Source organism: Chiroxiphia lanceolata, chromosome 1 (assembly GCF_009829145.1).
Source record: "Chiroxiphia lanceolata isolate bChiLan1 chromosome 1, bChiLan1.pri, whole genome shotgun sequence".
Taxonomy (NCBI): Eukaryota; Metazoa; Chordata; class Aves; order Passeriformes; family Pipridae; genus Chiroxiphia; species Chiroxiphia lanceolata.
This window is the reverse complement of record NC_045637.1, coordinates 81,281,957-81,354,045: the sequence shown is the minus strand read 5'-3', so window position 1 is coordinate 81,354,045 and position 72,089 is coordinate 81,281,957. Positions and strand designations below refer to the sequence as shown.

The window sequence follows — 72,089 nt, the reverse complement described above, 5'->3', positions numbered from 1 at the left end:
AACTTTTTCTTGAAGGAGTGAATAGCTTTGGATTAGCAACTGGTTGCTCCAGGAAATAGTAGAGGCAGATGAAGTTTAAAAAATTCAAGACAAATTCATGCAAAATGGATCCATTAAAAGGTACTAAATGGAACAGGTAGGAACCCTAACTCAACAGTTGTGGATCCTGAGGTGCTGCGGGAAGAATGCTGCTCTGTTCGTGTGGTTTAAACCAAATGAGAATCAAAGTAATCTGTTGATTTACTAATGGTATGTAATTAACCAGCAATCACTGAACAGTCAAGATCAATCACAACAATACAATAGATAAACCACAATACTGTGTATGTACAAAATGCATTTACATTCCTTACATCAAACACTGGGACTAGGTAGAAGTTTATACTTCTCCTTAGCAGAAGAGGCAACTGATTAAAGAAAATTCAAAGCTAAATGTTCTAACTAGATTTTTTAAAGTTTTGTTATGGAGGAGTCTGCATTGTCATAAGTAGTTCTTTATTCTAGTGTACCAAAAGTGCATATTGAAGCTAAGAAATAGATCTGAAAAATCAGTAATGTTCTATTTTAGGTTGGGCATTCGGCTTTTTTTACCATGACATATCTTTAAAAATATAAATAATCAATAGATAAAATACATTTAATTAAAACTATCTCAATAAATAACTTTAAATAGACAGATTTAACTTAGAAAATCTAAGCCATTAAAGACATTAAAAAGGTAAAGTACTTTTAAATGGTAACTGAAATTGTTTATCTTCAGGTTGCAACAAAAATATATGCAAAAGTCAATGCATATGGCACGAAATAAAACATTTCAAAGCTTCAAAGATATTGATCCTATCTTATTTTTGATTTTTTTTTATTTTGTCACTGTGATTTAATTTGGAATTTGTAACACTAGATACTTTGCTGTATTCACAAAATGAAAACAGAGCAGGACATAAAATCGTGTTAGCTTTTGTATCCCAAAACCAAATAAATAAGTTGTCAGATTTTTATAAAACAAAAATACAGCAAAATGAGTCTTAGACTGTGGAACAAGACTTGGAACTGCAAAAGGAAATACTCATTAGAAAATTTTAATAAACTGATAAAGCAATTGCACTATGGTGTGATGAAAGCTAGAACTCACAGCAAACAGTGAATCTTTGATTTCAAATCTATTAAAATCAGTGACAATGCTCCCAATGAAATCAATCAGTATCTAGCAGATTTATGTAATGAAACAACCTTCTAGGTGTAAAAGAGTACCTAAATTCCAAACTCCTGTATAAGACTTCTAATCAGACTTCATTTTTATGACTGAAAACTGCAAGGAAGAAAATCACTGTGTCATAATAGTACCAATACAGAAATAACATAAATTCCAGTCTTCACTTTCATTTTTAATTAAAAAATGTGTTTCATAACTGTGATGTAAAATAATGTTTACACTAAAAGAGCCCATTAGCATGGAGAAAAGATGCATAAATTGAGGACTTGCTCTACAAGCAACTCTTCCCAAGCCTTCCCAGCTCTGCTACAGATCGTATCCTATTATAAAGACCTGTTAGTCTTGCAAGTCTTTGTGTTTCAGCCACTTGCAAATAATAAAACTCTGTAAAATTGCTTTTGTCCTTTATATTTTATTATTCTTTTAGCCAACTCAACTTCCTTCCTCTTACCTCCCCTCCTTTTTCCCTTCCCCTTTCCCATCTCCTCTATAGTATTTTTTGCACTAGATACAGCCAAAAAAGTTAATTTAAAGGAAAATGGGAATGTCCACAAAACAGTGGTTACAAAGGAGCACAGATGCTTGTTTTAAAGCATCATTTACCCTCCAAACCTTAAGTAGCTCCCAAGCCTAGGGAGAAATGTATTTTAAAAAATCCCTACTTCTGTGAATGTTTAGAGTATCATTCCCTCCAAAATCCAAATTCATCCTGTCTTGGCCTCAGGCAGGGGTAACCCAAACAGCTTTCCCTAGCATTCCCCTCAAATGGATCGCTGGAACTTTATCTCCATCAACAATGTGGAGGGATTCTGCTTGTGCAGGGCCAGCTCGATTAACAGAACCCCTGGTGTTAACTAGCCAGGTGGCCTTGGCTAAGTTCTTATCCCAGTTCTTGTAAGTAAGAAATACAATTCGTTTCTACATATATCTTTGTTTTATGGTTTATGGAAATTCAAATGTTAAAGATTTTACTATCTTATGGCTTTGCTAGACTGTAAAAGGGAATCTAACATCTCAAACAGAAAACATTTGGCTTCTCAATGGCATAGGCAGCAACTGATTCAAGGCCTCACAAAACTTTGAAATCCTGTCATTAAAAAGAAAAAATAGGTCTGATCTCTTCTTCTTATCTCATATAGCACAGTGTAGATCTTTAAAATACATGCATGTCTGCTAGGAATTTTATTTTCGTAATGTCTGAAGTAGACTGAATGATGCAGAAGTTTGATTGTGAGAAGCTGAAATTGCTTTAAAATACTGGATTTTTAAATGTAGGTGGTATTAAAAAACACTACTAGGATAACAAAAGCTAAGAATAAAATGGAATTAGTTAGGTTTGTTATAGCCAGTTGGAAAGAGTCAATGCTGCATTTTAATACAAGTTAAGCCTTATGTTTACTTCAGAAGATCCCTATTTCACAGAAAACAAAAGGAGAGGATGGTCACAAATTAATTACAATGACATTAAATAAAAAAAATAAAAAATAAAGCAAAACCCCATGAAAGTTGTAAAAAGATAAGTTTTAGATAAATGCAAGAACTGTACTGATACTGTATATGTGTAGATATTTCTTCACCCAGGAGGAACTTATTCTTCCCAAAGTGGGAGATGGTGGCCAGCAAACCGGTAATGCTTTGGAGGCTGATGGCTGGCAAGCTATGAATAACTGCATTTCCCTCTGCAACTACCTGTCCCATAGACAGCTATTTATCACAAAGGGATAGTATTTCGGGTATTTTGGTATCCTGACCAAAATCAAGTGTCTGTCTGTAATCACATGAGGGAATTCCAGAGTTCAGGCACTTTGCCTTCACTGCTCCAGCCCCTGGTAAGAGACTTACCAGAGAAAGCAGAGAAAACAGTAGTGCCAAGAGCAGTCTCTGCAGCCTGAACTCACAGAGTAGGTCTTGGATGCCTCACCTCCCCAGTCTGAGCTCCAGATTTACCATTAAATAGGCATCTCCAGAGAAAAGCAAATACCAGTGTTAAACAAGAAAGCAAATGCCCTCTTACACAACACTAGATGTGTTTCCTCTAGGTAACAGTGACATATAACACTCCAGTGACATGTATTTTGAGGAATATATTTTCTCTGCTATTTCTCTTAGCCTACATGGTGGGCCTACTGCTAAACATTGTTGCCAGAGTAACTTGCCCAATGCTCATTTTGGCTGAAATTTGAGTCTCTTCAAGACTGAGATTCACAACATGAATATAATCTGTCGTGGGGAAAGAGTAAAATGACATGTGTCATGTTACAATTGGCTCATTGCACATGTCCAGGTGCTTGCATAGCTAAGAACCTGTCTTGACTGCTGTGGCCCTTGCAACAAAACAGTTGAAATGCATACTTGTTAAATTGGTTTCCAAGACAATAGAGATACTTAAATAGCAATTTCTTATATTCATTTTATGATCTCATGATTTATAATCTTATTTCAGGACTTTAGATATTTCAGAGGGCTCAGTTTTCTCACTCTAGGGTAACACTGTGGTAATCGGACTGGCTGGGTCTTCTTGTCCAGGAATTTCAAAGGAAGGAAAGGTGCAAATCCAGCTTCAGGGACAGGAAGGATTACAAAATCACAGAATATGCTGAGTTGGAAGAGACCCACAAGGATCATTGAGTTCGATTCTTAACCATGCACAGGACTGTTCCCGAGAATCACATAATGTGCCAAAGGTTATCATCCAAATTCTTCTTGAACTCTGTCAGACTTGGTGCTGTGATCACTTCCCTGGGGAGGCTGTTCCAGTAGCCAACCACTCTTTGGGTGAAGAACCTTTTTCTAATATCCAGCCTAAACCTTCCCTGACACAACTTCAGGTCATTCCTTTGGGTCCTGTCACTGGTCACCAGAGACCAGTGCCCCTCTTCTTCCCCTCACAAAGCAAAAAGCATCCATAAATCTTCTTTTTTCATATTTTCTGGATTTTTGTAGTCATAAAATGTCTGGTAACTTAAGAAATGTAAGCTGATCAGGAAGAACTAGGGAGAAAAAGTATTCAAAACCAGTTTGGAAGGGGCTTTGAGCAACCTAGTCTAGAGGAACTTGTCTCTGCCCATGGCAGAGGGGTTGGTAGTAGATTGAGGTCCCTTCCAACCCAAACCTTCCATGATTCTTTGAAAAGAATGGCAACAACCACATATGTTGACAGTTTCATCCCCTTTTCCACATTATTTTCCTACTTTTGCCCAGGAAGGGCAGAGAAGAGGGACTTTTTCCTAAGTTGGATGTCTAAATAAACACTAAAGAGACCATTGCAAAAGAGCAACAGCTTCCTTATCATGTATACTACAGGGGTCACACTTTTGCATTCAAAGGGTCCAAAATACTTTCTTAAGACTTCAGCTCCAGGATGGAATTGATGATTAACAGATTTGCTCAACAAATCAGGCTTGGTTGCACCTGATGTTTGTACCTCAGTTGCTTGCAACACTGTCTTCCACCTGGCTACCTGTAGGTAGCTTCCCAGGACAGAGGAAGGGATTTTTTGCTCATGCTACAGTGTGGCCTGGAGGAACTGAAGGGCACCAGGCAGGTCCTTGGGGTGCTCAGAGTGCTCAGGATCAGCATTTCAGAGCAGAACTGTCAGCTATAGGTATGGGGCAGGAGGCTGGGTGGAAACACCCTACATGAATCTCCATGAGCTAAGCAAAAGCAGCAGTAGTGCACCAGGGAGGGTCCCAACTCTTCTTTTCCCAAGTGCTGGATTCCCTCTTTGACATCTGACAGTCTATGGTGAATATGCTCACTCCTTTTCTTGATATTTTTTGACACCGAAGGAGAGGAAACCCCTGTGTAAATGGAAGGACCACATCATGGGTTTGGGACCAAAATGTTGTGCATCAGAAGGAAAAAGTGTCAAAATTTCACTTAAAAGCTTTTTCTGCTGATTCTCTTTCTGTACAAATATTATGCTGAAGATCTTGATGCTTATTTTCTGCATAATTTCTCCATGTAAAGGATACTCTGTACACATTCTCAGGAGTATTTTAGACAAAGTCAAATTGAAAATATTTAATGCAGTGGGTTTCTAGGAGTGCCTTGCTAGAAAGAGCAATACTAATTTTATAGTAAAAATTAATTTACTTGTGTTTGACTTAAAACTCAGGATAAATACAGTCTCAGATTTTTCTCCTGAGGTGCAACAGAAGTTAAATCATTACAAATTTGGTGTGATGCAACTTACTGCCTTTCCCTTATGGTAGTCCACAGTTTGAGTTGTTACCAAATGATCAAGTCCTAGTACTACTTAGGAAACCAAGGTATTAATGCTGCTTAGCAGCACTCACATGTTCAGAAGAGGTAACAACATGGCCGGGGCCTTGGCCAGCATTGCAGGGTGGGACTGGGTCTCAGAAGTGGTTTCTGCCAAAGCCTGTCCCGGCTGCCCCTCAGCCGACACCAGAAGTCCCCACCTCCTCAAGTTTGGTTCCACATGGGATTCCCTCTAGGCATAGTCTTAACAGTCTGCTTCCTCCTTCTTGTGTTTGTCTGTTTTTTTCTTCATTATTTACCAACTGGAGTTTGACCATGCTCAGCCACTAGTTTTTTTTTTTTTTTTTTAATTAGACTTTTCCCTGGCCACAGTAACTATGGGTACAGAAAGGGACATTTTTTATGCAGCAACAAACCAGATTGATTTTGTCCAAGCTGAGGGACAACAGGCTACCCAGTACTTGCCTGGTCCTGAGAAAGCAGGTTTTACCAAAATGAAACCCAGCCAGGTTAAGCCAAGCCTGGGCACATCTCAAGACCCTATACCAGTGACAAATTGTTGGCAATTGAAAATGATACTGGGTTTTGTTTCCTTGATCATATACTTTTCAAAATCCGTTCCTTGTATGAAACCTTAAAAATAACACTACTGACGTCCTGGTTGCACTGCTGCTATGTGTCAGCTGTTGTTTCACTGCATGGCCTGAGAGTAGGTTTAAACAGCAGCATCAAGTGTTCAGGCATGGTCCAAAGGCTATATTAGATAGATCCTGCATGAAAGAAATCCATATTTGAGTAAGTGCATCAAAGAAAACCAAGATGGATGCTCATGGAAGATCTAGGAAACTCTCCCCCAGTTTAACAAGAAAGTCACAATAAAAGAAGAAAGGGGCTGAGTCTCTCAGTGTCCAGTAGGAAGCCAAAACTATTCTAATTCTTTAATTTCCTTTTCTAGTACCTCATGTCTCTCCTCTTCTGTATACAGTATTCTATTTTTATGTAGTGCTTCCATGGTTTGGCAAGTGATCTGAGAAAAGTAGGAATAGCATGTTAAAATTGAGATTACATGTTGCTGGGGCAAAATCCTCCAGCAGCAGTAATAGTGTGTCTGACTAGAGAGGCTTTTAAGAGCACTGATAGAAAGGGATTGTCACTAAGGATGATCTCAGGATTTGTAGTTTTTCTCGGTAGCAGTTACCATAATTATAAGTTTAACTACACATCTTACAGCATTGCTAACATCACTGTGTTAGCATGTTATTATTCTGACTAATCTTTCATTTCAATTGCAATAGATCTGAGGGACCCAGCTGCGAGAGATCATTATACAAAGCATGGACAGACTTGTAAAACGAAATGGTCTGTGTACTGAGGTATTTAAAGCTTGAGACATGGCAGTGGAAATTCCTTTTTAGGACACATTTATATGTCTTCTGCAATACGCTCCAAACATGTAAAAAATTGTTAAAAGTTGTAGAAAAAACCAGTATTTTTAAAATTATTAGAATTTTTTAGCATTCTAGGCTAAGAACCATGTCTTTAGAAGTACTGCATACACGTACATATATGTCTATTAAAATGCACATATACGTGACCTTCTAAAAATACTTATTGAAGTAATTTTTCTCCTTGCTTTCTCTTGTCAATAGTGTTATAAGAGATTTTTCAAAATCTTACTGCACCTATTATTTCCTCTGTCATGTATGAATAATGCAGATTTTCCAAATTCTAAATGAAATTACAGTCTACTACAATGTGTTGGATAGTCCCAAGTGCATATAGCAAATCTCCTTGAGTCTGAATTTGTTTGGTCACTTTGGAAACATGACTTAAAAACACAGGAAAGCCTGTATAGTTTGGTATAAACTAAAAAATGTAAAATATAAAATATTTGTACACTGTAAAATGAAAAAAAAAATCCATGTTCTGACATTTTCCAGTGCCTTAAAACCATACCTCTTTTTGAAAGATTTTTCACCAATTTTTGTCTCACTTTACCCCCACTTTCAGTAGGTTTATGCTCCAGGAATCTAAAAAGGAGATACTCCTGCTTATATATGAAGATAAAGATATTTCTATGCATATCAAACAAGCATAATTTATGCAGCAAGTTCATTAAAAACTCTGTTTGACACTTTTACTTACATTAGTAATATGAGAACTGCATTAGAACGAATTTTCCAAGAGTGTGTTGGACCCCAATTCTCTCAACTCATTCCCGTAGTTAGTTAGTTTTCATTGCCCAAGGACTGCCAATATATTAGTATTAACAATATCCTCTTTATTACCTTGCATAGAAATACTTATATGTTCTCTTATGTGAATATATTTACATTTATTTATACACATATGTACTTGAAAACTCATTTAATTAAATCCCAGACCCTGAAAAATAATTTTTAAAAATCCTAATCACTTCAGCAGGAATCAGAAACTTATTCCTTTATTCCTGTATTTTATCATCAGAACAGCAGATCAGCCTCTTACAAGTGAATAGATACCCTTTATAGTCTTTACATCTTCTTTCATACACCCATACTCGAGTTTGGCCGTGCTGGTTCAACTGATTTTTATTCACTCATCTTCGTTCGTGATGTTGCATATATGTCACAGAAGTACATCAAAACAACTTCATGACAATAACAAACAGATAAACTTTAATTCTCAACCAAAATCAATGGCCAAAATTAATGAATGACAGGGGTAATGTTAAATGTCACTCCAATGACATTTAACAGGTTCCAGGCTGCGTTACAGTCAGGGATATTGTTACTACGTGGACAGGAACAATGACCCGAGGTGCGCACACACTCACACACACACAGTGGGGTGGCCCCTCAGAGTTAGCCAGAAAATCAGTTAGCTTTACCCAAAGGGTCCTTGAATTGCTCAAGGATATCCAGTAGGAAAGTAGTCACTCACCTGGAAGGAGTAGGAGGACACTCAATCCTGGGAAGTCCCCTTGGATACCATCCCAGTCCCCAGAGAAGGCTTCCCATCGCTCACAAACTGCTACGAGAAACACTACACACGGTTTTTGTCAGGAGCCCCATTTATAACCTGATTGGTCAGGGCTCATGGTCACACATGGTCATGGCCCAGAAATTTCTCTGACTCTCGTTGGCTGGAGGCCATTTCTGTTGTCCAAGGGGTCCTACCCTTCTCAATTCCACTACCAAGGGTGGTCATGGTTGTACCTGCTACAGCCACGGTGAGGTGCTGTAAGGCACAAACATAAGGGTGTGAAAAACTGGCTTTGGCCAGGTATCATCTAGGGGAGCAGGGTACTCCTGCTATAATATGTTAGGAGACTGCTATGTATTGGGTTTATTCACAGAAATAGTATTTTAACTTTTATCACTTCTTCAGATTTTTCCTACTCTGGAGCTGGTTGTAAAAGAAGCTTATGTGTCTTTTAACCTACACAAACATTGCTAACAAGATTGTAAAATGATTTAGGAAGTAACACTAACTGATTATGTTTTAGAACTGCTCCATACTCCAAGGAATTAACGACTGTCAGTATATTTTACTACCATATAAAGTAACATATTCTATCTTATGCCTTATCAGCAACTCGATCTTACCAATTATCCTATTACCCATAATTTCAAGTGCATTACTAATATGTTTGAGTTCCCATCATTTAAATCTATTACCAAAAAATGTTTAAAACAAAAAGGAATCGAGGTACATGAAGCAGTAAAGGTCACTTCAGACTTGTATGTGGAAACCTTGGCATGCTTTAAGGACAGACTTAAGAAATATCACATACATATTTGGTTAGATATAGAATGATTCCCATAACGTATAATTCATAACTCACAGGAAGCAGATGCTGCACTGAATTATGTCCTCTATTACCTCTTGACTGTTTACTGGTGCAAGCTGGAACAGTTTATCTTTGTGAAAATTCTAGTCTTGATACTAATCTATTTCTTCAGCTTCCCAAGCTTAGAAGATTTCTGTATCTATTTTTATAAGGAAATTGAAACCCCATTATTAATAAATTAATTACATACTAATTACAGATATAATTATGCATTAAATAACCTGCTCACTTTTATTGGTCACTACATTTATTTGTTGGCATAGCAGTTACTTTGAAGTGCATACTTCAGAGTGTGTGTAAAACACCAAAAAGATAAAATTTCTTTTTTCTTTGTTCCTTACTCATTGTACCAAGTAATTTTTTTCTCGGGTAAGCAAATTCTTTTTTCAAAATAGTCACTTTATTACTGATTGAATTATTTTGAAATATACAAACAATGGAATAAACAGAGAGCAAAGAGGGATGTTTTCTGCTAAGTAATGAATTATTCAAGCAGTTAATGATGGAAACAATGACTTCATTCAAGCTACAGCTCTCTAAGGCAACACTACGAAAAAAAAATGTACTGAGACAGAGCCATCCTTTAAGTTAAGAATCAGAGCAGGTGCAGAACTGTTGTCTGAGGGTTGTCACTGCCAGCCAAATGGACTGCCTCAGCCTTGACTGGTGTGAGTAGGCAAAACTATTCATTGGCGCCGTAGAAAAGGGCAGTGGTGAAATGAGTTAATCCTCATATCACAAAGCCTGGGAGTTGGATTTGGTTCTGCTGATAAAACCACAGGAAAAGGAATGCCGAAGCTTGCATGTGGAATCATTTCTAAAACACTCACATGAAAGGCTGTCCACAGTGAAACACATGCAAAAAGAAAATCCACACATTCTTTAAGACGCTATTCATGGTATTTTGATAAAGCTAGACCCAATATGATGCTAATGGGCAGAACTAAGTGATATACATAGATGCTATTTCTTTCTTATTAATTATCTTTAAATAGGAGAAACGTGCCCATAAATCACTTTAAACTTTTTGCAAAGCAGTATAACTTCACCAAGAAAAGTACCCCAGAGCAGCCAACAGATAGTTGGCACTTCTCTGATGGCGAGACATGTAATTTTCTCTCATATTGACAATTGCTCTAAACTGAACTCTCTTGTGGTTTGAGGGAGTGCTTTAATAGCTAGGCTGTTGCCTTGAAAAAACTGTTGCCCATTTTAGCAAGAAGAAATATTAAGCACTTGACTTCAGCTGAGGGTGTCAACACAGAGTCCTTCTCTGAGAGATGTGCTCAAAATTCTGCTTATCATATCTCAAGAACAGCAGTATTTAAGCTACAACCTTTTATAGACATCCTATTAGGTAGTCTAGTTAGTTGTGAATCCTGATCTGAACTGATCAAGGGGGAGTGTTTATATCAACTAACTGTGGATTTAAGTTAGTCAGTGTAAATCAGACACACTCAATGCAGAAAGCTAGCTCAGTCACAGAACGATTAGGAGCTCTGAAGTTTTTTTCTTGTTTTCTTTAATGTGTTTCAGAGACGCCTGTCTCTTGCAGTTGACAACATATAAGAAGCCTAGAGACTTAATGATGTGATTACTGCCTTAGCATTTTCTATTTAATAGGAAAATTATGCATGCAGTTTAGACTCTGTGTTTGTTTCAGGAGTACAAAAGTTAAGCACTGCGATGATGAATATCACAACTACCGTAATTCTAGATGGATCTGTTGTTTGATGCCAAACATCTTGATACTAATTTTGACTCCCAATTCTTTAATGATAAGTAAATTATGTCACAGTATTCTTCCTGAGATATCCTAACCTCAGCCAGACACAGTTATTTCTTTATCTATTTGTAGCATGTAGATATACCTTCTTAAGACTTACACCCTGGAGTTCTCCCAGATGTTTGCTTCAGTACATAAACTTCAGTTTGTACAGAATTCAATGGCTAGGGTACCCTGTAAATGAAACTTTTATAAACATTGAATTGGTACTAAAACTAGAGTCCTGTTTCTTATCAACTGTTGAACTGATTTAAAAATACTTGTAGTGTACATTTATAAAATTAAAATGATTGTGCCCTACACATTGAACTATTGACTGTAATACTCATTACATTTATTTGTGATGTCACAGCTAAGGCTTCTTAGTGTCCTCACAGTATGACTACAGTCATCTGCAAGTACTGTTAAAATATCTTCTTCGAACCTAAAGTTTTCTTTTTCAAAATGTAGGAAACTTGAAATTCTTTGGAGATTTCAATCATTATTAGCAGCTGCATTAAATCTCCTTAGTGCTACTATTGTGTTTTAAAGCAACTCTAAAGCTGTTAGAGAACTCTCCAGTGAGATAGGGATGAATAATTTTTTTTGTCACCCAGTTGTATAGGGATTCCATTTTCCCCTGCACTCTGATGATCCCAGCATTTCCTGGGAGTCCCAGAGAGCAATAAACACCTAGAATAAACATGTATCCAGCAAGTTCCATGTTTTCCCAACATTTGCTAAAGTTCATCACCAGTGCACCTGAAATCTTACTGAATGAGAGTGCACTTGGTGATTATCCTGTCAACCCATGCAACAAAATTTCTAACATTATTCTTTAGCTCAAGGTAGGATGAAGGGCTATGCGTTTGGATGACCTCTTGTACTGGGTCTGGCAGGGATGGCAATAATTTTTTTCCCAGTAGCCAGTGTGGTGCTGTACCTTGCATTTATGATTAAACCAGTGTTGATAACACATTTTAGATGTTGCTGAACAGTGTTTGAATAGCATGGAGGTCTTTCTCTTTTTCCAGCTCTGCCTCACAAGTGAATATGTAGGGGGCATGAAAGAAGCTGGGACACAGCCATCAAAGCTTATTCAAGACCATCAAGGGATATCCCATACCATATAAGATTATGCTAGGCAATAAGAAGCAGAGGTTTTGCTGGGTTTTTCTAGGGGGGGGCAGGAAAGTAGCCATTGCCCAGAGAGTGGCTGGGAGGTGTTGAACTGATCGGGGTTTTTGGATGTTTTCTGGGGGACTTTTTTCTCCTCTTGTTTGTTTTTTGGTTGGTTAGTTGGTTTTGGTTTTTGGTGTTGTTTTGTTTGTTTGTTTGTTTTGTCTTTCCTTTGTTTGTCAAACCATCTGTATCTCAACCTGTCAGTTTTCTTGCTTTGGTCTTATTCTCTCCTGCAACCCACTGGATTGTGGTGGAGAGTGAGTGACCAACTATGTGGTGCTTAGCTGAGAGTTAACTCTACAGAATTATCTAGCTATAAGACCAATTGCAGATTCAGAAATCAGTACAGCTCCCTCTGAGGCAGGAGGGACTGTACAAAAAAAAAATTGTATATGGGGAATATCTCTAACATTTTTCTGTAGCTTCCTTATAGAAAGTAGAAAGTGTTCCATTGATTAGGACATTTAAACCCAGACTGATTCTAACAAGAAAATATCATTGCAGTGAAATCTTTGGCAGTTTGACAATATGATTTTATATTTCTGTTTCTATGACAGTTCTGATTCTGGAGTTCTACTGAATCATTGACAGCCATGGCAACATAATAGGAAAGGAGACAGCAGCACCATGGCATTGGAGCTGTGAAGCAGAGACACTGTTGCTGCTTGAGTTGATTATAGTTAGCAAGAAAAATCTTGTCACAATAATACTATGCTGACAACCAGAAACAAATCATCTTTTTAGTCCCCTTGGACCAATCAGTTACACTGTTCATGACTAAAACACATTGACCATCCCGAAAGGAGCAGTACTGTCAACATGAGTGTTTTGGACAAATTCGAATCAGTTTTGTTATTTCTTTCTCCTTATTAAATCCATCTGAAATTTCATTTGGATACTGCATCTTTTTTCAGTTTTAAACTATATCTGTCTTCATGATGATTGAGGTCTTCACTTTACATTTTATTGGATTATGCTTGCAACATATTTCAGAATCCTTCAAAATAAGAAATGTTACAATATAGCTATTGTTTATGCCAGTTTTAATAGCTTTACTGTTATTAAAAAAACTCAAAGCCAAACCATATTCTGGGTGTTCTATTGGAAAAAAAAGTGTAATGCTAAAACCAGAAAAAAAAATCAAGCACCTGTTTCTTAACTATACTGTCCATTACTGTGTAATACCATTTTATTATTTTCAATTATTATGATTTATTTATTACTAATTAAATCTTGGTGCTTTAATTTTATTTTTTAAAGAAAAAACAAAGAAACAAACACTCAAAAATCAAAACCCAGCCAAACAAACAAGAAAAACCCCAAACCCACTCTCAGAAAACTCAGCACTGCAGCATATGCATATAGAACAATGGTTCTATAGCTGTCTTTCTCACTGTAAGTTATCATAAATTCTGCTACAGTTAGAATACCAAATCTATTCTTTAATAAGAACATTTCTCAATCCTGGTAGAATATGTGGGGTTATTGTTCTACAATATTTTCCCCCTCATTGGGTACTTCTTTTAGATCTGTCTATATGTTCTCTGACTTCTTTTTTGTGTGTGTGAATGTACTTTAGCTACTGAATCCATCATATGTATTCTTTCACTTGACAAGTGCCTCTTTTTCCCCTGATCCATATACAGTGTAATAAGATTACCCACATGTAGTGATTTAAAATATGTGTATGTATACATATTTGTGTTCCTCAAACCTATAGGAAATCAAGGAGGTTGTGATCTTCCATAAGAAAGCATCAACATATCAGTCTCATACTCCAGATAATATTCTACAGAACACTAAAATTAGCTAAAATTATGTCAGGACCATAATTTTCAACATAGAGTAGTTGAATCAAATTGAGACCTCTAATCTAAGTATATGGAGCCAGCATTAAATACAGTATCAGATAAAGATATGTTTTTAAGAAACAGAAAGAAAAATAATCTGTTAAAATTTGATTGGAAGTCTGTGCAGAGTTCTGACAATGCTCAGATTGTTGTGTCTACAAACACGACTGTGGTCACAGGTCCATCCTGACACGAGCAACAAAATCTTCAGGAATACTCTGGCATATATCTCCTGCACTGTCCACTAGAACTTCCCAGTAAAACACTAATTCTACTGGAATGTACAGATTTCTATTGTACTTGTTATACATGTTTAATTATGCAAATTAGAAAAATAAAGTATATAGAGCTCAGTAAGTTTGAATTTTATGCTAAAAAGTAGAAGAGAATGAAAAGCCTCCAGAATCAGATTAAAGACTTGAATGAGTAAGAAACTGGTTAGAAACAAATTCATCTCTGTTACACATGGTCTTTTGCAATATGGCCTGAAGGAGTGATACAGAGTCAGAACACAGAAAATGGTCACAGCATGTGAGAAAGACCAGCGCATTTTCTAGGATTTTACAGTGTGAAAGTGATGTAAAAAAATGGGATTTCAAAACATTACTAAGAATGAAATAATGAGATCCAGCAAGGGTTAGGGAAGGAAAGCAGCAGAAAGCAAAATAACCACAAAATTGTGAGGTGAATGACAAAATGATTGATTAGTTGTGTAAGATGATGGAAAAGTGTCAAAGAAGATGATTCTGGAAAAAAGTTTTAAGATAAAAGAACAGACTAGCAGCAAAATTTCCTGGGGATATATCATTGGCAGAGAGAAACAGGATACTGGGCAGACTAGACGGTGAGAGTTAAGGAAATGTAAAACCCAGAAAACTGTAGAATTAACAAAAAACTTATCAAGACCATGAGAGAAAGTGAATGGGAAGAGAATCCCCAGAAGATGCAATGAAAGGAATAATCATCAAAAGAGGATATAAATGACATAGAAGAATTCAAAGCAGAGAAGCTCTCCAGACAAAGTGATTGCAAAAGATAAAGAAAGATCAAGAGTGCCAATGGAGGGCAGACACTTAGCTTTAAAAACAAATAGATAATTATCAATACTTTTAGGGCCAATGTCATTGATCAATGTTTCAGATTGGAGTGGATAGTACAGAAAATCAAAGACAGTGCAAAATGACATCTCTGAAGCATAACGTGTCCTGTAAGAAATATCTCACTAGACTGATGAAAAATCAATAGGTGGTCATTTCAGGATGAGAAGTTGAGACTCATCTGACTTTAACACCTGTATTTAGCAAGTAGAGTTCACTCGAGTACATTGGAAAAAATGTACTCGACAATGGAAAAAAATTGCCTGAGCTGCAATAAACAGCTTTTGTCCTGCATAAGTCTTTGCACACTCTGTAGGCATAGACTAAGTAAATATAGCTTCTGTGTTTCGAGTCTCAAACGCATTCAGGTTCTGAAAAGGAATATTATATAGGATAGTAATCTAGTGAAATCTGTGCCACAATGGTCTAGGTATACAGTGGATCAGAATTCCAGGACTCTTTTCTGCTTTGTAATACTTGTACTGTGTAGCCTTTGGGAATTATTTAAATTTTTACCTTTTTTTTATCTCACTACATTTTCTACATTTTTTGTCTTGTGTATTTATACTACAAATAGCTGGGGGCAGGGACTCTCTTTTTATATGTTGTACATATACTAACAAAATGGGTTCCCAATATCACTCTGAATTTCTGGGTGCAACTGTGTCATCACTAACCATTATGAGAACTGCTAATAAAAGTCTGACATTGTAAAATGAGAATATGAATTCTGATTCAATATGAATCTCAAACTTTAACTGCTACTCACTGTAGATATTTTACTGCCATTTCAACCAGTCCTGACTATGAGTAAGCATTTCAAACAGAAACATGCAAAAAAAGTCATTATTTTTATTAGCTTTTTCCTTCTTTTCCAAAGGAGATTTAAGAAAAAAAAAAAAAGATAATACACATGTGTAGATAATGTACTTTTATTAAGCCCCCATTATCTGTTTAATTTTCAAACTCTTAAATATAATAATTGGGCAGTTCTTTCCCCCTTTTCCCTTGGTAATATCTGTGAGAAAAAAAAATGGTCACCCCAAACCACCTTGCAAACAGAGCTTTAGATATCTTTTTATAGTGATACCTGATTATAAGAAACTAGGATTTTGCTTATAAACTGCTTATACATAAATTTATTAATATACAGTTCAGTAAAGCCTATTTTCATGGTTATGGACTTTTTATGCTTCTTCCACCTTGCTGAGGGGGAGTGATATTTTTGTATTTGGGTCCATTCTTGGGAGCAGCGTGTTATGGTATCAGATTGGTTTGGGTTATGGTTTTTCAGTGATCAAAGCACTTCGATAGTCTTTCAGCCTAATCTGGCACAGTGACCAATGTCTACCCATGCTAATCTGAGGGTTTGGGTTTTTCCCCTAACAAAAAGTATATTTGACAAAACATTAGTTTCTGACATCCAAAAACAAATTGTTCATTTAGGTTAAATACAGTAAATTCATCTGCAAAAAGAAAGGCTATAAAGAAAGAAGCATTTCATACTGTCAGTGTCAAAGCTAAAGCACTGACTTTTCACTTCAAGCACTGGTTTTACTCTTGAATTAACCCATAATAGAAATGAAAACAACCGATGGGGAAAAAAAAAAATCTAAAAATTCAAGGAAGAAATTTAGCTGAAACATTTTTCCTAATTTTGCTAAACAAGAAAATGATACCATACCTAAAAAAACTCCTACTTCTATGCACACACCACTGTGATAATAACTCTGTATCAGCTGCTTGTTTATGATTTATTCTGATTTAGGTAGTAATAGCTCTCTAACATACATTACACACATGATGTAAAAATAAAAAATAAAATAAAATATAAAAACCCAAAAAATTTAGAAAACCGACACAGCTTTAACCGAGGTGTGCTGTGATCCCTCTGCAGGGCTGGCCCCACATTCCGGGGGCTTGGTGAGGCGTTGTCTGGCAACAGGTCCCTGGCGGCCGCTGGTGCTGGGAATGGCCCCGGGAAGCTGCGGCCCTGGGAGTCAGATCCCGAAGGAAGGCTGAGGGCGGCTGCGGAGAAGCAGCGGAGGCCGCCGGGCAGGAGGGACGGGGGCGATTCAGCTCTGCCGGGGATGTCGGAGAGATGCCAGGGACAGCCATGTGGGAGATTGCCAGGCTCCATTGGGAAACCTGTTCCTCGCCTACCAGGGAGGTGGCACCGTTGCATGAATCCTTTATATGCATTTAGCCAGAGAGCTAAAAATGACCACTTTTGGGGCTGCTTTTTCACCTGCTCCCCGTCTGCCTGCCGGGAGACTGTTTTTTTTATTCGGAGATGCCTTTCATCCTGATTTGCTGCGAGTCATGGAAGTAGTGTCCAGACAGTAATACTGTTGGACAGTAGGAGAGTATTGAAATAAATAAATAATAGGCTGATAGGAGGAATCACTAAATAAAACCCCATAATCTCACCCAATAAAAAGACAGTCCAAAAAGCAAATTTTGTTTAGCTTTTGTTCATTTTCTTCATTATTAAGAAACAGGAGGGACAAATCCCTCTCTGATGTATACTTTTTTAATTATTACAAAGGTTCTGCTCTGTTTCTAATTTAATGTGCAATGTCATCTTTCTTAAATAAATTTAATCTTAAAAATTGTGTGACTAAATAAAGACCATCCATTTAAAAGCCTCAAAAAACGGGTAACAGAATCACAGAAACACAGGACCCACCAGGTTGGAAAAGACTTCTAAGATCATCAAGTCCAACTCAATTAGATCATGGCACTAAGTGCACATCCAGTCTCTTCTTAAATATCTGCAGGGACAGTGAATCTACTACCTCCCTGGGCAGCCCATTCCAATGTCTTGATCACTCTCTCTGTAAAGACTTTCTTTCTAATGTCTAACCTAAACCTCCCCTGGCAGAGCTTAAGACTGTGCCCTCTTGTCCTACTGCTGGTTACCTGGGAGAAGAGACTGCCTCCCACCTCTCTTCAACCTCCTTTCAGGCAGTTGTAGAGAGTGATGAGGTCTCCCCTGAATCTCTTTTCTCCAGCCTAAACAACTCCAGCTCCCTCAGCTGTTCCTCACAGGGCCTGTGCTCAAGTCCCTTCACCAACCTCATTGCCCTTCTTTGGACACTCCTCAGCACCTCAGTGTCCTTCCTAAACTGAGGACCATATGAAGCACCCATTTAAAAGCCTTAAGAAAGAAGTAGACATACAACATCTAAATTCCTATACTTGTAGCATTTTCAGTTAAAACTCCTCTGAAGAGTTAAACAGATTTATCTGGTCCAGTCTTCTTAAGGAAATCTTTATACTATTGTCTGAAATTAAAGTGTCGTGTTTAATTGTGTTGGGTGAGTTTTGTGGTAGTTTCTAACTAATTTCTAACTAATAATTTGATTTTTTTTCTGATTAAATCGTTGCAATTTAAATTACGTAATTGCAGTTTGTACATTTATTTAAGAGATGTAAAAGGAAGCAGTAAGTCAGTACTGTGTAAGGAACAATCTGCTGTAAAAAATCAGTTTTTGTATATGTGTATAGCATTTTGGTCAAAAGACTTGGAATAATAATCATTAAAATAATAACTATATTAATAATTATAATAAACCACAAACAAAAAGTCTTAGAATTGCCACCAACTGTAGTTGATTCTACACTAGTTCAAGATTTATGAATAGCTTTTAGCTAAGGAAATAGTATTTGAATTCATTTAATTAAATGATTTTATATGTTTCAGGAAAGCCAATTTTTTTCACTTGGATTTAGGTCCATCAGAAAATAGTTAAATTCATTATCCTGTATTATCAGCTGATAAACTGAATAACAAGTGATACTGAATATTAACAAGTATATGAAAAGATCAGTTTTTCAGAATACAGATTTATATAGTTAATAGTAAGAAAACTGTTTACCTGTTTTACCAGCCTTCCCTGAATTATGTAGAGCTGGCATACCTTACCAAACCTACCTTATAAATCACTTTTCCAAGTGTTGCCAAAGCTTTCTATGTGACCGTTTAATATGATTTGACTTATGGATTCCACTCCAAATCTATAAATGTGTTTGTAGAGATAGTGAGGTTGACCTCACCTCCTGACTACAAACCTATATAAAACTTGACATGAAAAAAGCAACACTTGTGCTGCAGTCAAACAGTGGTGCCCTAGCTACAGTTGTACAGACTGAGAGATTTTTATCTTCCCAAGACTTAATAGAACAAGCTACATTATTAAAAAAAAAAAAAAAAAGAGAGAAAGGTGTTTTCACCTTTGTGCCCTTGTCCTATCACTGGTCACCACTAGAAAGAACCTGGCTCTGTCCTCTTTGCATCCTCCTTTCAGGTATTTATATACATTGATAAGATTCTCCCTGAGCCTTCTCCACCCTAAACAGTTCCAGGTCTCTCAGTTTTTCCTCATCTGTGACCTGCTCAAGTCCTTTTGTTATCCTTGTGGCACTTTGCTGAACTCTAATTGGCGTGCCTCAGGGCCCCAAAACTGAATGCAGTAATGCAGATGTCTCACCAGAGCTGGATAAAGGTGAAGAATCACCTCCCTCAAGCTGTTGGCAATACTTTGCCTCACATAGCCCAGAATACCAGTCACCTTCTTTGCAGCAAAGAACAGTCTGGCTCATGTTCAACCTGGTGTTCCCCAGGACCTCCAAGATTTTTCTACTGAGTTGGGTAACCCCCAAGTCGGTGCATGGTGTTATTCCTCACCACGTGCAGGACTTTACACTTCTCCTTTTGAGGTTCCTGTCTGTCCATTTCTTCAGCCTCTTGAGTTCCCTCTGGATGGCCTCACTACCTGCAGTATATCACTCCTCCCTATGTGGTGTCAGCTGTAAACTTGCTGAGGGTATGTTAAAGAAATTTTTTTGCCCTAGGTTTCCCACATCAGCATCTCAGATGTCCACTTCCAGGAAAAAAGAATTTAAAAATTGAAAGGTACTGCAATAAGGACAGCTTAAGCTGAGTGTTTTCAGAAGAGGACCCTGACCAAAGACATCCCTGGGCAATAATACCCTCACAATCTAAATTTTTCACCCCTCATGTGGCAATTTAGTCCAATAATAATGTTAGGGATGGGGGTCTTCTTGTTCTTCACTGATTTTCTTCACTGTCTCTAGGCAGACCATTTCTCTTTTTACCTCTAGGGTTGCAGATGGCTGTTGGGATAGTGGCCTTCCATATTCCCTTATCTCCCAGTGTGAACTGGCTCTGGGGATCCCTTTTACTTAAGCAGCTATAAAGCCCAGTGTATCCAGTAAAAAGTTCACAGTGTGTGGCCTGAGGTTTCAGCATGTCTACACTAAGCAACTAATTTCCTTTATTCCTTTACAGGGTATACTCTGCCCTGTCATTGAGATCATTAATTAAGATATTAAACAGGATTGGACCTGATATTGGTCCCAGATACACCACTAGTCATTGGTCTCCAACTAGACTTTTTACTGCTCTTTTTTTGCTAAGCAGGCCCTTTTTCTTAGTTTATTCTGAAGGAATAAAATCTGTTTTACATTTAAGAACAATATGAAGGAATAAAACAAAAGCAGGTGTCCAGTAATTGTGAAGCCCAGGTATAGCACTTTCCTGTGCTACAACATAGTAGCAGTTATCCATGTCAGTGACAAGAAGTAATTGGTTTAATGGTATAATGACAGACTTAAGCTGACTGTAACTCTATTCTGTATTTAGGGACAGCTTACATCTCTGAATTTCCATGTCTTTCACATGTTTTTTGCTCTGGGCCTCAGGTGTCTAGCCTTGACTTGTTTCTTGCTCTGGGATGATGTCATCCTTTTGTTCTTCTCTTAGATTCTCAACTGTACTTATCTAAAGGAAGGTAGTTATAGCCACCAAAGCTTCTCCAAGGAAGGTGCTGCTTTAGAAAATTATTCACGTTATAATTTAAGAAAATAATTTTAAACTTAAAATAATAATTCAAGCAACAAAATAACTATCTCACTCATCTTTCAGGTTTGCTATTTCAGGGTTCTTGAAAAGCCCAACTTCTATGTTTCTTCCTCAGAGCCCAGGTAACCCATTCCATTATGGTCAGTAGCACTGCGGCACTGCGCTACCTGGATTTTAATCTATTTGGATATTTTGGACTGACAACCTTATAAATGGACAAGGATGTGAATATTTTACATCTATGTAAACATAAATATGAAAATGTTCCCTTCTTTAAATTAAAAAAGCTAGTGATAAACTAGTGGCAGGGAAGGGTCAAGACAACTTTTCCCAAATGGTATAAGGCAAGTTGAAAGTTGATAAAATGTGTTTTGTGTTTTTCTAACCTGAATCTTGACAGAAGTGTATTCAGGAGTAGTGACTGTAATTGGAAAAGTCATTATATACAAAAAAAAAAAAACAAACCAGAAAAAATGCTTTTACAGCAATTTGGGTAAAGAAAATGTACTTAGAACAGAGAATGTAAAGATTAAAGCACAGTGTCTAAAACTCCCATTTGAAGAAGAAATTTTATACATTGCTGGATATCCTCTCTCCACCCCCTCACCCCATCCCCCTTGTGTGGTTATATCAAAATAACTATTATTTTTTATGATTCTAATTGTCAAATGATATTAAAAGAAATAGATGTTAATGACATGGATTTGATAACAAATGAGAGGTTAAAGGTAAAAGAAACCAACCGTGTATTATTGTGTAAATACAAAATGACCACTTCTAATACAGATACTAGTTCCATTATTGTTTATTTGTCTAGAAAGAAATGGTGGGGTTTTTTTCCCTACAGCATTTCATGAAAACAAATGTGTTTATTTTTCTATCACAGAACCAATTTACCGTGAAAAAATGCAGAGTTCAAAAGTGAATTGTTTCTCAGGGATGTACAATGGAGCACGGACACTGCTTCTTATCCTCTTGAGGTAGAAACTGTAAATTAGATTTTAACAAGCCAGATTCAGGCAATATAAATTTGTATAACAAACCTTAGCAATATTAAGAAAAAAAAAAAAGAAAAAATCTGATAATTTGTAGTATGGAAGTAGTGACAGTTAATACTGAAGTAAATTCAGGTTTGTTGTGGTCATTCATGAAAAACTGTTGCATGATTTGTACTGTATCTACAAATTTGAGATTATTAAATAATAAATGAGTAATAATGATTATTGAAATAATGTTCTCTGGAGATTAAGAACCACAAAGTCTTACATGAAGTCTTCAGTAAAGAAAAGAGCTGTCTGTCACACTGAGAAGAGTATGGTGCATTTTCAAAAACCATTTACGAATAAAATATGTGCCCTGGAGACACTCATACTGGATGTCACTCAGAGTACACGTTCAGATATCTGTCAGTGTGCAGCAAGGGCCAGCTGCTCCCTAAGGGACTGGGAGCTGTGAGCCAAGGGTGACCCTAGACCTGGCAGAGCTCTCACTGACAGGTACCATCCCTTAGGATCTGACTGTGGTGAGCAGAATCAAGCGTTGTAGCTGGCTGTATCAACAGTCCTGAGAAGGCAAGTGAAAAGCTGGTGTCAGAATCCATCTGGTAACAGGAGAAGGTAACAGGGATCGGGCTGGAGAAAGAGCCTGAGGTCCATTTTGGGGTAGGGCTGGAGACCAGCACTTCTATGGGGCAAGGAACTGAGAGTCTCTGCATCAGCTGAAGTTTGGCTCCTGGATCCATATGTGGGAGTGAAAGCAGTTCCCAGGGGAGGCTGGGAAGAACCAGCAAGATCTGGTAGTGCCCTAGAGCCCTGACAATATGTAACTGTTTTCATATGTAAAACAGCTAATGACAATAATTTTAGGAATCATTACTTATGTACTGAAATAATTGGTAAATAAATAAATTAATTAAGGGAGATGACCAGCGGTGGTTAAACTCCCTAGAACTATCTTACCCATTCTAGGTTTCTTGAAACTTGTCTCTTAGTCTGTCTGTTAAAATATAAAAGGGACTAAGAAGTAAATCAAGCAAGCCACAATACCCAGAACAACTCAGAAGAAAACAAAAAAACTCATACCCAGGATCATGAAATGTCATGTAGATAGATAAGTCAGTATGGCACATTAGTAGATTGACTGTTTAGGAAATGTAAGAGATTAGGAAACGGGCTTTCTTTCCAACAGCCAGAAAGAAGCTATTCCTCAAACCTAGAAAGCACAAAATGACCAAGGGCAGAAATGCCAGTGTTCCTGCTGATTTTACTGTTTGTTACGTTTTACAGTTACATTAGGGAATTTTCAAATTTATGTTCTCTAAAACCCTTCTGTATTTTCAGTGTGCTTATTGAAGCTGGCGTAGAGTTAATTTTCTTCACAGTGTCTGATATGGGGCTGTGTTTTGGATTTGTGCTGAACACAGGGTTGATAATATAGAGATGTTTTTATTATTGCTGAACAGGGCTTACAAAAAACCAAAGCCTTTTCTGCTTTTCGTACTACCACGCTGGCAAGGGAGTTGAGGGTACATGGGAGGTTAGGAGGAGACACAGATGGGACAGGTGACCCAAAGTGACCAGAGGGATATTCCATACCATATGACATCATTCTCAGTATATAAAGCTGGGGGGAAGAAGGAGGAAGGGGGATTTGGAGTGATGATGTTTGTCTTCCCAAGTCAGCGTTATGTGTGATGGGACCCTGCTCTCCTGGGGATGGCTGAACACGTGCCTGTCCATGGGAAGCAGTGATTAATGTTTTGTTTTCCTTTGCTGGTGCGCACAACTTTCAATATTAAACTGTCTTTATCTCAACCCAGGAGTTTTCTACCTTTTACCCTTCAGATTCTCTCCCTGACCCTGCTGGTGGGGAAGTGAATGAGTGGGTGCGTGGGGCTTGGCTGCTGGCTGGTGTTAAACCATAACATTCAATATTGTAGGTCTAAAAATAAGTTCTCTTTCATCATTGCAAATATCTTTATAGAATAGTTAGCAATGTACAAGCATTGTAGTGCTTCTTTCAACAACCACGGTCCCAGTGTAACAGTAGTGTTTCTGACTAAAAGAAAGGAGAGTGGTCTATATAGTACCCAGCTATGAAGAAAAAGTTTATTGAGGCTTGTAGCCATTCTAACTTGCACCAGAAGAACTAAACTACACTGTTCTCCTTAGAAGTATAGCACAGTTAAAAGTCGAGGGAATTATAAGAGCGGTGTGTTCTTTAAGAAATCTATATGATTTCTGTCTTTTAAAGTACAGGAAATGATATTTTTTTCCATCACTCTGTCCTCCCTTTGCAAACTTGAGGTAAGGATTTGGTAGAGCGACAAGCTGATACAGGGGTGTTTAAAAGCAGTTACAAAATATTACAATAATTTCAAAAGCTTTGCTGAATTTTTTTTTCTGTTTTATTTGAATGCTTTATCACTAGTAACCAGCATGCTGTTTCTATTTATGGATACAGTCTTTGCATCATATGGAAGGACACTGAAGATCCTGAGTAATAGTCAAACATGTCTTATGGTGCTCATTAATAAGCAGAAGTTAAACCACCAGCCAGCAATTGAAAAAAGAGAAATGATCACATCAGGAATAAAGTATCCCAGGGAGAGAATGAATGTCACAATAATTACATGGTTCACAGTGGAGGATGTGCGGTTATTACCAGTTCTAGAGAAGCTAATTAAGCAAGTCAAAATTCTTTTTAAACCAGTTTAATCAAGAGAAAATGCTTTCCCTTGGCTCTGAACAACTAACTAGCATACAAGAATTGAGAATTCATGGTTACATCAAAAGAAAGGAAAGCTGGTAATTGTACTGTACTGAGCCAAACCATCTACAATTAAAAAATGCTAGCTAATGGAAATAGAATTCATCAAATTGTTCACTTTGGCAAACACAGCAAAGCAAGACTGCTGCCATTCATTAAGTCTTAATGCTTTGTTACATAGCCTGTACGTATTTCTTTATCATGATTGATTACATTGTGCTTTTTCATCATATCAACAAAGTTATTTTGAGGCAATCTCTCTGCCTTGCCTGATTCATTCAGAGATATCAAACTAAAGCAAGCAAGAATCTGTGATGGAATGGAGACAGAAAATGGTGCTTAGGCTCACAGCCATCACTAGTACCAAATTCAAAGTGAATCATGTTGAAGTAAACAAAACCTTCTGAATATTTGCAGAGTAGTGTCATGTAGTGTCACGTTCTACCCACCCCCTCCAACATGCTGGTGGTTAGCTACTGGGATTGGGAAAACACTGGCTAACTCATGACTATCTGTGTGAATGCTAGCATTGACTTTGCCTCATTGTGATGCAGGAGGTATAATAGACTAACTGGATTTTCATTTTGCCTTAGTCTCTTAGCACACAAAGAGATTGTGCCTCTCTAGACAGTATGGTTCTCAGCTATTTTACTCTGTTTATTGTGAAACCATAATCTGTCTGGAAGCATAACTTTAATTTGTTCCCTTTTAAAAGTGGGAAGTAGGTTTCTTAGCATGTAAGTTTGCTGTTAGTTTCTGTTTAAATAACCTTCTGATCATAGTGTTATGCAATAAAATAAATATACTATTGTAAGAAATTATTCTTGAATGTGATACGGACAGATTTTTGTTATTCTGCTCTCATGATTCATGTCAACCAGTGTCTCTATAACAGTCATAACAATTCAGTTCTAAAATTTATCACAAAATCTTTATGGTTCTAATGCCTTAAATGATTTTTCAAAGTGGAATTGTACGTATTGTCTTTACTGAGTCTCAAAACCCTACAAATTAAAAGTGATCATTGCTAAAGAATGAACACTAAAAGAGCTTAAAGCATTAAGAATATGTTTAAGATTATGCACTTTTAAATTCCAGAGTCATATACAATCAAATTTGGCTGATACAATATACTTAACTTCAAGGATATATGTCTTCTTATACATAGTTTAAAATGGATGAAATCATTAGAATATTACAGAGTTAAAAAATTTTTCCTATGTTTAGCAATAAAGAAAAATGATAAATTAGAAAGATGAATTCACAACTGATAGGCTTTTGTGTATAGGGGAAATAAGAATGTGGATGTGGAGGAATGATGGAGTGCAAAATTATACGTAATTTTAAAGACATTGCTAAGCAGCAGTTGTTTGATATATGCACCTGTAGTGGAGTTGTGACAGTAATTAACAGGGATGGTTATATTATTAAGCTACATAAGACAATATCTATTCACCAAGATATCTACAGTCATCTCATGTTCTCTGACTTCAAGCATCTAAATACTCTTCTATAATCCAGTTTTTCGTATTCTCACTCAAATCAGTGGAGAAAGGATAATGACTCATTGCATTCTATCATGGGTTTATAGTCTCCTGTGGAAACCCATCTCTTTATTGACCTCAGAGGAAGCTAACAACTCTGCCAAGTGCCAAGTTATGCGACATGAAACCTACTCAAATGAAAAAGAAATTAAATAAGATTTTTCAAAGGAAAGTAAAAGGAAGAAAACAAAGTGCATGGTGATACTGCAATCTACATAATAAGTAATGGAATAAAAAATTGTACAGATTATACATGTAATTTAAAAAACAGACTAATTATTTTTAGGATCATTTTGTGAAAGCAAATATTAAAATATATTGTCTCAGAAATGTTAACTACATTTCCTACTGCAAAGCCTTGCACAATGGTGTTGCTGGTCGGTGTATGGTTTCAGATATTATACTACTAATGGATTCATACGTATATGAAAATGTATTCCTGCTGTACATGCTTTTACTGGTACTCAAATAATAGTCTCAAATATGTTATCCTGTTTCCTTTCTTTTTGTCTTTGTTCTACAAGGACCTGATTCAACCTACTGAAGTTAAAAGTATTTTTCCATTTACTCTGAAACAATTTGGATCAATGCCATACAACTGTTTCCTTTTAGAAGAAAAAATGAATTTTAATTACCAAGAACTTACAAACATGCCATTATAGAGTTAGTTGCTTAACAAATATAAAAATAAACCTTCTGCTATTTATCTCAGAGGCATATTCTAATAACACTTATATTTTAAAGTCATTGACGAATAAGTTACTGATTAAATAGTTCCTGCAGTGTAAGGATCAAGCAATAAAATCACTCATGTTTAGTTAATCAGTTTACTTAGCCATTTTAGATGCCTACACTACACGCTATTCTGGAGTTTGTTTTCATAAATAGTTATCAATCAATATCGCTAATGTGGTTTATAGTAGTCACCAAAAATTAGATTTGTCTGGCAATGAGAAAGATAATCTACTAATCTATTTCTTTGTACAGTAAAAGTATATAGCACTGTAAAAGTATCAGCAAAAAAAAAGTTTGTATTTTTGTGTCATGCAAAGATGCATGTATGATTCTTATAAAAACTGAAAATAGGACTTTCTATCAGTCAAATATATTTAAAACATGTAAATTCATAATGGTGAACTTCAGCAGAATTATTCTGAGCAGCCTGATATTTCCTTTGTGTGAGGTTTCAGGAAATTTTTCACTTTGATTCCTATCAAAAGCTAGAAAATTTAAAGGAAAGTTACTTATCAAGCATAGAATCATAGAATGTCCTGAGTTGAAAGGGTCCCACAAGGATCATTGAAGTCCAGCTCCTGGTCCTGCACAGGAGAGCCCCAAGAATCACACCATGTGCCAGACAGCATTGTCCAAACACTTCTTGAACTCTGTCAGTGCTTGTGCTGTGACCACTTCCCTGGGGAGCCTGTTCCAGTGCCCAACCACTCTCTGAGTGAAGAGCCTTTTACTAATATTTAACCTAAACCTCCCCTGACATAACTTCAGGCCATTCCATTGGGTTCTGTCACTGGTCACCACAGAGAAGAGATCAATGCCTGCTCCTCCTCTTCCTCTCAGGAGGAAGTTATAGACTGTTATATATCACAGAAGTGATAGACTGCTATATTGAGAACATACCTGTGCAAACTTTCCAGGTTTTTTTGGTATGGTTTGGTTTGGTTTGGTTTTTTAAATTTTGGTAAGTCAAATGTAACAACTGATTGTTACATTCTTCAGAAGCCCATCAGTAGTTAAAGGCAGGTGCATATGTTCTTTCTTAGGCAAGAATATGTCCTCTTTTAAAACAAGGGAGCCTTGGTGTCCTGAAAGTTCTTTCTTAGTACAGAATACTTACAATTTTTCCATTCTTTGCAAACAGCTTGGAAACCTGGAGCCACTAAATCCTAGATATCAGTAGAAATACTCTCAAGAGTTAGAAAGTCTGGAAACCTTTATTATTCTCAATCTACTTATATTAATTACTACTAAGTTAAAAAAAAAAAAAGTGTTTACATGAAATAGCACTTTCTTACAGGGGAGAGTCTTAAAGGAAAGTCCATAATCAGCTTATTTGTTTTAAGGTAAGAAAGCATTTTAATACCTTATTGAATCTGTAGGCTAAGAGACTAAGGATTTAAGGTTGGATTCTGGATTATGGTATGTTAAACAGTGGGTGACCATTTTTAGCCATAAGTGCATGGGATTTAGGAGGAGTTGTCACTGTGAAATAAATGTCAAGAACTTAAAGTTTTAACAAGATCTTGAGAGCAACTTGGAAGATTAGAAATGTTTTTTCATTTCTGTTTAACAGAACTGTGTAATATTCAGTAGTTATCCAGAAATTTCTTTGGAAAATTGAAGACATTTTTCATGTTATAAAATCCCTTTGTTTTTACCTTACATATAAAAAGATAATTTAAAATAATAAAATAACAGAACAATCACAGCATAGAATATTTTGATGACTACTTTAGCAGTTGCATTTATTTGTGTAATTTTTTCTTGTAAAAAATTACATCTAAAGTAAAAATTTGTGAACTAAGGTCTTTAATGAGAGCTTCTTTCCACATTCTTAAAATCATAAATAAGTTTCATACTGTGAGAACATTACACAGCCCTCTCAGATCAAAGTGGATCTCAAAGAGGCCAATTTTTGTCCATAGTTAATGTATCAGTGTTATTAGCAATTTTTAGCTTTAAAAATTTTTTGATGAAGCAATTTTCTCCTTCATCTTCATCCTGGTCTTACCATATGTCTGCAAAAAACAGCTATTATCTGTATGTAATCTATGTGTTATTTGTGTATAATAAAATCTAAGGGAAATTCATGAAAGAAATAAAATGTTCTCAAAAATTATTAAGGTCATTGCAATGAAAATTATTCTGATTAGTCTTGAATCAACAATCTTAACTTTCACTGTTGATTGCTGTTTAAAGGTCTATGTAAACTGATTTACTTTTTTGTGAGCAACATATTATAATATATTTCATATTTCATTAAACATGTTGGTTATATTAAATTACTATATCTGTAAGTATTTAATTATATTAAATTCATGTAGCAATAGCTTTTATAATTATTAATTATAACAACTGGGGATGATGATACAGCAATATGCATCATTTACCCAGTTCTCTATATCCAAAGAAATTTACCATTCATTTCACATAAATGTTTACTTGCTTGCTTTCTGTATGGACCAGGAATGTTCCAAAACACTTCTTATTTATCAAGTTTTTAGACAACAGAAAACAAAAGGAAAGAATACACTGGGAAGAGAAAAAAAAGCCAACACAAAAAATCCCGCTAAACTAGAAAAGCTAGCAACTTTCCTACTTTATTTCTTTACTGGAAACCTTTTCCAGTAAAAGCTACTTTTGCTGTGCTTGGGAAAAATCTGAAAAGAAATAGAACACATATGATTTTAAAAAACTGTCTCTGCTATCTCTGTGTCGATGGATAACAAAATGGTAATAAGTGTTAGAGGAGTCTGACAAAAGCTTCTGTAAAAGTTACTGCAAAATAACTGGTAAACTCTTCGAAAGAAGAATTAATAGTATAGAGGATGAGACCTGTTTTGAATGAAGCATATAGTAGACTTGCTGCCTTGATACCTATTTTATTCTGGTCTCTGGATGGGATACAGAGGAAATAAGAAAATCCCTTTGCTTGCGGAGAAAAACCTGTGACCAAGACACAAATCTCTTTGCATTTGTCGATACAGCATATCCTTTGTTTGCAAATACATTCTTCAAGTCAAGAGCTACCAGACAAAGCAGATGGGAGTTTTGCATCCAGGAAACAGTCATTCTCAAGGAAACAACTTTACAATGTAAAACACAGAGTAAGAGAGACGGAATATAAATATGCATAAAAGATTTCAGTATTTCAGAGAATTCAGTGAGGCATGGCTTAGACTATTCAGAAATATTGAAGACTTTTGGTTGAGTAGAGAAGAGGAAAGACTGAAAACTGAAATTTAAAACAAAACAAAACAAAACAAAACAAAAACATAATAAAGAAGGGGAAAAAACCCCAACAAATCAACACTAAAAATCCAGATTGAAGGAAGAACTCCAAAAGAAGTAGAATAAACAAAGGTGTTTTTAAACAGACAACTGAAACTACATTTTTGAAAGGGAAGAGGGAATGATACTATGAAAACAGAAGGCTGGTCTGCAACCTCTTAGCTGTAACATGAAAGAAAATCAGTAACCATCTTTGCAATGACAACATTGTCACACCTGAAGAACACAATTTCCAAGTGCAATGCTTGCTAAGAAGAAGCTTTTGAGTCATTCTATAAAAAAAAAGCTTAAGGATGTAGTTGATACTTCATTGGGCTTTAATTATGTGCATGTTATTACTACTAATGAGGATTCTCAAGATGAAAGAAGCTGAGGGAGACTGAGAGTAAGCTTGTGAGGAAAGCTTTCAGATGGGAAATAGAAGATCCATGGTCATTTTCTAGGTACCACATCCTCTTGGTCTGCCAATGTTCTTTGCCTCAGGAATATGAAGGGAAGAATAAGTATATAGTTCCAGGATAATATAATGATAGATGCTATGATGGTTGTGAAAATTTTATGGAGTGTATTCAATCCTGTAAGAGAAAGAAGGCATTCTTATGGAATGAAAGTGAAGGGATATTTTTTAAATGGAGATGAGGCAAAGGTTCCTTTTCAGGAGGTACCAAGTAACAAGAACCCTGACTATGTCTGTAAGATTATTATAATCTACCTTACTTCTCCCCTTCTTTCCTTCTTTCGTATTTCTTTTATAATATGACATTACTCTTGAGTCTTTTCACATTTAGGAAAAATAGCTTTGAAGAAGTTATAGGAACCAGTCCTCATACTGAACCATAGTTCAGAAAATTCTGTCAAATTGGATAAATTGTGGTTAGAAATACCTTTTTTGTGATATATGAAACAGAACTTTGGAATATTTTGCAATGTAATTTATGGAATCCCCTCTCTTGGGGGTTTGGAAAGGCAGATTAAACATCTTTCTTTCAGTAATGATTGAAATGTATTCAATTTATCTTTAGTTTGTGCTAGATGATTTTTCAACATTATCTGAGAGGTCTGGAGTTTTGTTTATTTGCTTGTTTAATACCTAGCACAGAGGGCAAAAATTAATTGAAATAGAGATAGTGAAGTGCTGGCAAAGGAATTACTTTTATATTATTTTTGTCTGTGCATTTGCAGATACAGTTGTAGATAAACTTTCATTTACAGTTACCCAAAAGGTAAAGATTCTGTAGACCTTTTAAAATTATCCACAAAAGCATAAGAGAAAATTATGTAGCAGAAACAGTGATAAGCAAAGACTGTTGTGTAATATTTTCCAGTAGTGTGAAGAAGCTTATATAATTTAAAAGTCAAGAAAAAAATCGTTCACTTATGCTCACAGTTACTATACACCCTTGCCAAACCTCATAAAAAAAATATAAAGGAATGCAAAGCAATAATCTAACCATGAAGTGGAGAAAAAAATGCATGTGCTAAAAATAATTAGATGAATCATACAAATACCCAGTCAGTTTTACCAAATTTTATTCCGGAATTACAGCAACAAGTTTGTTTCAGATGTGAATCGAAGTCCTACATTAGAGAACAAAGAAAGTGGAAGGATGATATCTTACTTCCAGTACCCTAGAGGTAAATAATTACAAGAGGAGTATATTTTCAGTAATTCAGAGAATTCTATCTTCTGGTTTTCTGATGACTTTGGTTGCTATTTAGGGATTACGTCAGAACTAGTGATGCCGAAAAACCTCAGAATGATTAACTGCTCAGAAACTTTTGTATCTTTAAGCAGTAAGGTATTTGCTCATTCAACGTTGGGAACAAGCTAGCTCGTGCTGGACAAACTTGTTCGAAGGTATCACACAAAATCAGGGGTTTTATATAGTTTTCCTACATGATTTTTATACATATTCATATGATTGCAACATCTATACATATTGATGATAGGCAGAGTCTAGGCAGGGCTTAGGGCGGTGCTTCTTTTGACACTCAGTTTCGTGGGTACATCCGGCCTTTGGCCTCAAGTTCAGGATCTTTTTTCTCATCTTTCTTACTCTGACCTCTCTACCTTTCTGTTGTTCTTGCCACGATTACTGAAGCTTGGAGAAAACCTTCGCTTTCAGCCTAGGCCTGTTTCTCCTATTCAAATGTCTACGTTATCCTACCTTATCGTACCTTATCTTAATTTATTACCCCTAGGTTTATTGTATACTGCTTCTAGTATTCTTCTACGTTTTTGATCCAGTGAACACAACAGAACGAGTCTTAGCAGCACAGCCAGAGTAGATGTTAGGGAGGGCTTTCTCACTTTCTCACCAGGCCCAGATATCTCAGTTAACTCTTTTAGGCCTGACCCTTCTTTCACTAAGAAACAGAAGACATGTGAGCTGATGGAAGGCAATTTCACAAATATATTGAATATTATATATGTATTTGAAGTCAAAAGGAAGAACAATTCAGTCTTAATATTGAACAAAAATAAAATCACAGGCAAACAACTTCAAGAAAGTTAGATGTATTAATAACAACTTGATCTTGTCTGGTCTTTGGAAATTCTCTTTCAAAGAGGAGAAGGAAGACATGAGAAGCTAAACAATCTGAAATGTGTCCTTTTACAGTTCAGTGGACAAATCAGGGCCTCCTACTGATGATTCAGTTGGAAATAATATAGAATATATGGCTATTGAACACTTCTTGGCATGAAGATCAAGTACTATGTACTTTTAATGTACTATCTATTGTAAACAAATACACTGTAGTCATTGATTTGTAAAATTAGTACTTTTATACATTATACTTTAGAGGCTTTATAATCTTCTAAAAATATGAAATTCAGTAGGTCACATGTCTCCAGTAGTGATATACTGAAGATTACATGAGCAAAGGAGGTCAAAATGGAAACCCAGGTCTGTGTTTTTAAAATGAGCTTAGGTGGAATTACTTTCTAGTGTTAATATTTCTGTTAAATTGTGACCTGTAGAGTCCTCTAAGTATTAGTCATCTGATAAAAACTTTAGTCCCTTGAATTTAAATATTTCTAAATACAAGCAAATGTGTTAAATATATGGGTAGGAATTCAGTCTAATTTGTAATTATTTTATTTTACATAAAATTCATGCTTTTTAAATTCCTATCAAGTATGGGAACAAATATCAAAATCCTATCAAAACTTTGATAATAACTGTATCAATTAAATATAATTAAAGGACCTTTTTTAAAAAACAAAATCTATTTTCTCAGTTGTACTTGATCTAACAAAATGGTAGGATAAAAATTTTTTCTTGATTTTTTTGAAAAGTAATATTAAGCACTCAAGATGTAGGTTGCTGGTTTTTTGCTTTAACTGTACTTAAAACTAACTACAGCTACAGAAATTGTTAGTCAGTCAACAATTTCCTTTGGACATAGAAAAATATGTCTATTTTGTGTCATATTTTATACTCACATACTAAATTGGGCAACTCCTTAAGTTGCCTACGGTATTTTTCATTATTATTATTGAGAAAATATTTTGAAAAATTACCAGATTTACCTCTCCTCCCCTCCCTTTCCTCAGTATTTTCTATAGCAGGTTAATATTTTAAGCATGCAAACTAATCCATGTAATGTTGTAATGTGTTCTAAAATAGAACAACAGTTCTATTTTATCATACTCTGGTTTCGTTTTTATAAATGTAATGTTGATTCATTTATTCCCATAGGAGCAACTGTCCTCTGGAAGACTGCAAGAGTCGTGTAAGAAGTAGTTATTGATGAAGAGGGTACCATGGTGGTCTGTGATGGGCCAATAATGGAAGTTAGATCTGTTCCAGGTATTTCCAAGAGATCTATGAAATTCTTGTTTACCAAACCTTCAGAAACACAAGAAATAAAAAAAATATTAAATATTATTTTAATCTAGGACATGGAGGTTTCCCTGACTTCTCTGAGTGATGGCAGTTGATTTACAACATTACAATGGAAAAGTAGAACACTTTTTTAACACCTGTATAAGATCATGTGACCATCATCTGCAAACTTCTTTATTTTTTGAGTTGATTTGGGTTTTGTTAGGTTTTGTTTGGGTTCTTTTTAGCTCATATTTTGATAAAGATAGCATAGACAGATTATTTTCTTACTTTTCCCACTCTCTTTGTGGTTGATGACATAAGGCCATGTTGGTGGGGCTCTTAGAAACCTGATCTAGTGAAAGGTGTCCCTGTCTATGGCAGAGATGCTGGATCTAAATGATATGTAAGGTCCCTTCCAATCAGGTCCATTCTATGATTCTATGAAATTAATAACTATTATTATTATTAATCTCTAGAATCAGACAGATAGCATGAGACTACAAGAAAAGTTTGTAGATCTAGATGCTAGGAGTTTTGCTTCTTACATTACTGGAAAAGAAATATTGATTTTATAAAAACTGTGAAGACTGTACAGATTTTATAGAAATGTACAAGAAGACAAGATTAGTTCCAATCTTATTCTTCATTTTTTGGATTTACGTCAGTAGTGTTATAAATAAAAAATAATCTTGAAATTAAAGCATTTAAGCATGTGCTAGACTTCAGGACTTTTGACTAAAACCGTGCTTAAATCATCATACAACTAAGTGTGTGCTTAAAGAAGTTCCCTGTGCAATGGTGCAACTATAGTGAGAACTACTCAAACAGAGAGAAATACACACATGTACAGTAGATTTGGTGTTTTTTTCCCATCAAAACTAACCTCTGAAAGTCCTCTGTTTCAAGATATTATTAACAATGAAACATTCATGTATCAAAACTATGCACGTATTTGGATAGCCAGGTGGTTGAACTGTACAAATCTGTATAGGCAAAGTTATGTTCCAAAATGGCTACTTTTTAACATCTTTTAGCACCTTTGGGAGTCTGACCTCAGATAGGTAATGATCTGTAATGAAAATATGCAGTCTTAGCATATTTGATGAAAAAATGTCCTCTTTTACGTTTTGTGCCTGAAACTGGATACAGACCGTTTTTTGTTTGTGTCTTCTTTATAAGAATAATTACCATTACAAAGAAGAAACTATTCAGTCATCAAGCTGTTCCTCATAAATGTTTTAATTTCATAGGGATAACAGTTGTCTTTGTAAAAGAAATCTTCAATAACACTTCAATTAGGTTGAAAACTGTAACTAGGAAAAGTTCCATTTTTAGACAAGAAGATGGAAATGCAGTTTAGACTTCGTTACTGATTATCTTGTGTTATCTGGAGAGTTTGTTCTGTGAAGCTTGAAAGTGTACCAACATTAATTTTTTTCCACTTGTTTCCATGCTAAAATATCATTGTGGTTCAAAAAGCTGTGTTCCATATTCTTTAATAAGTCTTTTAAAAATGCTTGAATGTTTGAAATGGATGTGGTATTATATAATTTCTTATCTACCAGGAATTTATGCACTAGTGAAAATATATTTTAATAACAATACAGAACTGATTGAGTTTGATTTTTAAAATTTGAGTAGGAAAAAAGATAGAGGAAGAATATTTTCATGCTTTCAAGTGAATGAACGGGGTACATAAAAGAAATTCAGAATATTCTTAACACCCTCTGAAGGCACTGTGAGATAAGGCTGCTTAATCCCATGGGAAAAACCAGCAATCATCAACTCAATTCTCTGTTCTCATCCCTTTTTTTTTTATTTCTTCATAAATTACAGTTCAATGAATACCCATCTTCTTTTGCTATTTTATCCCATGTCTTCAAAAATTATTAAAATAAATTCTCTCCTACTTCCTCAGAGCAATGTATATCAAATAAATCTTCATTAAAATTAAACAACTACCTTCTGATTAAAGAAATTTTTAAAAAAGAGTCTAATCTTTATTTAAATTTAGAAAAGAATTGTTACCTGCGTTTGTAGGAAGTTCAAATTTCATATAGGCTTTGAGTGGACAGTTTGAAATATTTTTCTTTTTTTCTACTGTATTTCTTCTTACTACTGTTTCACCCAACCTAGCATTTTCAATATAGTTCATGACCTTTCTATCATTTTTTTTCCTTATTTTTTTCCTTATAGGAAAAAAAATAACAAAATATTTGTAGTGGTCTGTAATTGTCTTTATAAGGAGCTGCATAGGTTTCAGACACTTTCTCTTTGCTCATTGTATGACATTGTGCTACATTTGTTCTGTTTACAGGACAGAAATATTGAAAGATAACTGCAGTTATTCCCAGCCTTATTAAAAAGTATATATATTTCTTTTTAAATATACAGGAAGAGAGTGGATTCCTCCAATCTTCATCGGGATTTGAGAAAACAGAATTATTGAGAACATTGTAATTTGTTTTCCTTTACTGCTTCTATTAATTTCTTATTTATACTGCAAATGTATACACATTTATTTCTAAGATGATGACAGTGTACTGCATAAAGAAAAAATGCAGGTTCATAAGAGTACTCATGTGGGAAAAAAAATTATGAACAGGAAGTATCATAGTTCCAAAGCCTAGCACAATTAGGCTGTAGTAAATACATCTGAAGATACTATACTTCCCAACAGGAAGAAAAAGCAAAAATAACAGTACGTTTTTTAAAAGTTTAAATGAAAAACCTAATTGTAAACTATTTTACCATGTATTTACAAATCAATTCATAGTTAAATTGACTGAAACATACTTTCTCAGGAAAATGACCTAAATCAGCATAAGAGAAGTGAACAAAAAATCAGGCATCAAATTAGATTAAAAAAAATAATGAGTCCACATAGTAGTAGGTTCACTAGAGCTTTTTTACATTAGCAGGAAGTATACCCTTTAGATTCTTTGTGGAAGCTATATCCCTCATTTTAGTTGTAAAACTGCACTAATTACCTGAGAAAATCTAATGTAAGAAAGCCTGACTTAATAAACAGGACTGTTAGCTTTCCTCACTTGATCATTTCAGGAGTCTTGAGAATAACAAATGCACTGGAAAATCAATTTGTTCTCCTATAGTTTGTCTCAAACATATTAAGACATGTATCGATAATGTTCTTTTACATCAGAGGAAAATATTACTTTTACTATATCCTTGTCACTGAGAATATAATTTAACAGAACAAATAGAAATAGAAAAAAATCTTCCTGATTTCAGAGGTCTAAATCCAGACTTTGGAAAATGAAACATTTAGGTTAGTAGCTTTTTTTAAGAGTTGGCCAAGCTATTAAAAAGATCAGTTACTCTGAATCCTTTCAAGTACTAGATAGTGAAAAAAAAACCAGGAAAAAATCCTAAAATACCTACACACATTCACACATTCCTCCCACTCAAGAAAACACTGGTCTTCATATGTGGCCTGCTTCCTATGAAGGTTTTTCACAAAACCTGCAAAAGGGTTTTCTTCAGAAAGCTGTCATGAACCGTGCTGGTAATTCCAATTCTACATATAAACATTGAGAAGAAAAGAGATGTATTATCCTCTAAGACTCCCCTAAGGTATTGATATGATACCATTAATGTCAAAGGAAAAATGAACTATTTTTCTTTTGTTTCTTTTTTTAAAGATGCTATGCAAATATTATTCACTTGATCCAGAATGCAACATCCAATCACTAAACACAAAAGTGTACAAATAAAACAGACTGTTTTTTTAATATTAATTATGTGATGAGGGAATTTATACCCTTTTACAGTACTTTTACTCTTTTTATCAAGTATAGATATCTTTAGCTTCCTCAAAAACGTAGTCTAATTTAGGCAAAAATAAGAGACATTCATATAGAAAGAATTATATCATATAGAAAGTATTAACAATTATTTTTGTGTACCATCTTATTTTCTCCCCTCTGTGTCGTGTTGAGGAGGGGAGTGAAAGAACAGCTTGGTGGGCACCTTACTTCCAGCTAAGGTCAACCTACCACACTATCTCACTTGCTTTTCCCTGCTGATGACTGACCATTCCCAGAAACGTTTACCACTTATATTACCACAGAATTTCTGAAGGTTGTTGGGCTTCAGTTCTTGATACTGGTTCCAAATGAAGCAACTCAAGCCTATGGTAGAAGTTTAGAAGAGAAAATGTAGAAAACATGCATTTCCTCCTTTCCTCAATAACAGCATGGTAAGCTTTTTGACATTACTTGATCTCCTTGCTTAGCATCTGAATCAATACTTGTTTCCTCTTCAGCAGCAGAAGATTAATTATGCTTGTCAGTTGGTGTGGGAATCAGGGAAACATTATCCCCATGAATGCTTGTCACTCTGGATAGTAGGTCATGTCAAGACACACTATCGGACAATGTAGAATTTCCATCTGTGAGCCAAGAGTATTCCACCAGAGCTTAAAGTGCATTACTGGCAGCAGGAATTTTGTTTGTTCCTCATATCTGAAAAGCCTGAAACTTCTCTCAGAGGTATGTGAAGTGTAAGTTTTGTCAATAATCTATGTTCATTCAGAAGAGTGTGAGATCCATCACAGAGCTGATTCATGTGGGCTACTGTTCAAAAGTATACACATAGTAAAGCTGTTCACACAAATATTATTTGGATTAAAAATATCATCTGACTTGAGGGAATATATCTTCAGAATGAAAAGGTAGACTTAGATTAGTGGTGGGTTGAACCTGGCAGGATGCCTATCATTTGCCTCTGTAAGTGAACAGGGGAGAGAAAATTTAACAAAAGGTCGTGAGTTTAGGTAAGGACAAAGAGAGATCACTCATTGATTACTGTAACAGACAAAACAGGCTTGACTTGAGGAATTTAATTGAATTTATTACCAAACAAAATCAGAGCAGGATAATCAGAAGTAAAACAAACCTTAAAAACACTTTTTCCCCACCCTTCCCTCTTTTCAGGCTCTACCTCTTTCTCCCCAGATGCACATGGAGATGGGGAATGGGGATCACAGTCAGTTCATCACAGGTTGTTACTGCTGCTGGTCAGGGAGCAGAATCCTTTCCCTGTTCCAGCATGGGGTCCCTCCCACAGGAGACAGTTGCAAGTCCTTCCCATGTGCTATAGCTCTTCACAAACTACTGCAACATGAGTACCTTTCCAGAGGGTACAGTCCTTCAAAAACAGCCTACTCCAGTGTGGGTCCCCCATGGGATCACAAGTCCTACTAAGAAACCTACTCTAGTGTGGGTTTTTCTCTCCACGGGTCCATGGGACCCTACCAGGAGCCAGCATGGGCTTCCCATGGGGTCACAGCTTTCTCTCACTCCGCTCTTCTCTGAGCACAATTACAGATCACACAGAATATGCTGGATTGGAAGCGACCCACAAGGATCATCAAGTCTAACTCTTAGCCCTGCACAGGACCAGCCCCAAGAGTCACACAATGTGCCTGAGAGTATCATCCAAAACACTTCTTGAACTCTGTCAGGCTTGGTGCTCCCCAGGGGAGCCTGTTCCAGAGCCCAACCATCCTCTGGATGAAGAACCTTTTTCTAATGTCTAATCTAAACCTCCCTGACACAGCTTCAGACCATTCCCTTATCTGTTGTACAGGTTTTTGTGGCCAGGTTTTGGTAGCAGAAGGGCTACAGGCGTGGCTTCTGCGAGAAGCTGCCAGAAGCTTTCACCATGTCCTGTACAGCCAATACCAGCTGGCTCCAGGACAGACCTGCCAGTGGCCAAGGTCAAGGCAGGCAGGAATGATAGTAACGCCTCAATAATAGCATATTTAAGGAGAAAAAAAGTTGTTGGGCAGATGAAAACTGCAACCAGAGAAGAGCAGAGTGAGAACATGTGAACGACTCTGCAGACACCAAGGTCAGTGAAGAAGGAGGAGGAGGAGGTAATCCAGGCATCAGAGCTGAGGTTCCCCTGCAGCCTGTGGTGAAGACCATGATGAAGCAGCTGTGACTCTGCAGCCCATGGAGGTCAACAGGGATGCAGACTTCCGCCTGCAGCCCATGGAGGACACCCACACCAGAGCAGGTGGATGCCCGAAGGCGGCTGTGACCCTGCAGGAGGCCCATGCTGGAGCAGGGTCCTGGCAGGGACCTGCTGACCTGTGGAGAGAGGAACCCACGCTGGAGCAGCCTGTGCTTGAAGGACTGCACCCCATGGAAAAGTGACCCACGTTGCAGCAGTTTGTGAAGAACTGTTGCCCAGGGGATGGACTCACACTGGAGAAGTTTGTGAGGGACTGTCTCCACAGGGAGAAGGGGAAAGACTCCTTTCTCTGAGCAGCAGCAGCAACAATCTGTGATGAACTGAGTGTAACTCCCATCCCTCGTCCCCCTGAGCTGCTGGTGGAGGAGAAAGTAGAACTTGGGAAGGAAGGAGGGATGGGGAAAGATGTTTTTAAGATTTATTTTATTTCTCATTCTCCTTCTCTGATTCCGTTAGTAATAAATTTAATTAATATCCCCACTTCGAATCTGTTTTGCCCATGACAGTGATCAGTGAGCGATCTCCGGGTCCTTATCTCAATGCATGAACCCTTCATTATATTTTCTCTCCTCTGTCCAGTTGCAGAGGGAAGTGAGAGAATAGCTTTAGTGGGTTCCTGGTGGCCAGCCAGGGTCAACATGCTACATCTATGCAATAACTTTTTTTCCTTCTTAAATATGTTAACACAAAGATATTACTACCTTCTCTGATTGGTTCAGCCTTGATCAGTGGCAGGTCCATCCTGGAGCCGGCTGGCAATGGCTCTGCCAGACATGGGGGAAGCTTCTGATAGCTTCTCACAGAAGCCACTCCTGTAGCCCCTCCACTACCAAAACCTGGCCGTGTAAACGCAATAAAATAAAGATATCTTTGTACTGGTAAATTAGCTGTTTCCTGAATCATATTTTTCAGGCTGTCATATAAATTACCTTCCACCTATCCTTTTCTTTTGACTCACCTTAGTGAGGGAATCTTATGTACAAATACAAGTTAAATTATCATGGTTTACAAGATTTTCAGACAGGTATCTCTGTACGCATAAACATATAAATGTACGTATAGATAGACAGATAGGTAGATATTAAAAATGTTAATTTCCCCACACAAGAAGCCTTTATAGATATCTTCAGGTCTTCATTGTATTTCCTCAGAAAGCCAATTAAAATTCTGGTTTTTCATGCTATCTTCAAAGCATCTGACAACTGGTAAATTCATAGATTCTAAAACCACTGTCTAATATGATCTCTGGGCTTTATTTTACCACTCCTAGCCTCCAACCATCTGTCTCACTCCATCTGTTGTCTCGTCTTCTACTTAGTTTGAAAATTCTTTGGATAGGGATTGTCTTCTTGGCTCACGTTTGGCCTCTAATAGACTTCTAAGAATTATGGTAATACAAATAATAGCAAGAATCAACTTATTTGTCAGTTAAGAAAGTGTATTGCAATATAGTTCAACCAAATAGAAGGTAAGATAACTTTTACAACATCTGAAAGACTTCATTCTTGTGGCAATTTTTAATGCCTTACTTTCAACATATTTCTGTAACAGTAATTTTCAAGTGTCTGTATACAAGCAGTAAACATTATTACAACTGACTACGTTGAAATTGTAATTCACTCAGTAGGGCAATACAAGTTAAATCCCTCAGTTTTCTGAGATTTTACTGGGTTTTTTGCTTCTTCAAATTTAGAGCTGCTGATTTTTTCTGGAAATTCTCTTTGTGTGAGTATCGATAATGTAGTTTGTGGGAGTATGCTACACTATTAGTCTGAGCTAATCAATGGGAAAGAATCTGAATTGAATTTTGCTTTATATCCACCTTACTAACCTAATTACACTGGTTGTTTATACAGTTTCTTTATTTTTGTCAAAAAATATATTAGTAACTAAGAAAATAGAGTACTGCATCCCTCTACAACTAAAGTCTAGTCAGATGTATGTCCATTTCCATTTTCTCCACAGAGAAGCTGTCAGATTTCACTTTAATTCCAAGACCACTATGAAAGATGAATCCGAAAAATCGGTCCAAGAAACTGCTCAGAGACTTTTTTTATCTTTAAGCAGCAAGGTATTTGTTTATTCAACGTTGGGAGCAAGCCAGCTCACGCTGGACAAACTTGCTCACCAGCTCTTCAGAAAATCAGCACTTTTATACAATTTTTAGATGTGATTAAATGCATATTCAAACGATTACAACATCTATCAATACATATTAAAAATAGGCAGAGAATAGGCGGAGCTTGGGGCGGTGCTTCTCTTGGCACCCCATTTCGAGGGGTAGTTCCTATCTTCCTCCATGGGGCAGGGGGCTTTAACTCATCTTCCTCAGCTTGACTTTTCTTCCTTTCCATTGTTCTTGACCTGCTCACTGAAGCTCGGAAAAGGTCCTGGCTCCAGGCCTATTTCTCCTATTCAAATGTCTACCTGATCCTACTGTATTTCTAATTTATTGCCTCTAGGCCTATTACATGATCTTGTACTATTCTCTTAAGCTTGTGGTCCAGTAAGTAGAACAGAACAGGTACAGATCGTTTTAGATGTTGGTAACTTGTTTGTAGGCCCAAATTTCTTAGTTAACTCTTTTGAGTCTAACCCCCTGTATGAAGACCACCTTAATTATAGGATTCTTGGCATGGCATTTATGTTGTCATTCAACTTGATCGATTCATATTGCTGAGTTGTCAGTCTAAAATGTATCAAATTTATTTTCAAAATGTATTTTCATTAACTATTTACCTGTTCTTTGCCTGTAATATAAAATGTGCCTTTCAAAAATCTTAAAAATACTTATACAGTTTTGATTACAGATTTTGATCTTGACTCTCATTCAGAACCTCTCTATGTCAAAACACTGAACCTAAGGAAATTGCTGCAGATTTATTGTTGGGTTTGGCCTCAGAGTCAGTAAGGCTAAATGAAAACTATAAGGAAGAAAATAGTATGTATTATCTTATGATATATATTCATATGTTCTAGCTTTTTAGAAAATGTAAAACTTTCTTTGGCAAGTCTCCCTTGATCATATGACATCACTATTTTAGAAGAGTTTTACACAGATCTGCATATGAAAGTAGGAGCAGTCAAGGTCTATAATAATTGATGAAATAGAAGTAAATACAGAAAAAATGCAAACAATATTTTGGCTGCTAAAAAAGTACATACTTGTTTCTCATTCTGGTGGTGAATTCAGATGACATTACAATGATCTTTGCTGCTACCATAAAAATCCAAAAATGCTTATGTGCATTTTAGTTTTCTCTCCTGCCAGAAATATTCACATATAAAACCAAGTAAAAAAACCAATCCTATAGACCATTATTGTTGGAAAGAATTTAAAAAAAAAAAAAAGAAAACTACTGATCTTATATACTGTTATGTAAATATAAAAATCTATTTTCAGCAGTTAATGTGTTGAAATAACACATCCCAAGCCAAAAGTTACAGTAGTTAATTAACCAAAGTAGACTAGGCCATTATCTCTGAAAATTTCCAACCCCTCTGAAAGTTGTGCTAAATCTACAACCTGTAATAATGTATTGCTGATGAAATATTTTCCTTCTTATGGGCTGAACATTTGACTCACATGCTTGCCTCCTGCTCTATCAGAAACCTGGTGCAAGGATGAAGAAGACTGTGAATACCAGCAAAAAGAATTTACTTGTGCCTAATTTCAAAGAGATCAATGAGTTTGTAACTACCTCACCTCATTCTCTGTGGTAAAGGAAAGGAGGTCAAAGACCAGAGGAATAAAAGTTTTTGGTAATATGATTAAATGCTAGTCATAGTTCAGTGTAGAACAAGTATACAAATATTATGAATCAGTGCCACTGTATTGTCTTCATTATCTTTCAGTTCATGGTAGTGCATCTTATTTTCTCTTTCAGTTTTCCTTGATTTAATAAATGCCACATTAAAACACTTTAGTAGACAGTAAAAAATATTTACAGACTTCTGAGTGCCAACAATACTACTGTAATTATCATAGAAGTGATGTGCAGCATTAAAGCCATTCTTATTTAAGAATTTTTTATTTAAATACTGCAGTTGAAAAGCACGGTCAAGTAACTGCATAACAGAGCCAAGGGAAGCAGAGAATCCACTTCATTGTTTAGGACAGTTAATTTATCTCCTTTACTCTGTGATCCTGCTTGTCATATAAAACTGTGAGGGTAGAGCTGTAGCTCAGTAACATAAGGCTTATTAAAAATAAAATATATTTCAACTCCACTTTTAAAGTGGTAAAACACAAATTAATTAGGATGCTGCCAAATAAATTATGCTGCTTATGTTTTAGAAGTGCTCAGTAAGTTTATGTAGACTGAGTTTTAGGTACTCAACTTGAAGTAAACATGCACTTTATTTGCATAGAAACAGTCCAACTAGAGTAAGATAAGTAATGTAAAAAAGGCCTCTGTTTCTTTTCTTTATCAATATTTTTAAGATAATTTCCTCTACCATATTAATATATATTATGGAATAGAAATTGTCTTAAATGAAATCTCATATTTCTTCTTTTTCTTACATATTCCCAAAATTTTTAGTGATATAGACAAGTATGTATACAGGTTTTATTTTTTTCCTTTAGATAATTAAATGTTGTCAGTTTTCATTGATAAATGTATGTCAGTCTTCAATGTGTCACCTAAATACTCCTGTTATATTTATTTTAATGTCTTGTTGGTGATTAACTGCATTATTTAGTTTTGCCTATGATTTAAGGAAAATGTTATCCTTTCTTCCAATGGATGAGGATTGAAAAAAATAATTAAAAAAATAAATTAAGAATCTTTTTAAGTTGTTCACTGCCCCTATGTTCTGGAAAGTAAGAAAGTGATTACACTGCAAAATCTAACAAAAAACTGCCTTTCATTTTAAAGGAAATTTCTGAGTTAAATGGTTACCAAACCCTGTTACTGAATGTTACATAAAGGACAGAAACCTTTTTTATAAGAACATACAGAGGACTGATGGGAAGAGGAGTTACAGATCTGGCAGCTTATAATGCTGATCTGCAGACCTATGGTCTTAGACGCAGACCCCTCCTTTGACTCAGAAATATAACTGGATAACATTTGAAACAAAAGTTTTGAGAGATTTGACTACTCTGTTCTTCTCCATTTCAGAAGAACCAGGAGGCACAAAGGCATGATGCCTATTTTGAACTTTGCGCTTGTGTAAGAGTGGAAACATACTCAAAAATTGATTTCCCATTATAGGTAAATATTTTCTCTCTTAGTCTATCTAATACATGTTTAGTTTGTGATATTTCTAGAAGGCAGAAGCTGTAAATTTGTGGGTAGTATTTAACTGTTTTTTTGTTCCTCAAAAAGAAAAAAAAATTAAAAAAATAGTAGTTTAGAGTTTTATTTGGGTATTCATTTCTTCCCAGTTCTCATGAGCTGGTACCTTGTTGTAAATCACAATAAAGCAGAAACGTCTCAGAAGAGATTCTACAAGTATAGTCTACCTGTTTGATGTAGAACACTGAAGGTTAATAGAGGCACCAGAATTCTCACAAACATTCCCGGTGTCTCATCCACTGTGAATTCAGTTGCTTATGCGATATCAGGGCTCCATACATTCAGGTGACTGAAAAATGTACTGGGTAGGATTACAATCCGAAACACACCCATGTGTTTATGTGGCATATTTGCATTTCAGGTTTTATATGAAATTGTGAAATAACTTCTGATCTATTTATGCAGGTATGACAGAACTTTTAAAGAAGGAAATTATTATTCCTGCTGGGCATAGCTTCTACACAATTTTTCATTAACTTCCTTGGCTGCTAAGAGCCCAATTTTAGATCAAAGGATATTTTTGGGGAAATCAGATATCTCTCCTCTTTTTCTAATAATTTATAATTAACAGATAAAATTGATAACTTTATTTCCAAGTCTCCCAGCATCCTCAGCTAACAACATGGTTTCAAAACTAAATATTCTAATTAATAGATCCTAATTTTCCTAGATAATTTGATTTTTCTTTAAGCAACAATCATATGGTGAGAATCTCTTTGCATCAAACTCTTTTTCTCCAGTCTGAAAATAATAAAACAATTTATGTTCTAATCACTGCTTTTTCTGTTTGGCTCAACTGTTAATTTATTCTATAAATTATAGGACTTCTAATTAATCTGGAAGATTCTATGACTATTTAGAATGCAGGGTGAGCTAAGCTTCATTTGAAAAAGAAATCTAATTATTTTCTTAAATCCTGAATTTGCAAGTAAAAGATTGTATGAAGAACTGAAATGAAAGTTCATGCTAAAATATGAACACTGGTTGTGACATGCTGCGGCTACCCTAACTTAAAAAAGACTTTCAAAATCAGAATGTTTTAAAGTTATCAAAAAAAGTCTTAGAGGAGCTAGAAATGCACTGGAGAATACACTGAGAAGTTCGGGACAGGCAACAGAGAGAGGTAGATAAAAGATGGGGCTTTAAACTATTATCATGGAAACACAAGAAAGATTTATTATTAAAAGAAGAGATAGGAAAAAAAACCTAGAACAGATAAAGAAAACTGTGTTACTGGATTTTTTAAATGCATCTTGTTAGACACCTGCTTTTTGATGTGAATTCTTTCTCATGCAGTTTAAACACTCGCCATGGTGTTTCATTCCAATAAGTGAATGTGTGGACTTTATTTTGCTTTCCTAGGGAAGTAAATCTATTTACTTAATCCAGCACATAACTAATATTTAATTTTACATCTGATAAAGAAATAGAAAACCTATAACAATTTTTAATACTGAAAAATTAATTGACCAAATTTGGATATTAGGAAATTATTTTGTAAAGCATATTTGGAGGGTGGAAGAAAAAATAATAACTTTCCTAAGGAATTTTTTACTTGTTTCTAGATAGCAGAAAATTTTGAAATTTGCAGTTCAGATGTCATCGACTTTCTCTTTTGATGTATTTAGAGTAATATAAACCCCAGTTATTTCTAAAATTTTAAAGAGGAATTAGTTGTTTTAATAGGACAAAGTGCCTAGGAGTCTTTTGAATTCAGGCATGACAAAACTTCATCTAACATTGCTGTCTAAGAGACCACATAAATTTGATTCTATGTTTAAGTTAAGTTTATTCATCAATTATTGGGCTTGACTGTACATTCAGTGAAGTCATAGGTAAAGTCATTACCCTGAAAAAGCCCTTATTTTTTTAATTGCTTTGGACTGTATTTACTGAGGTCCTGCCAAGATACTGACATAGATCCCACTCAAACAAGAGTTTAAGTCTGTGCTTAAGTCTAAGCACATATTTTTATCTAATTAAAATTCTAGATGGATGTGGCAGACTTCCAGCCTTCAGTCTTAATACAGTTGGAACTCACAATTGGATCAGAAGGAATTATGCTTTTAGTAAGAAAAATATCAGTCCTGAGGGATGGGGTTTTGATGTTATCCTAGAAACAAAGGAAAAGATTTGTCCACATTATAAAAATATTTTTATTCCTGAAAAAAACCTTTTCCTTCCTGTGAGAACGTCCAATCATCTATTCTGAAATCCTGTCTATATTGCACTCAGCAGTCATTTGATACCTTCAGTGAAAAAAGAACATCATTCCTTTTGTAATAAGTATCTGTTAGAGAAAGATTCTGAAATGGGGCTGTTACATACTACAGAATCCATAAAACCCAAAGTATCATGAAAGTGGTATAAATGGATGCCTGTCATTTTCTCTCACATAAATACTTCCAAAGACCAATGAGAAATTTCTCAGAAGTTTATTTGTTTCTTAATGATTTCCTTGTATAATTTTCATTTTTCTTTCAGAGAATACAGATGTTATTTTTCATGCTGAATTCTAATGAACTAGTGTGTTGCTGACTGAGAGATAGTGCATATTCTGATCTTTTATAATCACCAATAAAAGTGGAAATAATATTTTTAGATGACTTACTATTTAGGTTACCCCTACGTGCTAGATCAGTTGTCCTTAACACACCATTTGAAATGAGAGTCTGTCATGAAATGGTGCTGAATAGCAAAGAAGACTTCAAGATTTTCTCAGTTCTATGCTGCTCTGATGCTTGTATCCATGTAAGCCTGGATAATCCACCTGCATATTCATCCCTTCCTGTAAAAGGTAAGAGGCATTATTAACAAGGATTGTGTTATGTGGTTACAAAATACCACATAAGAATAATTCTCTGTTTCAAATTTAAGCACTTCAAAGTATGGTATATGCAAAACTGTAAATAAGAATTGAGATGGTAGCCAGCACTGCTGTATGGCTTTGTCCTAAATTCTCATGAGTATACCACAAATGGGTACATGTGTTTTATTTCTGTTATAAGAGTTATTAAAAGAGGCTTTTGGTCAGTAAACGGTAATGCAGCAGCGTCATCCAGCAGAAAACTTTAATGAAATTTTGCTTAGTGCTAGGCAGAAAATACAATTCCTTACAATAAATATCTTACAACTTTCTCTCTCTCTGTCCTTTTAATGACACTTACCTAATAAAGATAACATCAAGTATTGGTAACTATTCAGTAGAATAAAAATCCCAGAAAGTATTCACTGTAGAAACTAAAAGTCTCATATAAACTTCAATGACCTAATGAGAAGAACCCATTTAGAAGGGTGGATCAGCATTACAGTTCTGAGAAAAAATCTCTTATTCTGGAATAGTAGAATTTTGATTCCTGAATGTTGGGGAATCAGCTTCTCCTAAATTTAATTTAATTTTTATAGGTTTTCTGATGGTTCAATGTGATTTTAAGATAAATAATTTCAAGCCTATAAGGGCACAAATAAAATGTTTTTGATGTTTGATAGAAGAATATTTTTCTTGTCAGAAGAAAAATTATCATGATGAAAAGTAAATAAATGACTGATATGTTTAAACTAGTCTTTGTACAAATAATATGTTTTATCACAAGTCAAAGTATTACTGTAGTTTTGTACCTTTTCTTTTCTTTTACATGAGATATATAACACTGACAAAACAGTTTAATTTATAAATTCTGATTGGAATCTGGTATTTAGAAGTGGGCTTTCTTAAATGGTTGTAATTTTAATGTTTCATATTTCAAGTTCTTATTTTTCTTTTAAGCTTTCAAAATTGAATTATTTGAAAATTGCTATTGATGCCAAGCAGCAAGTTTAACTCTCCATAATCAAGTATAGACATAAAAAAACTTAACTACGAGATAAAATAAGAACACCTACCAGTTAAGAAAAAATAAAAAAGGAAAGTGAAATGAAATAATGGACAAAGATTTAAAGTCACTCTCTGGAAATGGAAAGGAACAGAGAAACCCATAATGTGTTGCCAATCTATAAATAAGCAATTAAATTTATTGGCTATAGCAGAAGAACTTACATGTTCACTCGTGTGAATACAGGCTACACAGTCTGGCCTTGAAAGACTACTTCTGAATAAAGAATCCAGTAACATAAAGCAGTATTGATTTGCAAGATAAAAAGAATTAAACTTTGAATGAACTTTAGGGACTCTTTTTTTTTTTTCCCCAAACAGTGGCAGTTTTGTACCAGTTATGCATCCAGAAAAAAAAAAAAAAAGGCAAATGTTTTTGGTGATGAAGATCATCATGGAGAGAAAACTTTTCTTTTATAAAGTATTATTTTTAACAGTTATTTTGAAATCCACCTCCTTGTTTCCCCATCCCATCTTTGACCTTGTCAGTTTTAATAGGTTTTAACTTTATTCAGCTGTCACATTCTTGCTATCATCTTCCTTACTAAAAAAGTTACCATCTGTCTGAACCAACAATATTTTCATTGTTAAGGCATCTTCTCCCACAACATATGTCTTCAATTTCTAATGTGAATCAGAATTCTTGGAGAATGTTGTCAACGATCATGCCACCAATCTGATTGAATCAGCCTTGACATTTTGCCAATTAAACTGTGCACTTTAAAGAAAATTATAAATAGCACTTGCTTTGCTACAAAGTTCAGTATGGCTCACTAGGATAATGAAACATAGAATTTCCTGTATTTTTTTGGGAGAGTAATGTAATAACAAGAATTTCAGTTTTGTGGTCCAATTAATAAATTACTTTTGTAGTAGTTTACTTCTATGTAGTAGTTTTTTTAAAAAAAAAACAGATATTTTTAGAGGGTTTTTTAATATCTAAATTATCAAGTGAATTAAATTAATAAAACATACATTTGCATAATTCTGGAAGCATGACATAGTATAAAAAAATGTTCAGGCCATGGAATCTATGACAAATTATGGTGTTGTCTACTTCTTGCACTCTAATTCTTGATTCTAAAGTATTCAGTGTCTTATTACATTCACAGATGTGATAATTTGACATTTTTTCCTCACTAACAGAATTTCAAAATATATATTGCCATTAGAAAACAAAAACTTTTAAGGACTTGAGAGGAAGTGGAAGAGAATAGAAAGTTCAAACATGGATGGAAAGAGTCTTTAATAAGATTTACTTCTGAGAGTAGTTTTCAGGAAAACTGGTTTCAGCTGGAAGAAATTAGGAGCCCTTGGAGCCTTCAGTATTACTGCCTATATATAGCATATCCTGTACTGGCTTTTTTTCATAAATCTTTGAACAGTTTAGTCCTGCAAGATACTGTATGTCTTGTCTCTTCCATATGAAAAGTTTTCCAATAAGGCTAGTTGAACATTTTCCAGCAGAGCTATTCTTCAGCGTAAAATTATGTTTTGACCACACCGATTTCTTCCTAAGAAAAAGTCTGCTTTTCAGAATATTTCTTTGGGAGTTTTTGTCCTTAAAAACTAGATAGTCCAATCTTAATAAATCTCAAATGCCAAAGAAAGGTAAAATATTATTGCTTAATAACTCTGGGGTTTTTTTTGTTTGTTTCTTTTTTCAGTTTTCATGTATAGTTACATCATGTGTAACTGTATATGTATGTGACATTACATATATATTCCACACCACATGTAGACATCACATCATCTGGATGTGCATGCAACGGGATACCAAATTCAATGTACTCCCCTTAGTATACAGAAAGAAATATAAAAGGAATTTACTCACACTAAAAACCTGAATTTCTTCATGTGAAGTGTTAATTGTTGGCAAAGGCTAATCCAATCTTCTTCACTCAGAGTGGGAAAGAAGAACTATTGCTCTAGGCAGCTGGGAATTTATCTGTGAAGCCTTCCACCAGATGAACAGCAGATCTGAGACAACTGACTTGATGAAGCTATTCTTCTTTAAAGCTGAGCTCTCTTCTCCTCCCAGTTTTTAAGCTGCTTTGGACAGTTCTGTTACCTATTCTCTGTATTTCAGTAAGGAGTAGGTGGGGCTGCTGGTTTTGCATTTATGAAGGAGTAATTTGCCTACAGAAAGGGCAAACATCACTGACTGACTATGCAGCAAAGTTCCTATGTACACCCCCTGGGAATGAACTCATATCTTGCAGAATATATGCATATATATTTGCAATGGGGAAGCCTTGAGTAGGGCCATGGAAAAACATCACAAAATTATCTTGTATTTTCAACAATAAATGCAGTTGTGTTACTGAGTCATAGTTCCTTTCATGAGATAGAGCAGTAGACTTGACCTACCTATCACACAAAACCTCAGTTTATCTCTAAGCTGTAATTTTCTTACATTACTAAAAGCCTTGTACAATGCTCTGGGCACAGAAGTGGCATAGTATTTAATAATAGCTGAAGGGTGATTGCAATTCTTCAACATATGCACACAATGATTTTCAATAAATGTAAACAGCTAAAATTGAAAAGCGAAAGGAAAGAAATTACAAACATAGAAAAAATAAGTCACAGTTATAGAGCGAAAGATGACAGAGAATATACTTTTATTTCCACTTGACAGGGAGAGATTGGCCTTTGATTTCTGTAGCTGGGACATAGAATATCTGTATTTCATGAGAAACTAAAAGCTTGTGTCCGTGACCAGCGTAATGAGTATTTGTTAAGGTCTCATATTTCTAAAATCTGAATCTCATTTATTTTAAGACTGTACTAATTTTAGGAGAACTATCAAGCAAAGGCACATTTTTAAAACCCAACAGCAGTTTACATGAGGAACCTTTATTTCTTATGTCAGTATTTACCCAAATTGAGATTATTGCCAATCATTATTATGTTCTTTCTTGCCTTTTAAAAAAAGACATTAAAAAAGAAAAAAAGAATTACAGCAGATAAGATACTTTATTTCATGGTGAGAATAACAACCAAGTTGAGACTTATGTAGCATGAAATTTGTATTCCAGTCAATGTTCGTGTGTATAATCAAGTACTGTGTGCAGTTAAATGAGTCTGTTGTCTTGCTGTAATGAGTATCTACATCCATCCTAACAGTTAATGAGGAATAAATGACTTATTATCAATGAATGGCAGTATCTAAATAGCTTTGCTACAAAAACAGAATATTAATATGTGTAGCTAAAATAGATCTTAAATGATAATGGACTTATTCAGACTATTAATTATTTTAAAAGCCTCTAGTAAGGTTTACTGCTTCTGGATGGAATTGGAGCTCAACTGGTTCAAGTGCCCTTATATGTTTGCAGACAGAGTTAACAAATGACCCTTTAAAATTGTATCTTAAAGCTAAATGGAAAAAGGGTTTTTATGAAATACATGTGCTTCCATGAAAAATCAGACCACAGATCTCTGTAGTTCAGCATTTTATTCCCACCAGAAATTAGGCCTACTCACTTCAGTGGAAGCAGCAAGAACTGTCTCTTTAACTGACCTTGCATTTTAACTGACTCACCTCCTAATGATCAGCTGAGGGCGAGCCTGTGCCGTGAGGTACAAAGGCGATGCGTTTTACTACCATTTTTTAAAAAACCAACGTTTTCTAGTACAGTGAAAAGATCTCATTGTCACATGAATGTCAAATTAATTTCTTAGCTCTTGGTCTCAGTGATACCATGTTCAGATCATGAAATTACAACTATCGCAGAAATTTGGCTTGTTCAGTTATTCCTGGCAGTGAGTAGATGCAGTGACCTCTTATCTACATAGACTAACAAATTCTGGATGAAGAATTAATTGTGGAATTTCTTTTAATTCTTCCCGGTTTTAGCCAAGTTCTCAGCTATTATTTATATCTAGGAAGCTATTCTCAGAGCTTGTCTTGATTCAGGAAAATTAAGGATCTCAGATAGTCTTAGTAAAACAGTAGAACACTAAGCAAGTTTTGATTACATTTATATCTGATGCCACAAAGCTCATATAAAACGGCCTGGATTTACTAATCTCCAGGTCACAAATCTAGGCATTTTTACTTTCAGAACCTATCAAGTTCAGGAAATGAATATGGGTATAAAAAAAAAAGAAATAGTGGTGAGAATCATTATTATAGTTATTTTTAATGGAATTTCCCTTTTTTCTTAGATATTTTGCAAGCAGTATATATTTAAACTGTGATTCTAGAAGAAAAGACACTCCAATCTGATGCTCGAAGGGAATTTTTTTTATGATACAACACAAGAAAAATATTAAACTTCACTGTAAATTCATATGAGTACACAGGTAAAAAATTCTCATGTAAATTTTTATGTAACAAACATCACTCTTTCTAATCTGATCTAAACACACAATAATATGTATCTATGCAGCTAATCAATGAGTGTTACGCTGGACTTAAAAGTATCTATATTTAAATTTCAAATAACAAAGGTTTCCAAACTAACTAGTTGCCATGAGAGATTTTCAGACAGTTTTCAGGCAATTTCCAGAATAATTTTTTTGTTATACATCTTTTTCTGATTCAGAGAAAATCTGAAACAAAAATAATCTAAGAAAATGAAAAAGTATGCATAGAAAAGAATCAGAAATATATTGTCTCCCTCTATGTATTCTTCCATTCATTCATTTCAGCTGAAATTCAATCTTCTTAATACTATGTTGTTTTAAGAAAGGTCTGCTTGCAGATATTATATAGACAAATCACAAAGACTGACCTGAAGTCTAAACTGAGGTCATCTAAATCTGTGGACATTAACATTTAGCTCAACTCTGTGTTCAGTTTGGTGTCTGTTAAAGAAAAAAAAGTATCTCTGTTACTGACTTTTATAGTCCATTCAAAGAGATGCATAGCAGACTTCCAGTACCTAAAGGGGGACTACAGCGAAAGCTGAAGACGGACTTTTTACAAGAGTTTATAATGATAGAATAAGGGATTATGATTTTAAACTGAAAGAGGGTAGATTTAGATTAGATATTAGTAAGAAATTTTTCACCAGGAGGGTGGTGAGACACTGGAACAGGTACTGCATAGAAGTTGTGGGTAGCCCATCCCTGGAAGTGTTCAAGGCCAGGTTGAATCAGTCATTGAGCAACCTGCTCTACTCAAAGGTGTCCCTGTCAGGGTTGGAACTAGATGACTTTAGGCCCGTCCAACCAAAACATTCTATGATTCCATGACTCTGCCTTTCTGTGACATGTTTTGGTATCTAGTTTCCACTTAAACAGCTAAAAAACCCCTGGTATTTCTACGTTCAAGTAATTGATGACTTAAATACCATTAACAAACCACTGAAGCGAATTAAATACATCTAGACACCTAATGTCAAGATATTTGAGCAATTTCTATTACATCCAAAATGTCTTTACAGATTTAAAGGAAATACCTGATGTGTAAAACCAGTAATTTATTAGTGTAATTAAAATATTAACAGTATAATTGAAGACTTAATTAATACAAATAAGAGAGATTAAATAAAAATGGATATATTAATCTATAAATTTATGCATACTCATTTAAATATCATATGAAATATTAAACATGTTATTTTATAATGTGTTTATACACAGAAAAAGTCTTAAAAGAAACTACAGTTCATAATAACATACTACTAGACTAAGGACTTTGGTTTTCAGATCTTAAAGATGAACACTTTGCTACAGGATGTGCAGACATCAAATCTTTTCTAAGAAACTTCAGCAACATATGCTTCATACCTTCTTCCCTAGACATTTTTCAAGGTTTAAAATTAAACCCGAATCGCAGGTAAAATTGCCAAATAATTTGAATTTATGTAATAAATCAGTCAAATACTAGCAAAGTTGTAATTCAGAAGACACAACCAGTTCAGCAAGAAAGACATCTCCTTGGATATGTCACTGTTGCACTGGTACTCATGCAAGGTTTTCTTTGAAATACCAAAGATTAATGCATTTGTTACAAAAGAAAATGAGAATTTAAATATGTTTTATAAGATCATGAAGTAAAATATTTGGAATCACAAAGTCAAAGTTTGTTCTGTTGCATGCACCAGACACTGAATACTTTCTTAAAATGATGTGTTATTTGTTCAGGAATAGCATGAAAAAATGCTTCAAAAATACCAAAAGGCTTCTCTTTTGGCCTGTGTAACACAAACACAAGAATTTCAAGATAAAACAAGCAGTGTATACATTGATGAGTCTGATTTATACTAAGAAACAAAAAAAAGAGTTGGTACTAGAATAGTGAGAGCACCTTCTGAAGTAAGAAGCATTGGTTATGCTGTAGTGAATCAGATTCAGATTTTAGAAGGTATTGGTTTGATGTTAGGAGTAAACAAATCAAAATGTTTGAAATGTTTGAAATTTTCCAAATTTCCCACATCCTAAATTGTCTTTACACCTAGTGTTCATGAGAATGAAAAGGTGCCTTACCATGCTAGCAGCAGAAAATATCACACTCAAACAAACTACAAGTGCAACTGTGCTGTGACTGCAACCTAAAAGCAATTTTCAGGGGAAGTGTTAAAGAGTATTACATAAAAAGTGGTTTAAGAGTAAAGATATGATTTATGTTTATTTAAGTAAGAGAAATAATATGCAGAGTTAGTTTTGGTATATGAAGAGTTCAAGATTCTGTGTCCATTTGTTAGTTGTAGATAAAATATACCGCTAAAATTTCCTGGATAAAGTCGCCTTGATAGTGCTGAAACATTAGGGAGAAAACCTTTTGTAAAATAATAACTGTGCTCATTCATATCTTTGTTATTTAAGATTAATAAAGTTATTTTATTTATGATTTATAGTAACACTAGGGAATCTAACCTTTTTTCTAAAGTAAAGATATAAATCTTTTTTTTTTTGTTATTTTTATGATGAAATGAATTTTAAAGTTTCATTTTAGTATCTGGTTGTCAGTTACTATCCATCAGTTATTCTTTTACACTTTATTATAAAAAGGTTTTCCCTGGTGCACTCTATTTCATAGTTTTTTCAAAGAAATCTCATGAAAAGTGTGAAAGTATTCAATGAGCCATACATGCCCACATAAAGTTAAATATACTTTTTATCTCTGTTGCATATTTATTTTATGCAGTATGTCACTTGATTTGCAGTGAGTTGGAAATTTGAGTGTTGCTTTTCATATCAAGTCACACATTAAAATTATTATCTGGTAGCTAGAACTATTCTACTGTCATTGAAGCCATCTCCAACCCCTTTAATTTTGCATGTTTCTACTATGGAAAGCAGTCTTCAGGCATACTGTGTAAATAGAGAGCAGTAAGTTTGGCATCAGTACAGTTACTCACACCTTCTCTAGCAAACCAGAACACATAATTAATTAATTTGTGCTTCATTGATAAAGCACATTAAGTTTCTAAATTGTTGCAGGGCTGAGCACTATCATTACAATTGTCAATTGATAACTTACTTGTAAAAAACTCTGAAGTCATTAAGATATTTTATGAGCAAGATTCTTGGGTAGCTAGCATATATTTGTTCGTGGAAGTACAGTGAGTTCTGTGTTTTACAGGCAGATGGATGGTAAACTGTTGGTCAAATAGCTCACAATATATAGCATAAGCTTTACTGAATCATGTTATGTAATTTTGAGTCTCCCATCGTAGTCTTAGAGAGGACATTGACTGACTTAAAGAGAAGAAAATATGAGGGACACATTACCAGATGGGAAGAGAGAAAACTTTAAAAGGGTTTTGTTTTTTAAAGGAAGACGACGGAAATTATAATCCTAAGGGTAAATTTTCTAAAGGACTTCATTGTGGTAGAATATTAACCTAACGATTACCAGTGAAGAAAACCTTGAAGCAAGTGAACTGCTTTCAAAAATTGGATTTACATGTATTCAAAAAAATGTTCTCATGCAAAAAACTATCTGAAATAAAATAAATAAACTGCTTCTGAAATTGGTAAGAAGAAAATAATGTTAGCAGTGTGCATGGAATCAGGATTCCAGCACAATCTTCTTTACCTCTTTTCCTTGTGACTAGGGCACAAGAAATGAGAGCAAAAATGATTGTTTCAGAAATTCTTTTGATTCTGACAATCTGGAAAACTAAAAAAACTGATTTTTAACCAGGCATTCCAGAGGCTGTTGTTTCTGATCTATGTTTAAGAGAAACCTAACTTCTGGTAAAATTAAATAAGGGCTATTTCCAAGTAGCTCTATCCTGATATAAAAACATGAATTTCTATTTCTTACAGCTGAGAAACTGACTTGCAAGCTCAACATTCCAAACCCAAATGTGACAGCAAACAGCATATCAGTTTGAGACAAAAGATCAGTTTTGCTTCATTTCTTAATGTGTAAATATAGTCTTGACTCTTTCTTTGAAGTGAATAAAAAAGTATTTTATTTGGAGTTAAATATTTTGATTTTCAAATTTTCTTCTTTTCAGGGAAGTTTGACACAATGTCAAAGTAGCAGTTGTGTTTTTTTCATAAATAACTATTCAAAATACTTCCAACAGCCCTTGAGTCTTTATTTAAACTAAGGTAGTTCATTTCAACTTGGTGAGGCAGGTCTATGTCTATAAAACCATACCATGTAAATGAAGAAAGCATGTCCAAGTGGTTTTTTTAGTCTATTTCTGAATTAAAAAAACATGTTAAATGAACCTGTGATGAGACCTTGAGCCAGCCAGAATGTCTTAGTAAGTCTAACATTGCTTAAAGCAAATATAACAGAAGCCACATGAAAAGCTTACATACTATTAAGTTAATAAAAGACAGAATCAAAACTAAAGATAAGTAGAACATACCTGCTAAGGTAGACGATAAAAACATAAGTAAAAAAGAAACCTCCCAGTCCCTTCTGTCCTTAAAGGACTGTCTCTCCTCCAGCCTAGTTCTTGGTGCCTATGACAAGAATCTTCCTCAGTGACACCCTTGAGTCTTACCTACATTTCTGCTTCTTGCTTCTCCCCAGAGAGATCATAGGAGTTTTTGCTGCTTGTTTGGGTTACTTACTTTTTTAGTCTCCCCATGGCGCTTATCCAGCAGGAGCCTTGTTCAACTGACTATGCTTTCTAAGATGGAATAACATGTTCGTGATAGGAATCAAGGCACAGGGTCAAGGCAGTCATCTCACCCAGTCCCAGACTACTGGTAGCAATAGCACAGGTTAATCAACAACAGACACTATTAATCATATTTTGGTACGATATGCAAATATATATTGCAATGGATTTTTTTTTAAGAATTTATTATTTTCAAAATTAAACCTAATGTTGTCTATACTGTAAAAGGAAGAAAATAAGTGATAGTTAAAGCAGTCATAGATGTTCAGCTTCATCAGTCTCACAGATCTTCCATGACTGAGTAATCTGAGTATGTAGTTACCTTGATTTGATAACTCACTGTTCACAACTTTACTCTTTACCTCATACTCCATCAGACTATTGGGTCTATCCTCAACATAAAATGGCCTGGTGCATTGTATTGGCAAATATATACACTACCACATCTTCTGCTCAGTTACTAGATAATAATATGGTAAATATTGATATCTAATTTCATCAGTTCTCAGAGTCTTTATATAAATGTCTAACATATCCTTTAGTCATCTGCAAGCATCACCTCTCCAATTCTGATGACTTTTTTCACTAAAAACTCCCCCCAAAAAATAAACCAAAAAGCCCCCACTAAATAAATCTTAGCATTAAAGTCAAGTTTGTTGCTTTTATAAGTACATTAACATTAAATAACCTAACATGTAAGACAGAAACAAGTATCACCATTAGAAAAGCTGTAATAGTGGTAGCTTGTGTAATTCGACAAGAAATTATAATTCTTTTATAAAAAATACATGACCAATGACCTAGATGATTGCAGAGTATGCTATAGATCATTCACAAACTGGCCAATTATGGAAATATCTAATCATTTGGGATTGAAAATCATGTCTAAAAAGAGCATTTCAGTGAATCCTGGGAAATGCATCTAATCAATCTGAAGCATATTTTAGAGGATGTTCCTCTTATGACCAAATGAAGAGGAGTGGATCTTCTTTCTTTTTGCTTTCACAGAGATGTTTTGTTCTCAGCACTTCAGGGAAAATTCTTACATATTTTACAATTGAATTTTTGTCTATATAACTCAAAACCTATTAGAAATTAAGTTTAAGCTAGAAATATGTAATGAGGATACACAACATTTTTTGGGTCTCACTCATGCCTCCTAAACATGCAAGATGTCAGTATTGCTTATCTGTCTTGTTTAACTGTTAAAGAGGAGCACAAATGATAAAGAAATATCAGACACAACATTTGCACAGGGAAGGTCAGTCAAAGTGCATTTGGTCACCAAGTCACATGAATTCTTTCTATGTTGTGCTGGGATCAGATTTACAGATAACAAAAGATATCTGTCTGCTTACATGTTGTAATCAATCCCTTCTTTTCATAAAATAAAGATCTGAAGAAAAAAATAATTTTTTCTTTCTTTTTTTTTTTTCTGAAACTCTTTACGGAAACAGTAAGTAGTTGAGAAATATGCCATTGCTAATAATTCAAATTGTTTATTAGATATGGTAGAACGTAAACAATAGTTGCATTGTATGATTTTTTTCCCCTTTAATCACTTACGTATAGTCAAATTACTTTTTCGTAATATGGTGAAGTAGAATAGTTGAATGGTCTGTTAAAATATGAAGCTCAGAACTGATTTAATCGGTGTTGTAGTTAGTCTTTTTTCGTTATATTTTTCTTTGCTTCATCTTGATTGTTTGGTAGTGTTATTGTAAGTAAAACAAAAAGATAAATGATAATATCAGCATATACATGCAAAGGAAACAAAACAAAACAGGAAAAAACAATGTCAAGTAAATTTAAATAGATTGAAACTTAAATTTATCCAGTGAGGGTTGAAGGAACAGGATTCACAGTGTAAATCTGAACTTATCTTCAGGGTTATTGGAAAATTCATGTACGTGTTGTGAACAAGTTGGTCCAATTTCATTTATTTTGGCCTGTTTTCTTTATAAAACCCATTGAAGCCCTTCTTATGAATGCCATCTCATTATTTTATGTTTCAGTATGGATAATTTTCAGGTACTTTACATGAAAGATGTTTTATGGAAATAAAGTGACTTGAATTTATCAGGGAAGAGTAGGGGAAAACTTACCTTTCAAGTGATTTGGATTTTTCCCATTAGAATGTTATAACAGTTGGTTTTCAATGTTCTGATGCTTCCTAGTATGTGCTGCCAAAAAAAAAAATAAAAAGGAAATGCAAATCACAGACAAAAATGTTTGTTTCTTCTATTATGTTCCTTTTATAGCATCTTCTTTTTACTTTATTTCTACCCAGTCATTTCTAGATGCTGTTTATGAACGAAGTGTATATTTAATGTACACCTATTGCAGAGGAATTAACAGCTAATATTGGAGAGACATATGAAGACGGATGGAATGTTAATCAAACTTTTATACAGTGCACAAGTTCTTTATAATTTTTCAGTTTTAACAGCTTTATTTCAAACAATGTTTCAAACTTACTATCTCTGTCTCTCAAGCTTCTACTGTGCTTTGGGGCTTTTGAGTATTTTTTTGGAGGAAAGGGAATTTTTTTATTTTGTAAAAGAACCTGGAGCTAATGGTTTTCTGTTATGCCTCATGCTTTCGTAACTTCCAGCTAATCATTAATCCTTGAGTAGTGGTCTGAACTTTGGTCATTATTACTTAAAAAGTCACAAAGAATGTTAATGAAATCTAATAAATATCTAGGTTACCCCCAGAGATCATGGTTCCTGGAATAAATAGAGAATAATGCTTGACAGTCTACAGTAATTCATATTTATGAATGAAAAAGAGTAAAAGAGTCTGCCTGCATGATTCCTAACAGGCAATGTCACTAAAAGCCTATGAGAAAATATTTATTTCTGTGCTATCTCCTGATGTAAATATTACGAGGGAGGGAAAAGAACACTTATCAGCAATATCTGTGGATGAAATTCTTATTAGGGAAGGGTGTAGATGAACAAAGGTGAAACAGTCAAATTTGCCAAATTGGTGTCAGAAATAAAGGTCTGTGCTATTTCTTCAGATATTTAAATTTGTCACCAACACCACAGCATTGACGAAATCTGCTTAGGCCAGTGACAGCTTTGTTTGCTACCTGCTGCATGACATCTGCCCCTAAATTTTCAAGGCAATACACAGAAATATAGCTTTCTAACTGCCATTACAGTCCAAAGAAACTACTGCTGACCTGGAACCCAGTATTTCACAAAAAATGACCTAGAAGCTATTGTGTGTCTTTTGTCAGTGCTATACATCAGAATTAAGAACAGATTGTTATTAAACCAATAACTTTATCTGTGTGACACATATTGTGTATTTTCATCTATTACAAAATACAGTTGAGAGAGTGAACATTATACCTGCTTCAGTTATAGGTCCAGGCTGTGGCTCACAGGATGAAATGTTTGCCTTAGACAGTAATGAGTGTTGCCATTGAGAAATGACCTCCAGAATAGCAATATAGTTTATACACTACTTCGTATACCACAGAATAGTCACGGCATATAGCTTTACTCTGTGTCTTGTGAGAAGGTATCCATTGTTTTCAGGTTTCTGATCTTTCTCAGCACCAAAGCAATTCTCTGTAGCCTGTTTTAGTGTCAACATTATTGACTGCTGCAAGTTGAGGATAGGAAAGAATACACATACCTACATTAACTTCTTTTTATACTTCAGACTTATACTTTAAGGTAGGAACAGACAAGAAGGAAAAATTAGTAAAGTGGCTACAAACCATTCTGGAAGAATGGGAGGATCCTGGTGTTGACATGTACATGTCAGCCTTTTGCTGGCCGGACAACTGAAACCAGTCCTGAGAGAGGTTCGGTGGTGTTTTATTGCTAAAGGATGAGACTGTTCTAGGTATATTTACTTAACTCCAGACACTTATCTAAGCTCTCCAGGAGATGAGTCTTGCTGCTCTGGGGTCTACCACTTCCTGTTATGAAAAGAACCACATCCAGGTCATGACTTGGGACAGCTCAGTAACTAGGTGCTGCTATTTATTTCCATTTTGAAATATCCATTTATCTGACTATTAGAAACTTACTTGCCTTGGCAAGGTGGAACTAGTCAGGGTGTGTTTTTAGAGAGTAATTGAAAAGCCAGTCTTCCTAAGTTGGACTACAGTCATCTTCCGTAAGTCACTGGTACATACTTATATTTGCAATAAAATTAATGGGCTTTGAATCCCGCAGATGGTCATTCCTATCAAATTCTACATTTTAAAAATTACTAGAAGTATAAAGCCAAAAGCAAAGCTTAGCTACTCTTAATATAATCATCTTTAGAACGCCTTTTGCAGAATATAAAGTGTTTTTTGAAAAATGGCAATGTAGTGTCTTATATTTTCCCTTGTTCTTCTTCTGTCCAGCCTCTTTTCACCAGGGTGACTTGGTTCTCCCAGAAAATTTTTCCCAAATAACACCACCATACTTGTATTTATCTCTGAAAACAGAAGAGAAGGAAGATGAAGGGAAGGGGATGATGAACTTTCAATCAATTTGATTTTCATTCCAAAAGTTCGTACTTCTGACTGTAAGTGAATAGTGTAGTTTAAGTTGCATTTCTGTCAGCTTGTGTTATGTTGTTCTGGTCTGATGTAACATGATGTGATCAAAATAAACATGAATTAATCAGACATTTATATTTGCCTTTTTTAATCTGACAAAGCTACTTTTATGCTATATTAAGAGCAAAGCTACAGAAATACGAAAATTTAAGCCACTTGACAGATTTTTTAAAATTCTGAAACATTACTTTAAACATTTATAAACTTAGTTTAAAATATTTTTTTATTAAGTCAAGTCTGTTTCTTGTTCATGCCTGTGCATATTTTCTCAGCAAAATTAATGAGAAAATGGACTAATTGCATTCACTGTCACATAAATTTTGAAATCAGAAGAGGATTAACAGTAATATTTTCTGCTCTTAATATTCTATACTTGAAAGAAATGCATTTGGTTCTTCTACAATTAATACTTTAAAAAGATAATGACATATTAATTGTTCCAAGAAGTGTTCACATTGAATCACACAGTGAAGCAAGGATATATAATGGTAGGTTTAATGCTATAAAAATGATGTGATTACTGAGAGAACCTGAGAATTATGTTTGTCCATTTAAATGCAGATTTATCAATATTGATCACGTTTTTACCTACCTTTAAACTTCATTCATCACAAAGAAGGCATCTGTGGGACATATTCTTCTTTCGTGCTTTACACAAAGAAGGAAGCAGGAAGCTATCTAACAGAGTGAAAGGGAGACAAATCACAGTCCAGAACCATTGTTTCCTCTGAACAGAATATGTTGGGCTTTAACTAATAGGACAAGAGAGTATATTGCTTTCACATGCACTGCACTTCTCAAGAACAAGGAATCTTGCCTATTTCAATTCAAATTAACATATTTGTTTGAAGGTGAGATACGATACTGATCCTATGTCTTTTTTTTTTTCTTGAAATATGTGCATATATATATATATATATATATATACACAACGGTAAAAAAACACACACGTGTGTTTTTTCTCTGTGCTTTTAAATAAGTGTAAGTACAGCAGTACATTTCACTATGTGCTCACTGAAAATAAATCAAAGGATTGCACTGACACATTATTTAAATAAATCACAGCATTCCTTAGTCAGTGAGCAAAATATCCAAGTACAACATGGATCTTGAAACAGTCAATTTCCTTGAACAAAAGATGGGGATCCAATGACAATACAGAGAGGCTGCTGCTTTTATAAGTGAACTAGAATGAATATGTTTGGCTTAGATATAGGCTATATTTATGGAATAAACGTCTTTCCATTCAGATATCTGTGGTTTCAGTATGTCTACTGAAGTGAATAACTCCAAAACTCTAAGCACTGAACCTAAGCCTTTTTTCTTTTCTCTCTAGAGTATTCATCCATAATTCTGCCAACTTGAACTGCATGGAGAAACAAGTAATTACAAATTGTACCACAATTAGTTTATATATGGGAAGTATAGATCTGAAACTAAATTTTCTAATCAAAGCATTACATTCTGAGCCAGCAACAAATTAGTTTGATTAGTTATTGTGTAAACTGTTGGCCTAAGAAGCCATCTGTAAATAAAGACAATTGGAAAAATATTGGAGATTATAAACAACCATAATGTTAACTTGCTTTTGCATTTTCTCACCATGTAGTGCCAATGTGACATTGTAGAATCTGCAAAGTAACAGTGCATTATGAATATGTAAATATGCCAAATATGCTTTAAGCTCCAGTCTGGCATGTTGATAAAACAGAAAGTTACTGCACGCTCTGAAACTGAACATTAAGCTCTCCACATTTGCTAACATTAATCCAAGCTACTCGCTGTACTGCAGCTTGAAAGATGTTCAATTAAAACTCATTCTGCCTGGTATAAATTACTATTATTATGTTGTGAGAGAAAACCTGAAAATATCTGCTAACTTGTTATATGTGCGCTGCCCTTACTCTCACCTCACCTCCCAGTCAGTGATTTCAGAAAATTGCCTTTAGTTATTTAAAATTCTGTCATGAGCTGGTTTAAGAAAAACAATGAAGAGTTGAATACATGCATAATTTTTTGAGAATTTCATACTTTAGGCTACTGGATAATAACTGTTGGCAATAGCTGTATTTTGAATATTTATTTTTATTTCCAGGGTGGAAAAGCACATACACACATATTTTATTAGACTGATATTCATTGCTAATGTCCATTGATTTGTTGTAAACTATCATAAGAATAATCAGATACAAAGTGACTTTAACATCTCAGATAATATAAAAATAATTCATTCACATATTGCTTTGATGAGAAAAAAACCCCACGCAATGTTGCAGTCATTCTCACTAATTTTTTAATAGTCAATAAGTTGAACTGTATAGATGAGCTATCCAAGCATAAATTCCGTTATTCTCAGACAAGAAAAAACACATGTAAATACCTAAATTATAGTCTGATGGCAAACAAACATTATTTGTTTGTTAAAAATATCATATTAATCCTATGGAAAGTTCAATATTAGCACAGTTAAGGAATATTTGAAAGCACTAATTCAGAAAAACTCTTGTAAATACTGATAAAACCAGGCAAGTGTCACTATATTCTATTTCCATAAAAAATATTCCAAACACCCCGAATTTCAAAATTAGAAAGGTCCTTAAACACATGTCTAACAGATATATAGGTAATTTTACTACCATCCACTTGTACTTAATAGTAAACATATGCCAGCCAACATTTTCTAAAATATGGCTGACTCCTGGGAGTTTTGCATAGCTTAAGACAGAACATTGGAATGAACACAATTAAAAACTTGGCAGTATTTTCAATGCCATCACTCCCCAAACTCCCAATGATAGCTATAAAATCAAGAAGATTTTACAAAAACATACAAGGACACCAGTCTTGTATACTGGATAAGATCTTTCATATTTTCGAGTAGTATCTGACAGGGTCTGTGAGGCTTTCTGGGACATCCATCATTTTTCTCTTCTCTGGTAGTACTTGTGAGTTTCCTAGTATAGCTCAAGAAATGTCTGCTAGGGAAAACCTGAGCAATGGCTCCCTAGGCCATAGAAACCTGTGTAACTGGCTGATAAAGTGTTCGTGGGGTTATTGAGACCCCAAGGATGTTGCTACAGGAGAGCTCTACCTCAGCTCTCATTGTGGTTTTCCAGTGAAGCAATCTCCCGATCACTTCTTTGTCAGAAGATGCAATTTAGGATCATGAGTCCTGCACTCAACTTGCTGGCTAGAGGAGTCTCATTAGACCATACTGTATCTTGTCCATAGGAAATCCTCACAAGTCCTCACGAGTATCAGTTCCTTAAATTCCAACCCTACACATCCACTCTTTTGTGCAACTATACTTTCTCATACAGGCACAGCCTAAAATCTTCTAAGTATTTTAGGGCATTTAGAGTTTCAAGCAGGTATCTTGATAGTTATTTTAATATTAATTTGTATGTGTCCTGTTAATTTTTAAAGAGATACACAATGAACTATAGTTATTCTGTAATCAATTTTCAACTTGGCACAAATTTTTTTACCGTTTTGTAGACTGACTTCAGATTAGTTGAAATTTGAATCACCTAAAACATGAAATTACCAAACTGTAAATTATGTAAATTATAATTTTAATGCAGAAGTTGATAGATCTGGATTGTAACTGAATGAACTTTTTGAATTTATTTACCCAGGAGACTTCTATCACCTTGGTGTGTTTGGTGTCATCCATGCTGATTGCAAAACTTATTCTGTCCAGAACAGCTGACTGATAAAAGTTCTTAAAAATTACAGCCCTAAAGACAAAAAAAAAAAAAAACCCACCCAGTAGTCCTCTGGTTTTCCCCATAAGATAGTACTTCTCTTAATTTACATTTTAATTACTTTTAAATCATTTAACAATTTGCAAATATCATACTAGATGACTAAGTGAGAAAAGTAGCAAAAATTATATCACATTTTGCAAAATGCCAAGCTAGCAGACAGAAGATTTAACTTTATAGATCTTGGCCTTACTGTCAATTGGCATTATCCGAATCACAAGATGTTTGGAACATTAAAGAAAAGCCTCACAGTAATAATTTTCTTTACTTCGACAAATGTACTCATACGTCACCTAAGTCAGACAGAGGAGATAGGTTGTGAAACATATTAATGACTGGTTCTTTTTCCAGTATGATTCAATCACAAAAGAGGAAAAGAAAATCACATAACCAAAATTTTTGCAAATACACACAAAAAAAGTCATTGGACCATTCAGTGCTAGGTAGCAACATTCTTCCCCTTTTTACTACAGGATTGCATACATTAATCTTAAGCAATTAAAATAATGTCAGACAAAGGTTCCTTCCTACTCAGAATATTCTGTAATTCTCTGAAATATGCTTGTATATGCCAGATCCCTTCTAATTTAATTACTGTGGGTAACATTTTGAAATATGACTAAGTTGCTTAGGAACCATTTGAATCATGGCCTGTACTTTTAAGATTTTTGGCAAATTTCATCCTTTTGTATAAACTCATTTCTGAAATGAAGGACAAAAGTCTGCATTCTTTTACACAAAAAAATGCACTGGCATCACAAACGATTGCATTATGATCATCTTTCACTAGTGAAGGAGAAAAGAATTGGAAATCAATGGACCAAAACAAATCCATAGAGAAGGAAACCTAAATGAGGGATAAAATAATGACAAGAGGCAAATCCTTAATCTCTTTTGGTTCCTTCAAAGGAAAAGTAAAACACTGGGGATAACTGAAATGGCAAGGAAAACCGTACCACTCTGATTACTACTCTCACCATTTCCTGCAACATCAAGATCTTATCTGACAACACTGATCTGGTTCATGACTGCACTGAACAGATGCAGCCATAGATGGGAACGCAGCTGGTTTTGTTACCTGCAGTAGTGGATTCTACATGGATGTGATACTTGTGTTTTGCTGCCTTTTTTTCAGGTTTCTTTTTCATTCTCTCTTTATTGCATCTCCTTTATTATATCTTCTTTTTTTTAAGAAATTCTTTAGTTTGATAAGTAGTTCCCAAAGTGTGCACAAAATTCTTCCATGCATATGTCCACTATATTGAGTGAGATTTTTTCAGCAACCGTTACACAAACTGTTTAACCCACCCACTCTTCTCCTTATACTTAATCAGCTCACCACATCTGATGCTTTTTTTTTTTTTTTTTTTTGTATAACATAGATAGCAATTTTAGCATCTTGATTATGACAGAATTAAGCAGACTGCCCAACAGGAAAACTGTGTCTTATCCGGGACATTGGAGGTAAAAAGTATCATAGTATTATCATCTTGTGCACTGTGGAAGAAAGAGAAGTATTTGTCATTGTTATTAAGCACCAGCATCAGTAATACCAATCCTATAGGTTTAGCAGGAGGTAGCTGACAGGAAGTCTCACACACTTGACTTCTTGGAAAAAGATGCCAGATACATGAGGGTTTGAGCATTTTATATTTACTCACTAATATATAAATTTTATACTTGAATAATATTTGTTTAGATTCTTTGGTCCAGGATATTAAAGTATGCAATACAGAACAGTAAAAAATGCTAAAGAAAAGAACTAACCAAAATCCAATATGCAAAAAGTAGAACAAAACAAAGAAATGGTACTCATGAAGATTTTGTACCCACATCTGAGACCTTTCTGTAGTGAACAGCCATGGTAAAAAACTGCCCATGTAGTTTAAACCAAATTACAAGATGGTTCATTGATTTATTATTGATGTATTAACCAGCAGTGAGTGAATTATACATCAGGATCAGTGTCAGTAATACAACAGATAAACCATGATACTAGACATTTGCAAAGTTCAAGAAACAACCAACGGTCTAATCCCTCTCCTCATTCACAGAGAGAGTTATGGGCATGGCTCCTCAAATGGCCAGATGAGTTACCAGTTTACCCCCTCATCCGTGAGTGTAGGATCTGACTGCATATTTCTGTATGAGATCTACATGCTTTGACTTCATGTGTAACCCTGCCACATCCTACAATCCACTAACCCTCATACCTATGAGAAAGCACCTCCTGAGTGTTTTTATCCCCTTACACCATTAAGCCATTTGTTGTCAGGTCTTTCTTATTGAGATACAGAAAGAATGCCACACCATCCCTCTCTTACTTCACCCCTCATTCCAACCTAATGCAAACCAATAATTTAGCCAGCAAGACACAAGCTGAATTGCATCTTTATTAGGACATTTCTAGCACCAGAGATAATAAATAGGGATGAAAAATATTTTTAACTTTTCTATAAAAAGTCTTGGAAGTATCTCTTCATATTTCTATGCTGATTTTAAGAGTAAGTAGGTTAGGATAAATAATTGTAGTAGGTTAACCCTGGCCAGTAGCTAAAACTCACCCTGAGTCATTCTCACTTACCTCTTCTGTCAAATGGAGAAAGAACAGGAGGAAGAAGAGAAGGCTTGTGGATTGAGATAAAGACAGTTTAGCAGCGAAAGCAAAAGCTGGGCATGCAAACAAAGCAAAAAGCACTCACTAAAGATGTCCAGACATTTACCGGGAAGCAGGGCCTCAACATGTGTAATCAACCATTTGTTGGGAAGACAAATACCACAGCCACGAATGTCCCCCCTTCCTCCTCCTTTCCTTGAGCTTTTATTGCTCAGCACTAAGTTGTATGATATGGAATATCTCTTTGGTCAGCTTGAGTCAGCTGTTGTGCCTTGTCCCCTCACAAACAATTGCTCACTCCAGTCTCTTGTGGAGGGTGGAACAGGGAGAAGGCCATGATGGTGTGCAAACACTGTTCAGCAATAGCCAAAATTATAAGGAAGTTGAAGATGCAACAAGTTCTTCTAGAAGCAATGGTAAGGAAAGGAACTCAAGAGAATAACTACATTACATAGTCAGAGAACTGAGAAATACAAGGACACTGCAAAGTACTAAGTGTAGTAAAATATTTTAAATTTTATAATCTTTAGAAGCAGAAGCAAAAAAATTGTCTTCCACAAATCAGCAGTATCACTGCCTCTGTCTGTATTTGTTTTTAATGGTTTTTCATATACAGGTGCTCTAAGGTCTATTCTCTTTTACAAAGCTGTTATTCAAATGCAAAATCATTATCCCAATAAAAAGAAGACCATCAAAGGATCCTCATATTATAAAAATGCAGTTTCATAGAATAACTTAGTAACAACATAAAATAACATTTCTAGATGCAAGCAGTCATCTAGGAACTAAATTAAAAAGTACAGATGAGAAGGAAGCTATACACAGATAACACAATGCCATGACTGTAAGATATAAAACTCTTTTAGTAGGAGCAGAATACATCTCCAGAAAACTAATGAGGCATTTGTATGTCTGCCAGAAAGTGGTATAAGTATGTTGAACTCAAGTGGACAAGGCTTAATAGAGATGGGATCTGAGCCAAGGGATCAGGAGTCAATACTAGATGATCAGAAAAAGGAGAAGGAGACAGGGAACAATGAAAATGCAATTGCCATTAACAAGTATGTTGATAAACACATGTGACAAAGGACACTGTCTCAGTTATGGTATTATAAATTACAAGCTCCTGTGAAACTACTTCTGTCATTGTAGAAGCATAATCAAGATAAAACCTGGCCTAGGACAAGCATGCTTGGATTTGAAAATGGTTAAACATTTCATCATACAATCAAAATTACATGGATTCCCTCATCATAGAAACAAGTGGTTATGAAGAATTAAAGTGCTATTTCCAATAATTGACAAAATTAGATTAATTATATTGTCTTACTTTAAATAAAATGTGGGTCAGGGTACAGTGATATAAAGATAGAGAACTACTGGTCTAAATCTGTACAGAAGTACAACTCCTTTCTCCAGAATAAAGGTCAAAGCCACACGTTAAATTCTGCTCTGTCTGTAACTTGTTTTCTTTAGGTGAATGAGCACAGATGCTACAAAGTCTTTCTCCCTTCAGATTAAGTCCAGGTGAAAGGGTATTATTAGGTCCACTTTTCAGTCCAAAGAACAACCAAAATTCATAAACTATTCATAAAAGGTAATTTATTGTGGGTTTCTGGAATAAAACAAGCCTGTTTATAAACCATTACAACTGCAAAACTCGCATTGGTCAGTTCCATATATAACTTTTTATAATTTTTTCCCTCCTTTTTTTTTAACCTAACAATGTATCAAGGAGACAAAATAGGAAACATGGATAAATATTATTAATATTACATCAATGTAATTACTTATTCACCTAAAAATTGATACTAGTTTTTATTATGTTGAAATACAATTTTTTTTTCACTGTAAAGTCTCTAGAGGACAGCAAAATTAAAGAACTCTAGCCAGCAGACCATAACTAAGTAGAACTATTTTCCTTACAGCTGAAAGCTGTTTGTTCTCCCTAAACAAAACACTGAAGGCTTTAAAGACCTTATAGAAAACCCCTTAACATGAACATAGATAATGAAGTGTATTGCAAAAGCTTATATTCTCAGATGATTTTTAACAAACTTCAGTGATAGTTCAGATGCAAGATGAACTAAACAGAAAACTTTTCTAGTATGAATTTATTTTATATATCTATTCATTTTTGTAGAATCTAGAACAGCCTCTGAAATGTGCCATTTTTTTTTCTGTTGTATTTTTAAACTGCAATTTCTTGACAATTAAATTATCGGTTTATATTAGGTCCAGATGGTAGGGGTTTTTTATAATAAAGTGTAGTTCTTTCTTGCTTCTGAAACATGTTAAAGAAAAATTTCTTTACATGACAATGTAAATGAAAAATAAAGGAATGTACATATTTTTCATTATATTTACCTGTGGAATGCATTTAATACAGTTTTTATTTCTCCCTCCACTAGAATTAATTTTATTTATTTTTCTTGTTTAAAAGACCAGCAGCATTTCTTATATTTTTTCAGTTGTATTAGAGAAATTAATCATCTTTCTTGAAGAAAGGGAATGAAAGCAATACCAGGAATTGTCTACCAAAAAAAAAACAACAACCAAACCAAAAAAAACCCAAAAACAACAACAACAACAACAAAAACCACCAAACCAGATCCCCAAAACTTCATCTTCTTTCTGCTTGATGTAGCCTGAAGACCATCTTCCTTTGCTTTTAAGTGCCCCCATGTAAGACC

At 35.0% G+C, this 72,089-nt stretch overlaps 2 long non-coding RNA genes across 2 annotated transcripts; both read right to left on the bottom strand.

Annotated features, from left to right (window-relative positions):
- Positions 1–31,982: 31,982 nt before the first annotated feature.
- On the bottom strand, positions 31,983–43,480 carry LOC116780416. Its single transcript, XR_004354464.1, has 3 exons — positions 43,387–43,480; positions 37,624–37,759; positions 31,983–34,242 (listed from the first exon to the last, which is right to left on the bottom strand). It is a non-coding gene; the product is annotated as an uncharacterized LOC116780416 (long non-coding RNA).
- Positions 43,481–47,396: 3,916 nt separating this feature from the next.
- On the bottom strand, positions 47,397–61,035 carry LOC116780413. Its single transcript, XR_004354463.1, has 3 exons — positions 60,918–61,035; positions 60,545–60,622; positions 47,397–48,312 (listed from the first exon to the last, which is right to left on the bottom strand). It is a non-coding gene; the product is annotated as an uncharacterized LOC116780413 (long non-coding RNA).
- Between the last annotated feature and the right edge of the window lie 11,054 nt (positions 61,036–72,089).